We start from the raw sequence: 72,089 nt of genomic DNA on the forward strand, positions 1-72,089 counted from the left end.
TAGTACGTCCTTGCTGTTCCATTTTTGCATATTGTTTTCTAGTTATTACCATGCCACACGTGATATATGTTTCAAGAAAATTTTTGACACTGATTTTAAAATAAAATGTAGTTGAGCATGAATCGCTCGTAGCAACAATGGCTGTCTGTTAATTGAAAAATATAAACTGAATTTGAGATCATTGGTAATGGCTGCTGGCCATGTTACATGATATCGTACAGAAGTCGGCCATATTGTACACTCGTGTATTGGTATTGTTGCATACGTTATTGTTTAGGGAAAAGTACTGAGAATGAAATTTATCACTGAAACTGTTATGCAGAAAAGAAACACTACAGAATTTACTGAAAAGCTAATACACTGAATTATACGTCTGGTCAAGCCTACCAATGCAAAGACTGCGTCTTACCTTATTTTGCTGGAAGTTTCATTGCGTCTTCCCGCAAAATTTCAGAATTGGAAAATATCTTCAGATTTTGTTATCTCTCATACATTTACGTCCAGGTCCAGAAAGTTGATTTTTTACATGAAACAAAGAGAACAATGTAACAAATGACAAAATAACAAGTCCGACACGCAGTCGCCAATATTAAATAAATAAAATAAATAAAAAATGTTATTTTAAATATGTTAATTATTCTATCTGTATGATGGTGATTGTGATTGCAATTGTATTTGCTTATCTGGAACGTGGACGTTTAATTATTCGGTATCAGACGCTTGACAATGGCTTTTTCGTAAAGGCAATGTTACTCGTAGTTGACCGTGAAATAAAACTGAATAATCGGACTTCGTAATTAAATCGTTTCCAAAGACTGCTGCGGTAGGTGCGGACTCATAATCTAAATCTCAATATTACAATAATTTGCCAGCCATGCCAATACGTCGTACAGAGGTGATTGTCTACTAAACATAAAAAAAAGTTACACAGTTAGTTAAATCAGATATATTCAATGAATAAGCCTACAGTTCATAATCCTACTTACTTTTATAAATATAAATTCTTTACAGAATCGAGTGCCTAGTGTGGTTGCAACTCGCAGTATTCTTCTATAACATGAAATACGGCAGTGTGCCAGACAATAAAATAAAATACGTGCTTCTCGCACCACTTCAACCAGAGCTCTCTCTCGTTTCTTAATCAAACATAAGAGTAACGTAATTGTGCTTTTGTTTTATCAGCGACACAGCGCTGCAGTTGTGTGCCATAGGCTTTATTTATTTGTCACTGATTATTTATTTAATTAATATTTCGCGTTTCCGAGGAAACTCACGCTCGGCATGCAAATGTGCCTTTATAATCATCCTGGGGCTTCTGCTGACGCCCAGCACACGCTGGCAACTACTTTACCCTCCATTCGCTCCGTACTGATCTATCAAAAGTCGCAACTTATTTTAAACGCACTACAATTGGGTGGATCGAAGCAGAGCACAGTAACAACTCAAACACTCGTGGTGCCTCCTAGTCAAAAACAGGCCAGCTTTCACCGCTCTCGAGCACATGGCAACAACTGCCGAATGCCGCCTGTCGAGAAGCGGCCGAGTCCACTGCATGTGGTTACCGAGAACATCTCCCGTGGTCGGCCCACACCCCACTGTTAAAGCACACGAGCTTTTCTACGCTCGGAACGAGTATGACCTCTGACTTTAGCCGCATCGATACAACTGCAGGACTATTTGACAGGTTTAATTGATACGTACGTATCATATACGATAGCAGAGGCAGATTGCACCGTTTAGTGCGTAGCATTACACATTTCTCTCCCGTCTTGTCTTAAAAACTACCGCAATGATTCGTGATTATTAGTCTTCATTGCTTGTACGTTACTTCCTGTTTTGGTTTTTAAAGTAAGGAAGACTTCAGCTTTTGTCGATGATAAATGTTGTTGGATGTTCAAACTTCCTCAGCAGTGGGATCAAGGAATCTTGGCTCTGTTGAAATGACCAGTTGAAATTTTAAGGTGACCATATCTTCGGAAACGGCAAATTTCCGATCCTTAGCTGAAAAATAATTATAGCTTTTGTGGAAGCAAATCAATAATTACATTCAGACTGAATTCAGCACTAATTTTATGTAACAGTTTGCTAAGCTAAAGTATGGATAAGGAAAGGAAATTAATTCGCAGAGCATCGTACACCACGGTAACAGATGTGAAGCCATGTGGTACAGTCAGTGGGAAGCACAGCGCGCGACGCAGGGACACTAAGACGAGGGAAGGTACAGTAACAACTGCAGTGGACTGATTGAACTGCATAATGTGATATTTTCTTGATGTCGCTGTGTCAACACCGTCATAATCCCACTCAAAATTAATGCAGAAACTTCCAAACGTGAAAAGGAGTTCAGAGTTACATTCACTGTACTGTTTGTGGAGGCGTTAATATGTTCCACAATAAAAAAGCAAATGGGGCACTGCGGATCACCAATTAGAAATCATAAGTTCCGCATGATCAACGAATAAACAGAATTAAGCTGCTCATACTAATGCAAAGGGAAGTTCATAAAGATACGTACTGTGTAGCACAGTCAGATGCACCCATACAGTACCGAGAGTACGTGCTGGAGTTGTGATGTTGAATTTAGCAAGCACAGGACTTATAACAAACATGGAACGAAATCAGAGATGTGCTGCCTGGATCGTAAAAGACATTTAGCTCGTCCGACAGTGCTATTGACAGTTAAAAGTGATGTTCTTTTAAGAAAATAAGAAAATGAATGTAATTCTCCCTGTATAGTATTGGGTATATTTAGAGAAAGTTTATTCGAAGACCATATTACTGCAACCATCGTCAATTTCCCCAGCGATCGTGAGAATAAGTTACAAGAGATTACAGTGCGTGCAGGGGCATAAAGACAATCGTATTCCATCGGTCTGAACGCATGTTGGAGCGATGCGAGATTCACCATGCACTGTATGGTGGTTTGTGGTAAGAACATTCAGATGTTGAATAATGAGTTAATTAGAATTGTTTTTCAAAGTACCAAAAGATGTGAACAATTAGTAGGTCACCAGTGATTTTTCTGTGACGCCAGTATTCTTCACATAGTTGTACGTTTGGTAATTTGACCTTTTCTAATTGTACCTATGTCAAGAAAATAATAACCCAACAGAGAGTTTCTTAACGGTAAACTGTGAGCTAAGGAATCTAGAAGAGATATTTTGCGAGTGATGGATAATTCATTGTAACGCTATTCATATTTCAATTTTTTTATTAATTTACTTCCATAGATTTAATTTATTTTACTCAAAAACGCCACTGGTGGCGCAACGAAAGTCCTCAGTTCCATAAAAATTGTGTACAGGCCACCATTCTCTGCTTTAATACGTACCTTTTCAGTAATCAGTACTTCAAACGATAGGTCCCCGGCTCCATTCCACTCTTTTGTGCCTCTGTCTCTTCGTTCTCGCGTACCAGCTGCATCACTGTGTTAAAAAATCTATATCTGCCTTTTAGGTATCCTTTTTTCCTGCTCCATAAAACTGACTATTTCCACACTGAGAAGTACTGAATGACTCATAGCCCATCACACTTCGTTATTTATCATCCTGACAGAAGTAGTTTACCTTGCAGTGAAACTGAAGTAGATAGTTCCTGCGAAATAGTATGTGTACAGATTATACTTGACAATCGGACTAAACTGTTAATTGGATAGTTTTACCGACCACCAGACTCAGAGGGTATTTGTTGCTGAACAGTTCAAAGAAGACTTAAGTCTCATTTCAAATAGGCATCCCACTCATACAATTGTAGTCGGTGGTGATTTCTGTCTCCCCTCTGTATGCTCAAGAAACTATTTGTTTAAAGCATGCAGCAGGCATAAAACGTCATCCGAAATTGTACTGAATGCTTTCTCAGAAAATTATTTTTAACAATTAGTTCACTAGCCCACTCGAAGCGTAAATGGTTGAGAAAGCATACTTGACCCCTTATCAATAAATAATCCTGGACAAATGCGGAGTATTTTAACGAATACAGGGATTAGGTACTACGAGGCAGTAGCTGCTACCGTAATACCTACAGGCATTAAAAATAAACGCAAGGTATATCTATTTAATTAAGCTGATAAAAACGCTCTTAAGGGACTGTCTTCACTCCTTCCAATTTGATCATGTGAGCATAGAAAAGATGTTGAATGAAGTCAAAGAGATAATATCGACGGAAATTGAGAGATAAATACCACATAAATTAATAAGTGATGATTCTGATCACCCATGGTACACAAAACGGCTTATATCGCTGTTGCAGAAGCAACGAAAAAAGTGTGTCAAATTTCAAGGTTCACAACATCCCCATGATTGGGAAAGTTTTGCAGTTGTTCGGAATAAAGCGCGTAGTTCAATGCGAGATGCTTTTAATAATTTCCACAGCGAAACTCTGTCTCGGAATCTGGCAGAAAACCCAAATAGTTTCAGGTCATAGATAAAGCACTTCAGTGGCAAGACGCAATCAATACTTTCACTGCGCGATAACAACAGTGAAGTCACTGATTGCAGTGCCACTAAAACAGAGTTATTAAACACGGGTTTCCGAAACCCCTTCACCAAAGAAGACAATTTAAACATACCTGAATTCTAATCAAGAATATTTGCCAAGATGAGAAACATAGAAGTAGATATCCTCGGTGAAACAAAGCAGCTTAATTAGTTTAATAAAGGCAAGACCTCAACTCCAGATTGTATACCAGTCAGGTTCCTTTCACAGTATGCTGAAACAATAGCTCCATATTTTGCAAAAATATACAACCGGTCGCTCACAGAAAGATCCGTACCTAAAGACTGAAAAATTGCTCAAGTCACACCAATACCCAAAAAGGGAAGTTTTAGTAATCCTCTGAATTACAGGCCCATATAACCAACGACGATTTTCAGTACGGATTTGGATCATATACAGTGTTCGAACATTATGAAGTACCTCGAAAAATTGACACACAGTCAGCTCGGATTCAGAAAATATCGTTCTCGTGAAACACAACTAGCTCTATAAACTAATGAAGTAATGAGTGCTATCGACAGGGTATATCAAATTGATTCCATATTTTTAGATTTCCAGAAGGCTTTCGACATTGATCCTCACAAGCATCTTCTAACCAAACTGCGTGCCTGTGGAATATCGCCTCAATTGTGGGACTGGATTCGTGATTTCCTGTAAGAAAGGATCCATATCGTAGTAATATACGGAAAGTCATCGACTAAAAGAAAATTAATATCCGGTGTTCCCCAAGGATGTGTTATAGGCTCTCTTTGGTTCCTGGTCTAGCCTGTATTAACGACATAGAAGACAATCTGAGTAGCCGTCTTAGATTTTTACCGATGATGCTGACATTTACAGTCTTGTAAAGTCATCAGAGGACCCAAACCAATTGCAAAATGATTTAGATACGATACCTGTATGGTGCGAAAAGTTGCAATTGACCCTGAAAAAAAGAAATGTGTGAAGTTATTTACATGAGTACTAAAAGAAATGGCCGAGCTATGACCGCTACGGTAGCACTTTCGAGTCCTGCCTCGGGCATGGATGTGTGATGTCCTTAGATTAGTTAGGTTTAAGTAGTACTAAGTTCTAGGGGACTGATGACCTCAGATGTTAAGTCCCATAGCGCTCAGAACAATTTGAACCATTTGAACTAAGAGAAATCAACTAAATTTTGATTCCGCGATAAGTCACACAAACCTGAAGGCAGTAGAGCCAACTAAATACTTAGGGATTACAATTACAAATAACCTAAATTGGAATGATCGCATAGATTAAGTTGTGGGTAGAGCAAACCGAAGACGGCAATTTATTGGCAGCACACTTACAAGGTAGAACAGTTCTCCTAAAGAGACTGCTTACACCACGCCTGTGCGCCCTATTGAGGAGTATTGCTGTGTGGTGTGGGATCAGCATCAGGTGGGATTGACAGATGACATCGAAAAAGTTCTAAGAAGGTTCAAATGGCTCTGAACACTATGGGACCTAACTTCTGAGGTCACAGTCCCCTAGAACTTAGAACTACTTAAACCTAACTAACCTAAGGACATCACACACAACCATGCCCGAGGCAGGATTCGAACCTGCGACCGTAGCGGTTTCGCGGTTACAGACTGTAGCGCCTAGAACCGATCGGCCACCCTGGCCGGCTTCTAAGAAGGGCAGCTCGTTTTGTATTATGGCGAAACAGGAGAGGTAATGCGACAGACGTGATACGTGGAGTGGCAATTGTTAAAACAAAGACGTCCTTCGTTGCGACGGGATTTTCTCATGTAATTTCAATCACCATTTTCCCCCTCCAATCTGCGAAAACATTGTGTTAGCACCCACCTACATGGGAAGAAATGATCATCACGATAAAGTAAGAGAATCAGGGCTCGCACAGAAAAACTGAAGTGCTCGTTTTTCCAGCTCGCCGTTCGAGACTGGAACGGTAGAGACAGCTTGGAGGTGGTTCATTGAACCCTCTGCCAGGCACTTTATTGTATACATCAGAGTAATCACGTACATGGAGATGCAGATGTAGACCCTAGTACGACATAGTTTACACTAGTTCTTTCGAGTACTTTTTCACTCTATATTTCAGCTTTATATTTAATATTTTGCTGATGACAATGTAGTATACGTCATTGAATGGGGGGATACAGTTTCCTGCAATATTCTTCCCCTTAACTAAATTACTTCTTCCTCATTGGAAAACAGAAAAGATCAGAGGAAACATGATTCACAAGTTTTATTCAATGAAGCCAAGACCGAGGAAATTTTAAGCGACGAAGTTTTTGTGTATTCGTCCCATCCTCAAAATATAACACCTGTATTACATCTGCAATTCCTATGATAATGTCTTGTTTCGTATGATACATTCCCTTTGTACATTTCTCTAATCTAAGTTGATTTTCCTACTGCGTGATTACTGTTCACTTAATTATATAGCTACAATATCGTTGATTTTCCTCTTCTTTCCTGGAGGGCAAGTGTTGCCTTTTTTTTAAATAAATGCGTTGGGGTGATTCATGACCACTCTGTATTCAAGTCGAGATTAAAACTTTTAATTTTTAGTTACGGTGTAGTTTTCCTCACTATGGTTTCCTCGTCCCATTATTTTTTTTTTCCTTATCATCTCACCTGTCAATCTTATCCTATTATATCTTGCTCTTCTCCTGACCAGAAAATTTATTCTCCACGTTTATTTCTTTTGCAGTGTTGTCATGCTTTTCTGATACATGTGACTATTCGCAATGGACAAGAACATAGTAAAGATACTGTTTAATGTCAATAAGACAGAGATTTGTTAAATTTCACTTATTCATATCTATACCTATCGTTTTTATTGCTGTTATTATTGTTATCAGAGAAACTGCACAAATTGTAAAGCGCACTAATGATGAAGTCCGGTTAGATGTAAGAGAGGGCCTGAGTGCCCTAATCTTGACAGGTAAAGTAAATGCATAAATAAATTAAGTACATGTATCTCTCCATTACTCTACCTAATTTTGCGTCTATGGAGTTTATCTTATCACTCAGTATGAATTTACTTACTATGGGATTACCGGCAATGTATTACGTTTCGTACACTTTTCTAAGCAGTGTAATTTTCACTTCTTTTTCATTCCCAAGTGCTTTCAGTCTTATGGTCATTATTCGTCTTCTCAGTGTGGTCGCTGCGTCTACTTATTCCTTTGTGCTTCCATTTGCTGCTTATTATGTGTACACTATAACTTTAATTCATGTCGACAAAAGTAACAGTTTACAGATAAGCTTTTAGCCCAAAAATTGTAGTCCAAGCAGAATATATAACTCATTTACTCTTGGCCCATTATCAAGCCCTGTTATGAGGACAGACTGTTCACTCGTGCTTCAAGAAGACGCGATTGAAAAAAGCCTTAATAGTGGTATAGCGAAGTAATAATCCGCCGACTTTGACTGAAGTTGAACCCTCGTGACGACTTGCACGTGGCATAGTACTGCAACCATGTGATTACACACAAGTGATAACTAAATGAAACGATAGCATGCTTCGTCAACTGCAGTCCGATACGCAGATTCATCAGAAAAATATTCTGCCTCCTCGGTAAATTTTCTTCTCCTTCATATTTACACCCACACAAGCACAAACACACACACACCCAAACACACACACACACACTCACACACACACACATTAAGTGACATCTACACGTAATTGCCTGTTTGTAGCTAAGTCCTTACTCTGCTGGCTATGGCATGATGTAATCTAGACAATGCATCAAGGTGATCGAATTACTGTCTGTTATGTAAGTTCTTACAAGACACGGCAGGTATTGGCTACAAGGAAAATACAAAGTATGTAGTTCATAATAAATTACCGAAGATTTTCATTGTATTTTAATAATGCATGTGTAACATATAGCTTACATTTTCTAGTTCATATTGTATTTACAATCACCGTGTTACATTTTCTGGTTAGGCCTGATATCATTCTCGTCCAGTAGTGACGACAACAGCCGATCAACACATGAAATGAGGGTGTAGCTCAGATGACACGTGTTGGCAAGGTAAGAGACACGTACATGACTCTAAGGCTGACACTCGTTTAGATAGCAGCAAACACACAACACACGAGCCCGCACACACACACATACACACACACACACACACGCGCGCGCGCGTATACACACACACACACACACACACACACACACACACACACACGTGCCTGGTAAGCTCTCATCTACCATGACGAGCTTGTAATGCTGGCACTAGAATTCTGCTTATTCGTTCAGTCTTCCTTTGAATACTAATTTGATCTCCCTCCATCAGATCAAAAGATGTGAAGTATGCTGTTTGATATCAAGATTCTGTTGAATAGTTACATGAACTGCTTCCAGATCTTCCGGATGCGACGTATTTTGTATGTCTTCTCACTGATGAAATAGTTTCATACGCAACTTTGCATTCTGTAACTGAGTCTTTCACCTCATTTACCATATGCTCGTGAAGTTAAAGAAATAATTACAACTCCAAAAACTGCTCCTCGTTAATTGAGAATGCATAATATATGGTATCCTTCACGTCAGAAGCAACAAACAGCTTAAAGCCCTCTTCAGCGAGTCCGCCCAATAACAGCTATGGCGAACGTTCTTCTTTTGCATGACAATACAAGACAGCGCACCACTCATCACACTACTAAATATGTTGTGAAAATGGGATGAAAAGTCTTACCTGATCACTTTGTACTGCCCTGACATTGCACAGTAGGAGTCTCATCTGTTCGGGCAGCTAAAAGAAGTTCAGCGTGCGATTCGCTTTGAAGATGAGGCGGCCGTGAAGCGTCCTTGCTCAAAGACTTTAAAAGAAGGACCGTGCATTTTACCACACTAGAAGACATTCCCTTGTTAGAAGATTGACCAAAGCTGTGGAAATTCGTAGGGAGTATATTGAAAAGACAAACATTTATCGACAATGTAATGGTTTTCAATCTGCGGAGTTGCATTTTAAATTCTTGAGAAAAAAAAGTAAAAATAAACAATATTTGGCATTACTTTTTGACTGACTCTCGTACGTCCTGATCTCCTTCTCCCCGTCTTTGTCGATCTCTTCCTTGCCCCCGCTCTCTATCCTCCTCCTTTTATCCCCTCTCCCTATCCATCTCGTCATTGGTGGATTTAAAAATTTTGCGTCCCTATGTACACCGTATTACATGCGCCAAACCCAGGAAACCATGTTTTAAATAATAACTATTACCCGATCACTTCCTAATTGCCGTTCTGGGAGGGGGCGTTTTTCTGAAGGACGCGTCAGCGGTGTAGAAGCGCTCATTCAAAATGTAATGTGGTTCCTCATCTGTAATTTGTGTACGGCAGCGGATAAAACAGACTTAAAAGTGCATTGTGTTAACACATTCTGCTGTCGAAAGACAACAGAAACGAACACGAAGAAAATTAATTTTCTTTCATGACCTAAACATTCAGCAGAGAGTGAAGGAGACAACGGATTTTTGTTATGCATTCACTTTTAATATTTTCTTTTACACGAGACCGTCGAAAATGGAAATAAAAAAGCTGGCCACGATCTAAAAATTTAAGTGAACGTGTCATACATTAGAAATTAATACGTACTTTTACAGAGATACGTTAAAAATTAACATTAAACAGTCGTTTTACGATCTAATTACTTGAATGTGTAGCAGGAAAAAAATAGACGTCCGTTATTAATACTTGAATGTATTGGAAAGCGTAAGAAATGAATATGAAATAGAGGTTTCCGTGCACGAATTAATAACTAAATACAGACGAACAAACACAGAACTGGATTTGCTATTACTTAACTTTACAGACTAGTGTGGAAAAATCAGATTTGTTAACATGATTAGCATAAGGGCTGTGTAGCTAGATACAGCAGAATAAGTGTACACAATACCTTTAATCCATGTAAGGGCTGAACAGTTTTGTACTGGAGCTAGTGCTCTCACCATAGCTCTTTCTAACGGTATTAGCAAAGCTTTTACGTATGTATCGACAGAAGTGAACTACGTTATTTATTAACACTTTATCATCTGAGCGTATTCTCCGCAGTAACTATACATTTCAGCAGACGCTAAGATTACGCATCAGTTGTAATATACTAAAGTATCAGTATGACTTGACTGTACAGCGCCGAGCGGCCTGGGGTATTCGGGTATTGTTTAGTATTGTCGGGCCTCTATGTTCACGTCTGCACGAAACGAGGTTTAGTTCCGCGATTTGCCATCGGTAATTGTAAAATAAACAGATAATACGTAGTTTTTAAATCCAATGAATGTGCCCTAAGTTATGATAAAAATCACATTGTAATCTTAAATTTTTATAACTAATATGAATAAATAAACAAACTCACCAGTCAGTAAAGTTTGCGTCTGGCTTTGACCGCAGAAAACTTGTTGATCATATCTTCATAGTTAAGACGGTTATCAGTTACGAGGTCGGCTTCGATGTGAAGAATGGACAAGGCGTTCAACCTCTCCTCTGACAACGCAGAATGGAGGTACGATTTCAGTCCTTTAAGAGTCGAAATTGAGCGTTCGGCTGAACAATTTGTAAGTGTCATACATATAAACATTCTAAGAGCAACGTAAACATTCCGAAATACGGACTGTAACCTCTATTAAAAAAATTACTCTTTTCGACTGGTATATCTCAAATCTCAGAAGATCTCAAAAGTTTCCAGGAATATACACATTCACTAGAGAGGGAAGGCTCTACATCAGTGTCATATGGCGCTTGGAGTTTCGCTGAACGTTCAGAAATATCGTCAGGTGAACTGTTCTTAAAGTTACGGAAAACTGTGAAAGTGTCCAATAGTGTTCTATAGCTTCCCTTCCTCTATACTAATTTGGCATAAAAGTTATCGAGTACTGGGAGAAATATTTCGACCTAAAATTTTTCCTTTCCAGTCAGAAATACTTCTTGAGAGTCCGCTTCTTCGTCATGAAGACGTTTGCGTTTTCTTGTTCTTCTATAGGTGCATTCCAGTCTATATCAGTCACAATCTGCGTGGATTTGTTTTCATAATAGTTGGACATGCCACGAATAGATGCAATAAATCCTACAAGTGATTCATATAATTCACGCACTAATTTAGTATCAATATTTACACTTTGCAGTTTCAGATTTACACTATTAAATTTCTGGAGTATGTCCTTACAAACTGTCATCATGAACACTGTTTTTAGTCTGCTGAGTTGGTTCCATCACATGAAGCTGAAGCCTCATATCGCCCAAGTAGTTTTTCAAACGTATTATTGGCAGTATGTGTGAGGGCACTGGTAATGCTCCAACAGTTTTCATAAAGACTTACACACGCTTCCTCTCTTGCTGACCAACGAGTTTTTAATAAATTTGGCTCTATACTTCATTCGATCCCTGAGAAACCCTACATTTCAGCAGGATAATGCACGGCCGGATGTTGCAGGTCCTGTAAGGGCCTTTCTGGATACAGAAAATGTTCGACTGCTGCCCTGGCCAGCACATTCTCCAGATCTCTCACCAATTGAAAACGTCTGGTCAATGGTGTCCAAGCAACTGGCTCGTCACAATACGCCAGTCACTACACTTGATGAACTGTGGTGCCGCGTTGAAGCTGCAAGGGCAACTGTACCTGTACACACCATCCAAGCTCTGTTTGACTCAATGCCCAGGCGTATCAAGGTCGTTATTACGGCCAGGGGTGGTTGTTCTGGGTACTGATTTCTAAGGATCGAGGCACCCAAAATGCGTGAAAATGTAATAACATGTCAATTCCAGCATAATATATTAGTCCAAAAAGTACCCTTTTATTATCTGCATTTCTTCTTGGTGTAGCATTTTTAATGGCCAGTAGTGTAACTTAAAAAGCAAATAATTTTTGCAATTTCTTGCAGTGACGTGTGCTGGATCGCCTCTTACCCCACTTATGCTTATATCATTTTAGCGGTTTCTCTGGGCAGAGAAGACAGACTACAAAGTTTAAGTAGTCTTATTGGTAGTTTATGTAGTGTGTTGTTATTTGTGTGAACACGGCTGTTATGTCTACATGCAAATGTACCTTTTCTTCCAAACGTAAAATGAAAATAAACTTTCCTCGAAGAAAAAGGGCTTAGTTGAGAAGTTTAATATAAACTTTACAATGCTACATAGTATTGGATTACACAGAGTGGGAACTGTGATGTCGTGGAGGCTGCATCACAACATATGAGATAAACAGAAGTAGGTTTGTTCTTCTTTTTTCACCAAAAAAAAGAACTAAGTACATAAATAAATAAATAAGTAAAATGTTTAAACCATTGTGAAATGTAATCATACATTACTAGAGATTCTGCTTATGTTCTTTTCGTATAAAGATGTGTTTAAAAATGTAAAACATTCCAAGTATCAGCGTTTTTTGTTAAACGGTTAACATGAAATCAAAGTTCGGATATTGAAGACCACAGAGCTTTCACATAAATTACCGTAATGGATGGCTGCCGTGATACTTCCCTGTCATTTCTACAAGAAAGTCGGGTTTTACGTACTGAGGCACACACATGTTCTAGTATTTAAAAACTGCTGATTAATTTATCACAGGTTTCCAGGAGTCCCAGTATTTTCAAGGGGTAAATATAGTAGGGTTGAGTAGAAGCTGACAACTTTCTCGGAATAATAATGTTTCAAAAACTGTATTGTAGACTGCCGTCCTGACAGGTTACTTCAAAATATTTAGAACAATCATGAAGATGATACCAGACAGAAACCCGATGTTATACACTCCTGGAAATTGAAATAAGAACACCGTGAATTCATTGTCCCAGGAAGGGGAAACTTTATTGACACATTCCTGGGGTCAGATACATCACATGATCACACTGACAGAACCACAGGCACATAGACACAGGCAACAGAGCATGCACAATGTCGGCACTAGTACAGTGTATATCCACCTTTCGCAGCAATGCCGGCTGCTATTCTCCCATGGAGACGATCGTAGAGATGCTGGATGTAGTCCTGTGGAACGGCTTGCCATTCCATTTCCACCTGGCGCCTCAGTTGGACCAGCGTTCGTGCTGGACGTGCAGACCGAGTGAGACGACGGTTCATCCAGTCCCAAACATGCTCAATGGGGGACAGATCCGGAGATCTTGGTAGCCAAGGTAGTTGACTTACACCTTCTAGAGCACGTTGGGTGGCACGGGATACATGCGGACGTGCATTGTCCTGTTGGAACAGCAAGTTCCCTTCCCGGTCTAGGAATGGTAGAACGATGGGTTCGATGACGGTTTGGATGTACCGTGCACTATTCAGTGTCCCCTCGACGATCACCAGTGGTGTACGGCCAGTGTAGGAGATCGCTCCCTACACCATGATGCCGGGTGTTGGCCCTGTGTGCCTCGGTCGTATGCAGTCCTGATTGTGGCGCTCACCTGCACGGCGCCAAACACGCATACGACCATCATTGGCACCAAGGCAGAAGCGACTCTCATCGCTGAAGACGACACGTCTCCATTCGTCCCTCCATTCGCGCCTGTCGCGACACCACTGGAGGCGGGCTGCACGATGTTGGGGCGTGAGCGGAAGACGGCCTAACGGTGTGCGGGACCGTAGCCCAGCTCCATGGAGACGGTTGCGAATGGTCCTCGCTGATACCCCAGGAGCAACAGTGTCCCTAATTTGCTGGGAAGTGGCGGTGCGGTCCCCTACGGCACTGCATAGGATCCTACGGTCTTAGCGTGCATCCGTGCGTCGCTGCGGTCCGGTCCCAGGTCGACGGGCACGTGCACCTTCCGCCGACCACTGGCGACAACATCGATGTACTGTGGAGACCTCACGCCCCACGTGTTGAGCAATTCGGCGGTACGTCCACCCGGCCTCCCGCATGCCCACTATACGCCCTCGCTCAAAGTCCGTCAACTGCATATACGGTTCACGTCCACGTTGTCGCGGCATGCTACCAGTGTTAAAGACTGCGATGGAGCTCCGTATGCCACGGCAAACTGGCTGACACTGACGGCGGCGGTGCACAAATGCTGCGCAGCTAGCGCCATTCGACGGCCAACACCGCGGTTCCTGGTGTGTCCGCTGCGCCGTGCGTGTGATCATTGCTTGTACAGCCCTCTCGCAGTGTCCGGAGCAAGTATGGTGGGTCTGACACACCGGTGTCAACGTGTTCTTTTTTGCATTTCCCGGAGTGTATTTCCTTTCAGTCACCTAGTAAGCAATGTATATTTCCAAGCTTGTTTTATCGGATTTCTTTCTTAAGGCTTATTTAGACTTGCAAGTTGTATAACAATGTTAAAAATTTTTGTCGTTTGTAAGCGGAGTTATTTTAAAACATAAAAGGTTAAAATGAGTTCAGAGCAAAAAAGGCGGCCCCCCTTAAGGTGGCGCCCGTAGGTCCGTGCCTGTGGGCCTATATGTAAAGCCGTCATTGCATCTCATCCCACCCCTCTGTCCATTTCCTCCTTCCCCATCGTTATGCCCATTTACTGACCCCTTCTCTGAACATGTCTTCTATCACGGGGCAGTAGCCTTATGAACTGAAATATCTTCTTTGATTATTTTTCTCTTTGATCTAATGGTCCTGTTACTTGTTGCACTTGAAGCCACAACGAACATTTTGGTGCAGGAGAGAATTTCTGAGCCTTTGCTAATAATGAAAAGCAGCCACAGCAAAATATTCAGACTTCCGTACAGGCTGTTAGAGATTTATGTGAGGGTTTTTCCTGTTGATGAAGCCGGCCCAAGTGGCCGTGCGGTCAAAGGCGCTGCAGTCTGGAACCCAAGACCGCTACGGTCGCAGGTTCGAATCCTGCCTCGGGCATGGATGTTTGTGATGTCCTTAGGTTAGTTAGGTTTAACTAGTTCTAAGTTCTAGGGGACTAATGACCTCAGCAGTTGAGTCCCATAGTGCTCAGAGCCATTTGAACCATTTGAACCTGTTGATGACAGAGGACGGTATATTGAACAACATTATACCAGAATTTATTTTATTTGCAGACTAGGAACTATGGCTCTTGCGAGTATTATGTTTTTAGGTTGGTTATTACTTCTGAGTAAACGTGGCACCAGCAAGATATTAATGTTTATTTTCAACTGATAAGGGTACCGTACGAACTTCCTCTGATCGATCTGATTGACAATGATAGGGTTTGTTGGCCACAACCAGGACTACAACATATATGAACAAGTAGACGCAACTCCACCAGTTTCTTGAATACTGAGTTTGAAAATCTTAGACATCCTTCCATACTTCGTATGGTCGCTAGTATCGAAGGAGTCCGCAACTGAGCTAGTAAACCCTCAGTTTCGTAAGCGCGAGGTATGTGGAACGAATCTCACGTACGTACGGTACTTCCTTTTGTTTTCATTTCCACGTATTCTAACAACAGACATCTGTGATACTCCACGAAATTGAGTGACGAGCGAGAACTATTTATGAACGTAAAACATGTTTGTTTTGCAATAGACTCCGGAAAAGAGCCCTGCGCAAGCAAAAATTATGGACTTATCACATGTGCCGTATGTCGCCGTAATTATTGTTTTCCATGTTTCTACGAGCAGTACCATCCTGATACGGCAAATGCTCTGTATACAACACACTCGTCAAAAATATAAGTCCAGTACATAATTAAAATGACTGCCCTGATTTAATTGAAGGTTCTTGTGTATCGCCATGTTATTTCCATTATTCTTACCAGAAAACATTTTCCTTATCTATTCAGGATAAAAATTGTGAAAAAAATCCATTAGTTGCCTGAGATAATGAAAAAATGGAAGTACCAGCAAACGAGATTCTATTCAATGCTTTCGCTCATTTTTCAGAAAATGGCTCTGAGCACTATGGGACTCAACTGCTGAGGTCATTAGTCCCCTAGAACTTAGAACTAGTTAAACCTAACTAACCTAAGGACATCACAAACATCCATGCCCGAAGCAGGATTCGAACCTGCGACCGTAGCGGTCTTGCGGTTCCAGACTGCAGCGCCTTTAACCGCACGGCCACTTCGGCCGGCGCTCATTTTTCAGATTTGGTTTTTAGAAAACAGTTGAAACTTGCGTCTTTCTATTTACATGTGTTGAAGCACTGGTCGTACCTTACACATCCTGTCAATGTGAACCAAATCGACGGGGCACGTTCATACGGTCAGTTTGTCAGCACCAGGTCATGCATTGAAGTGTGAATGCGTGGTTGCAAAACGAGTAATCTGTGCTACATACGTGCATTTGTAGCCGTGCAGAAGAAGAAAAAACAACTAACACACTGAAGTGGGTACATATTGAGGTACCAAATGTCACAATACACTGAGGAGCCAAAACATTACGACCACCTCTTTAAAAGCTTGTCTGTCCGTCTTTGGAACGAAATACATCACTGATGCAGCTTATCAGAGTCCGAGCAGTTTGACGTTGAGGTGGTCTGCTGCAGAGCTTGAAGTGTGTGGCATTAGATACCTAATGGCAGGTCATGTAATTTGAGTAAATAACAGACCGCTGATTTGCATACGCGGTGACGGAGCCAGATAACGATCAAAATGGGTTCCATATGATTTACACCAGGGGAATTTCATCGTCGAGACAGCAACGTGAGGTCATTATGGACAATTATCCTGCTGAAAGATGACATCGATGTCGGGTCAGACATCAAGTACGAAATGGTGGAGATGGTTCACAGCTATCAGGGTGTGTTCGATTACTACCTTACTGTTCCCACCGCCTTGATTCCGTGGCACGTTGCACGTTTTGAGTCACCATTCACCTTGATGACGACGTTTGCGGAGACAACCATCGAGCCACTGTAGGAAAAAGGTGATTCATCAAAGAGCCGACACGTTTATCTTCAACGATGGTCGAACCCCGATGGTCCCGTGTCCACTGCAATCGTAATTGACGACGTCCTTTGGTCAAAATGCGGACACGTTGAGGTGGTCTGCTGCAGAGCTCCATGTTCAACAACGTACGACGAACGGTGAGCTCCAAAACACTTGTGCGTGCACCAGCGTTGCGCTACTTCGGCAGAGATGCCACAGATCGCCATCTATTGTACTTTAAAGAGCAGACAAGCGTTCTAACCCAGATTCTTTGAAGAGTCTTAGACTTACAACTATGTAGCGACTTCTATCTACTTCCGTAGACGCTAAAGTACGTGGACATTCGACCAGCTTCACCGTTTCTGTGATACTCGTGTATAGGCTCTGCGTAATAATAATCTGCCCTTTGTCAAAGTCGCTTATCTAAATGGATTTCACCATTTGCAGCGTATATCTTCACTAGCCCTCCCCCCATGAACCATGGATCTTGCCATTGGTGGTGAAAGGAGTCTTCTGGGGTTCACTTATATGTGGCACCAGGATACTGTAATGATACTAATGCAAACTAAAGTAAATATACACACCTGGAAATGGAAAACAGGAACACATTGACACCGGTGTGTCAGACCCACAATACTTGCTCCGGACACTACGAGAGGGCTGTACAAGCAATGATCACACGCACAGCACAGCGGACACACCAGGAACCGCGGTGTTGGCCGTCGAATGGCGCTAGCTGCGCAGCATTTGTGCACCGCCGCCGTCAGTGTCAGCCAGTTTGCCGTGGCATACGGAGCTCCATCGCAGTCTTTGACACTGGTAGCATGCCGCGACAGCGTGGACGTGAACCGTATGTGCAGTTGACGGACTTTGAGCGAGGGCGTATAGTGGGCATGCGGGAGGCCGGGTGGACGTACCGCCGAATTGCTCAACACGTGGGGCGTGAGGTCTCCACAGTACATCGATGTTGTCGCCAGTGGTCGGCGGAAGGTGCACGTGCCCGTCGACCTGGGACCGGACCGCAGCGACGCACGGATGCACGCTAAGACCGTAGGATCCTACGCAGTGCCGTAGGGGACCGCACCGCCACTTCCCAGCAAATTAAGGACACTGTTGCTCCTGGGGTATCGGCGAGGACCATTCGCAACCGTCTCCATGAAGCTGGGCTACGGTCCCGCACACCGTTAGGCCGTCTTCCGCTCACGCCCCAACATCGTGCAGCCCACCTCCAGTGGTGTCGCGACAGGCGCGAATGGAGGGACGAATGGAGACGTGTCGTCTTCAGCGATGAGAGTCGCTTCGGCCTTGGCGCCAATGATGGTCGTATGCGTGTTTGGCGCCGTGCAGGTGAGCGCCACAATCAGGACTGGATACGACCGAGGCACACAGGGCCAACACCCGGCATCATGGTGTGGGGAGCGATCTCCTACACTGGCCGTACACCACTGGTGATCGTCGAGGGGACACTGAATAGTGCACGGTACATCCAAACCGTCATCGAACCCATCGTTCTACCATTCCTAGACCGGCAAGGGAACTTGCTGTTCCAACAGGACAATGCACGTCCGCATGTATCCTGTGCCACCCAACGTGCTCTAGAAGGTGTAAGTCAACTACCCAGGCCAGCAAGATCTCCGGATCTGTCCCCCATTGAGCATGTTTGTGACTGGATGAAGCGTCGTCTCACGCGGTCTGCACGTCCAGCACGAACGCTGGTCCAACTGAGGCGCCAGGTGGAAATGGCATGGCAAGCCGTTCCACAGGACTACATCCAGCATCTCTACGATCGTCTCTATGGGAGAATAGCAGCCTGCATTGCTGCGAAAGGTGGATATACACTGTACTAGTGCCGACATTGTGCATGCTCTGTTGCCTGTGTCTATGTGCCTGTGGTTCTGTCAGTGTGATCATGTGATGTATCTGACCCCAGGAATGTGTCAATAAAGTTTCCCCTTCCTGGGACAATGAATTCACGGTGTTCTTATTTCAATTTCCAGGAGTGTATTATATTGTAAACGACATATGTCTCGGATGGGTTCTATAAGGAGGATCGCTGACTCTGCGCGACCACAGAGCAAACATACTGCTTCTGGCCCGAGATTGTAGTGTTACAGCGAGTGGGTCTTGGTGCATAGCCGTGAGTGTGTGTAATTCAGTGAGCAAAATAAGATGCAACATGCAATTTTTGTGATGTGCTCAGTGAAGACTCAAACTGTTAGATTATAGTGTAGAAATGTTCTCATATAAATATTTTGTGCTACACCACACGAAAAATAGATAGCCTAGTTAATAATGATGAGTGACTTTACAATGGAATGTAAAGTGAAATGATGAATGTAAATTTAACTGCGACAAGAATGGATTACTGAACTGATATTATAAATGTGTTTTATAAGTACATGTGTTGTTGGAAATATAAATGTGGAAGCACAAGTCTTCTCGCAGTTAAGGTAAAGAAGTTAATTTTTATTACTTTCTTTTTGCCAGCTTGTTAGTGTAAATGAATTGGCTGATAATTGGTATCAGTGAGTTCTATGTTGAGTAACCCCAGAATGTACATAAATAAATTTGATCTATAGGCTGATTAGATATTTTACTTTTTGCAATGTTTCCAGGATATGTTAACACAGGTATAAGTAATTTGATGATTTGTCTTTATGCTTCTTAGTCATGTTAGACATTACTTGCTGTACAAACCTCATTATTTGTGACCATGACAGCAAGAAAAGGATTTCAGTTAGTAAAAAAGATGTAATTCTTCTGAGTAACGATATTTTATTTGTTAGATGATTTGAAAAGCCAAACATACCTTCGAATACGACTTCAGTATTGAAAAAGTCGGTGTAGTAATTCACCTAAATCAGTACCAAAACACTGTCCAGATCCTATGTTCATATTTTTTTAAAAAACATTGAATTTTTCCTAAATGTTTTCATTTGTTTGCCAAATAATTCCATGTGTATTTCAAAGTAATATGGCCAGCATTGCACACCGCTGAGCCTGTAACTAATATATGTTATTCTTCCTCACAAGAAACAGAATATAACGAGACCCACCGTTGTTGCCTTAGAGGTAAGACAACTTTATTTCTTTGTTACTTGGACAGTTATCAGTTTTCAACAGGGTCACAGGATTCGGTATCTAAAACGCTGAATGTATTTGGCAGTGACTCTGTTTCTTTATTGGTATTAAGCGTAGCATTGCCTAATCAGTTAGTATAAAATTTTGCTAAAAATAACACAGAGTAAGCAAACCACTTGTAGTTACAATACGCTACACGATAACTCCAGCTCTGTATGCATTCCCAGTTCAGGCATTCATTTAAATATTTCAATAACATATAAAGAACTTTACAATTGGCGCCATCTCTGCCAATTGTTCGCTTTGTGAAACTTTTTATATTAAAATAGTCAGATATATACAATGAAGAGCCAAAGAAACTGGTACCGGCATGCGTATTCAAATATTGAGATATGAAAACAGGCAGAATACGGCGCTGTGGTCGGCAACGTCTATGAAAGACAAGTGTCTGGCGCAGTTGTTAGATCGCTTACTGCTGCTACAGTAGCATGTTATAATGATTTAAGTGAGTCTGAACGTGGTGCTATAGTCGGCGCATGGTCAGTGCGCTACAGCATCTACATGGTAGAGATGAAATGGGGTTTTCCTGTACGACCGTTTCACGAGTGTATCGTGTATATCAGGAATCCGATCATATTTCCGACATCGCCAGAGAAAGATCCTGCAAGAACGGGACCAACGACGACTGAAGGGAACCGTTCAACGTGACTGAAGTACAGCCCTTCCATAAACTGCTGCAGTACCGGGCCATAAATAAGCATCGGAGAGCGAACCATTGAACGAAACATCATCGATATGAGCATTCAAAGCCAAAGGCCCACTCGTGTACACTTGGTGACTGCACGACTCAAAGCTTTACGCCTCGCCTGGGCCCATCAACACCGACATTCTACTGTTGATGACTGGAAACTTGTTGCGTGGTCGGACGAGTCTCGTTTCAAACTGTATCGAGTCGATGGAAGCGAGTGGGTATGGAGACAACCTCATGAATCCATGGACCCTGTATGAGAGCAGGTGACTGTTTAAGTCGATAGAACCTCTGTAATCGTTCATACCAATTTTTTTGTGTTACACTGGACATAAAGTAGCTAATTAAAAATGATGAGTTATTTTATAATGGAATGTATAGTGGAACGGTGAAATGTAAGTTTAATTATGACAAGAAAGGAATACTGGATTGATATTACAAAGAAGCTTTACGAGTAAATGTGTTATTGGATATATAAATGTCGATGCAGTAGTCTTATCGACGTTCCTTCGTGAAATTTTTGACATAGAAATAGTCGGATACGTATATCCTGCTCTCTCATGAAGAAGAATAGAATCTGCTAGCTATAGGCTCAGCGGTGTGTAATTCAAGCCATGGTACTTTGAAATTCACATGAAATTGTGTTGTCTGATAAACGATAACATTTAAGGAGAATTCAGTGTTGTTACTAAACATATGAATCAGACAGGGATGTGGTAGTGATTTTGGTGAATTACTAACACTATCCTTTTCAATACTGAAGTTGTATTCGAAGTCAATTTTGGCTTCTTATATCATCTGACAAATGAAGTTACTATCACTCAGAAAAATTAGATACTTTTCGCCAAACGAAAACCTTTCTTTGCTGACATAGTCACAAACAATGACATTTGTACAATAAGTATTTTCTGACTTCGCTAAAAGGCGTAAAGTCAAATCATAAAGTTATACACAGTTATGTTAACAAATCTTAGTAACATTACGAAAGGGAAATATCTAACTAGCCTATACATCCACTGTTTACATACATTCTGGGGTTACCCAACATAGAACTCACTGTTGCCAATTATCAGCCAACTCATTTACACTAACGTGCTGGGAAAAGGAAAGTAATAAAAAACTAACTTCTTTACTTTAACTGCCCGAAGACTTCTGCTTCCACATTTTCATTTCCAATAATAAATGTGCTCATGGAGATTCTTCATAATATAAATCCAGTAATCGTTTCTTGAAACAATTAAATTTACATTTTATCATTCCACTTTATATTCCATTATAAAATCACTTATCATTTCTAACCCCCTATCTTCGTGTGGTCTAACACAAAATATTTGTATGAGAGAAGTCCTACATTATAGTCTAACACTTTTTGACTTTTTGTATCACGACACAGACAGGTCGTATTCCATCTACTTTTGCTCAAAGACTGATACACACTGCTATGCGCCAAGACATCTCTTACAGCAGCACTACAATCTCAGACCAGAAGCAATATCTTTGGCTCTATGGTCGTGCAAGGTCAGCGAAACCATCTGAGACATACATCGTTTACAGTACAATAGTTTCATTTTAGTTTACATCAGTATCATTACAATATTCGGGTAGCACATGTAAGTGTACCCCAGTAGATTCCTTTCAGTAGGGAGGCTTGTGTGTCTCAGCTATACAGATAGCTGTACCGTAGGTGCAACCACAATGGAGGGGTATTTGTTGAGAGACCAGACAAATGTGTGGTTCCTGAAGAGGGGCAGCAGCATTTTTAATAATTGCAAGGACCACAGTGTGGATGATTGAGTGATCTAGGCTCGGCTCGTAACATCAACCACACCGGCCTTACCATGCTGGTATTGCAAACGGCTGAAAGCTATTGAAAGCTACAGCTGTAATTTTTGCCTAGGGTATGCATCTTTACTCTGTGGTTAAATGATGATAACGTCCTCATGGGTAAAAAATTCTGGAGGTAAAACAGTCCCACATTCAGATTCCCAGGTCAGGTGAATAATGGGTTATAAATACAAGATCAAATATGGGTAATGCAGTAGTAAGTTTAGTAATGATTAAAAAAATTGCAACACGGATAAGCTACTACAAGCAGTATAGTGAACACATTACTATAGCCAAGATAAACACTAAATCCGTGCCTACCACAATAGCACGTTTATATGCGAAGTAGCTCAGCAGCTGCTGAAGAGGTAGAACAAATGTATGATGCTATGAAAGAAATTATTCACATAGCGAAGGGAGACGAAAATTTAGTAGCTTTCGGGGACTGGAGTTCGATAGTAGGAAAAGGAAGAGAAGGAAAAGTACTAGGTGAATATGGAATGCGGGTTAGGAATGAAAGAGGAGGCCGCTTAGTAGAATTTTGCACAGAGTATAACGTAATCATAGCTAACACTTGGTTTAAGAACCATGAAAAAAGGTTGTGTACGTGGAAGAAGCCTGGAGATACAGGGAAGTGTCAGATAGATTATATGATGGTAAGACAGAAATGTGCTCCCCATGAACCACGGACCTTGCCGTTGGTGGGGAGGCTTGCTTGCTTAAGCGATACAGATGGCCGTACCGTAGATGCATACACAACGGAGGGGTATCTGTTGAGAGGCCAGACAAACGTGTTGTTCCTGAAGAGAGACAGCAGCCTTTTCAGTAGTTGCAGGGGCAACGCTCTGGATGATTGACTTATCTGGCCTCGTAACACTAACCAAAACGGCCTTCCTGTGCTGGTACTGCGAACGGCTGAAAGCAAGGGGAAACTACAGCCGTAATTTTTCCCAAGGGGATGCAGCTTTACTGTATGGTTAAATGATGATGACGTCCTCTTAGGTGAAATATTCCGGAAGTAAAATAGTCCCCCAGTCGGATCTCCGGGCGGGGACTACTCAAGAGGACGTTGTTATCAGGAGAAAGGAAACTGGCGTTCTACGGATCGGAGCGTGGAATGTCAGATCCCTTAATCGGGCAGGTAGGTTAGAAAATCTAAAAAGGGAAATGGATAGGTTAAAGTTAGATATCGTGGGAATTAGTGAAGTTCGGTGGTAGGAGGAAAAAGACTTTTGTTGAGGTGAATACAGGGATATAAATACAAAATCAAATAGGGATAATGCAGGAGTAGGTTTAATAATGAATAATAAAGTAGGAGTGCGATAAGCTACCACAAACAGCAAAGTGAACGCATTATTGTGGCCTACAGTAGTACAAGTTAATGTGCCAACTAGCTCTGCAGATGATGAAGAAATTGATGAAATGTATGATGAGACAAAAGAAATTATTCAGATAGTGAAGGGAGACGAAAATTTAATAGTCATGGGTGACTTCGAGAGTAGGATAAGGGAGAGAAGGAAACATAGTGGGTAAATATGGATTGGGGCTAAGAAATGAAAGAGGAACCGCCTGGTAGAGTTTTGTACGGAGCATACCTTAATCATAGCTAACACTTGGTTCAAGAATCACGACAGAAGGTTGTATACATGGAAGAACCCTGGAGATATGGAAGGTATCAGATAGATTATTTCATGGTAAGACAGAGAATTAGGAACCAGGTTTTAAATTGTAAGGCATTTCCTGGGGCAGATGTGGACTCTGACCACAATCTGTTGGTTATGAACTGTAGATTAAAACTGAAGAAACTGCAAAAAGTTGGGAATTTAGGTAGATGGGACCTGGATAAACTGACTAAACCAGAGGTTGCACAGAGTTTCAGGGAGAGCATAAAGGAACAATTGACAAGAATGGGGGAAAGAAGTACAGTAGAGGAAGAATGGGTAGCTCTGAGTGATGAAGTACTAAAGATAGCAGAGGATCAAGTAGGTAAAAAGACGAGGGCTAGTAGAAATGCTTGGGTAAGAGAATATATATTGAATTTAATTGATGAAAGGACAAATTATAAAAATGCAGTAAATGAAGCAGGCAAAAAGGAATACTAGCCTCTCAAAAATGAGATCGACAGGAAGTGCTAAATGGCTAAGCAAGGTTGGCTAGAGGGCAAATGTAAGGATGTAGAGGCTTATCTCACTAGGGGTACAGGATAATTAAAGAGACCTCTGGAGACAAGAGAACCACTTGTATGAATATCAAGAGCTCAGATGGAAACCCAGTTCTTAGCAAAGAAGGTAAACCAGAAAGGTGGAAGGAGTATATAGAGGGTCTATACAATAGCGATGCGCTTGAGGACAATATTATGGAAATGGAAGAGGATGTAGATGAAAATGAAATGACAGATACGATACTGCGTGAAGAATTTGACAGAGCACTGAAAGACCTGAGTCGAAACAAGGCCCTGGGAGTAGACAACATTCCATTAGAACTACTGACTGCCTTGGGAGAGCCAGTCCTGACAAAACTCTACCATCTGGTGAGCAAGATGCATGAGACAGGCGAAATTCCCTCAGACTTCAGAAGAATTCCAATCCCAAGGAAAGCAGGTGTTGACGGTTGTGAAAATTACCGAAATATCAATTTAGTAAGTCACAGCTGCAAAATACTAACAGGAATTCTTTACAGACGAATGGAAAAACTGGTGTATGCCGACCTCGGGGAAGATCAGTTTGGATTCCGTAGTAATATTGGAATACGTGAGGACTTATCTTAGAAGGAAGATTAGGAAAAGGCATGCCTGCATTTGTAGACTTAGAGAAAGCTTTTGACAATGTTGACTGGAATACTTTCTTTCAAATTCTAAAGGTGGCAGGGGTAAAATACAGGGAGCGAAAGGCTATTTACAATTTGTACAGAAACCGGATGACAGTTATAAGAGTCGAGGGGCATGAAAGGGAAGCAGTGGTTGGGAAGGGAGTGAGACAGGGTTGTAGCCTCTCCCTGATGTTATTCAGTCTGTATATTGAGCAAGCACTAAAGGAAACAAAACAAATATTTAGTATTAAAACCTATGGAGAAGAAATAAAAATTTCGAGGTTCGCCGATGACATTGTATTTCTATCACAGTCAGCAAAGGAGCTGTAAGAGCAGTTAACGGAATGGACAGTGTCTTGAAAGGAGGATATAAGATGAACATCAACGAAAGCAAAACGAGGATAATGGAGTGTAGTCGAATTAAGTCGGGTGATGCTGAGGGAATTAGATTAGGAAATGAGACATTTAATGTAGTAAAGGAGTTTTGCTATTTGGGGAGCAAAATAACGGTGGTTGAAGTAGAGAAGACTGGCAATGGCAAGGAAAGCATTTCTGAAGAAGAGAAATTTGGTATTATCGAGTATAGATTTAAGTGTCAGGAAGTCGTTTCTGAAAGTATTTGTATGGAGTTAGCCATGTATGGAAGTGAAACAAAGACGAGAAATAGTTTGGACAATAAGAGAATAGAAGCTTTCGAAATGCGGTGCTACAGAAGAATGCTGAAGATTAGATGGGTAGATCACATAACTAATGATGAATTGTTGAATAGAATTGGGGAGAGGAGGACTTTGTGGCACAATTTGAAAAAAAGAAGGGATCGCTTGGTAGGACATGTTCTGAGGCATCAAGGGATCACAAATTTAGCATTGAAGGCGGCGTGGAGTGTAAAAATCGTAGAGGGAGACCAAGAGATGAATACACTAAGCAGATTCAGAAAGATGCAGGTTTCAGTAAGTACTGGGAGATGAAGAAGCTTGCTCATGATAGGGTAGCATGGAGAGCTGCATCAAACCAATCTCAGGACTGAAGACCACAACAACAACTAAGACAGATATTTAGCAATCAGATTTTAATTTGTAAGACATTTCCATGGGCAGATATTAACTCTGATTACAATTTATTAGTTATGAACTGTAGAATAAAAGAGAAGAAATAGTAAAAATGTAGCAATTTCAGGAGGTAGGACCTGGATAAACTGAAAGAACGAGAGGTTGTAGACAGTTTCAGAGACAGAAGTAGGGAACGATTGAGATGAACCGGGAAAACAAATACAGAAGAAGGGGAATCGGTAGTCTTGACAGATGAAATAGTGAAGGCAACAGAGTCTCAAGTAGGTAAAGGGACGACGGCTAGTAGAAATCCTTGGGTAACAGGAAAGATATTTTATTTAATTGATGAAAGGAGAAAATATAAAAATGCAGTAAATCAAGCAGGCGAAAAGGAACACAACCGTCTCATAAATGAGATCGACAGGAACTGCAAAATGGCTAAGAAAATTTAATCATGTAGTAGCATACATCACAAGGGGTAAGATAGATGTCGCGTACAAGAAAATTAGAGAGACCTTAGGAGAAAAGGGAACCAACTGTATGAAAATCAAGAACTCAGATGGAAAACTAGTCCAGAGCAAAGAAGGGAAAGCAGAAAGGTGGAAGGAGTATATAGAGGGTTTATACAACGGCGATGTGCTTGAAGGGAGTGTTACGGAAATGGAAGAGGATGCACATGAAGATGAAATTGGGAATACGATTCTGTGTGAAGAATTTGACAGAGCAGTGAGAGTCCTCAGTCAGAAAAAGGCTGCAGGAGTAGACAACATTCCATTAGAGCTACTGATAACCTTGGGACAGGCAGCTATGAAAAAACTATATCATCTGGTGAGCAAGATGTATGATACAGACTTCAAGAAGAATACAATAATTCCAGTCCCAACGAAATCAAGTGTTGACAGATGTGAAAATTACCGAACTGTCAGTTTAATAAGTCACGGCTGCAAAATACTAAAGCGAATTATTTAGAGACGAATGAAAAAATTGGCAGCACCGACCTCTGGGAAGATCAGTTTGGATTTCTTAGAAATGTAGGAGCATGCGAGACAATACTGACGACTAATCTTGGAAGATAGGTGAAGGAAAAACAAACCTAAGTCAATAGCATCTCTAGACACAGAGAAAGCTTTTGAAAATGTTGGCTGGAATACTCTCTTTTAAATTCTGAAGGTGGCATTGGTAAAATACAGGGAGCAAAAAGATATTTACAATTTCTACAGCAACCAGATGGCAGTAGTAGAGAGTCGAGGGGCACGAAAGGAAAGCAGTGGTTGAGAAGCAAATAAGAGGTGGCAGCCTATCCCTGATCTTATTCAATTTGTATATTGAGCTAGCAGTAAAGGAAACAAAAAGAAAATTTGGAGTAGGAATTAAAACCAGGAAGAAGAAATAAAAATTTTGAGGTATGCCTATGACACTGTAATTCAGTCAGAGACAGTGAAGGACTTGGAACTGAAGTTGAACGGAATTGACAGGGTCTTGAAAAGAGGATATAAGATGAACATAAACAAAATGAAAACGGGAATAATGGAATGTAGTCTAATGAAATCGTGTGACTCTGAGGAAATTAGATTAGGAAATGAGGCACTTAAAGCAATAGATGAGTTTTGCTATTTGGGAAAGAAAATAACTGATGATGGTCGAAGCAGAGACGACATAAAATCACAAGGAAAGCGTTTCTGTCAAAGAGAAATTTGTCAACATCGAATACATATTTAAGTGCCGGGAAGTCTTTCCTGAGTCTATATGTAAGGAGTGCAGCTATGTATGGAGGTGAAACATTGACGATAAATAGTTTACACAAGAATAGAATAGAAGATTTAAAAATGTGGTGCGATAAAAGAATGCCAAAGATTATATGGTAAGTAATGAGGAGGTACTGAATTGAATTTTGGAGGAGAAAAATTTGTGGTACAACCTGAGTAAAAGATGGGAACGGTTGGTAGAACACATTCTGCGGCGTCAAGGGATCACCAGTTTAGTACTGGAGGGAAGCGTTGCGCGTAGAAACCGTAGAGGGAGACGAAGATGTGAATACACTAAGCAGTTTCAGAAAGATGTAGGATGCAGTGGTTATTCGGAGATTAATAGGCTTGCACAGGATAGAGTAGCGTGGAGAGCTGCGTCACACAAGTCTTTAGGCTGAAGACCACAACTACACATCTTCGCTAGGGTGATCCCGCGTTTAATTTTGTTATCGCTTCACGTGCCCACGATGCCACGTTGCGGGCTCCAACGTCGCAGTGGGCAGTGGCCATAATGTTTTGACCTACCGATGTATATGTACATATTACCCCTAACACCCTGTAATTGTGTAGTGTCTGTTCATTTTGACGTGCACGCTCTCATCCGAAATCTTGTGGGAATCAATTTTAGGTTGCGAACAAAGAGTATGTAGGAAAGAGGGCGCTACTTAAGCAGTGTGCGACGAGTTGCGAGCATGGGTTCGACGAGAAGCGTGCTCGCATAACCGAAGCGAAAAATGCAACAGCTCGTCTAAAGCGGGAAATGTGGGTAGAGCGCCTGTTCTGACATATGTTTTAACTTGACACTATTAAATTCATTTCAGTGCTTGTTTGAAACTGATGTCAGAATTTCTATTTCATTTTACCATACTAAGAAATGATAAGCAACACAATGCTCAGTCTCGCGGAAACTGACTGTTTGATGCCTGTTACATAATTCGCCTTGATCTGCTTTTCGAGAAAATGACAAGCCTATTACAGGCCCATTGGGATAATTGCTACAGACGTTGGTCTACTGAAGGTCAGCATGGCTCGCAACTGCTGTTACCTCTGCCTGTTTTCGCGCTATTTTTGTCGCCAGCAGCTGTCACAGTTTGTTTACTTGCTGTTATAATTTAGAACTGTACACGACAACTACTGTCTTCTGATAAAATTATTAAATTCTAACAGTACTCTAGATATGTGGACAGAAAAACTATATATTCTGAAAAAAAAAGCGACCACATCAGAGATTTAATACTACTCGACTTCTCATCACGATCGGAGAATTCTCAGCCCGCACACCGCTCTCTGTGTTTAGACGCTACAAGGCTCATTTGGAGGACATACTGTCAATTACTGTACTTCTAGGGGACCGAAAACACCGTCTTCTGTCAGAGGAGGACTATTCTGATAAAGGGAAGTCGCCCTTGGGATTATGTCTGCCGGTATCGAAAGGAAACTTTCGAAATACATGGCATCTGCAAGAACAGATGTCATGGTCCCGTCGGCCACTGGAGTTAGTCAAGTACCGTCCGTTACATTACAGCTCTTATCAGGAAGCGTGGAGAGCTGTCCACGATTTTGGCAGCAATTTCAAAGTATCGTGGATAGCAATCAATACAGGTCCACTGTTAAGAGGCATGGCTTTAGTCGAGACTATCTTGAGATGGAACCTAAGATACTCGATGACGTTATCACCATAACCGCCTACACTTGCGAGGATACATAGAAAGTATCTGCAGCATATGTGTGCAACAGTAGACTATTTTGAAACAATTGAGCACATTCGGTTCATATCTTCGCGAAACCGCAGTTTAACATCATTCATTGAACGTACCCGAAGAAGGCAGGTCGTGATTAAAGCATGTCTTACAGGTAATCTTACATCATTATTTCATCATGCTGTTAACCGAGAAAAGCAGTTTAAACAAAACTGTGACGATATACCCTGCCAATCACTGAGGTACTCAAAGAAAAAGAAAGTTGCGTGTAATTTGTGACATTAACAGTTAACACAGTATTATTTTATTAGATACTATTTTCTATGTGTTATAGATCTGAATATGCCTAATTAATTAAACAAAACTAATGATCAATAAAAAACTGTACTTGTAATCTCGACTAATAAAGGACATTTTTTCTGAAGATTATTAATACCTCACAACAAAGGTTGGAATAACTTGAAGAAAAACACACGGAAGATAGGTCCACATATTTCGTCATTAGTTACCACATGGAACACACTTTACTGTTTAGCAACAATGTTATAATTATAATTTAAAAAATTGTTAAAACAGTCATAAAACTCAAAATCTTTAAAAAAGAACTTGAACAGGCTCGATTCATTAAAAAAAACTTAACAAACTATAGGCGGAGGGCTTGGGACCGGGAGTATGCAATTCCCAAATACAAGAAAGAAGTCACACCCACTAGGCATGGGTGCAAGCAGGTTCAAAAAACAATTTTATCAGAAAAATGAATTACAATGACAGCCACGAAATGTAATACAATATCCAGGTAACACGTTATGTGGATAACACGTTACACAGTTTGATAACTACCATTAAAAGAACAGAAAGGATCACAACTCACGCCACTGATTGTGACTGTTGGAAAGTCCTTAACAATGTATAAGCCTTAACAAAAATACATTAACCAGTGAAATACACTAGTTACCAAAATATTGGCAAAGCTGGGAACGCATACAATAACTCGCAACTTGAACACACCAGCAGAAACATTGACCCTTAAATGAATATAGAATTGTTCAAAATACAAGATTCGTTGGGAGTACATTTAATTTAAAAGTCATCTCCTACTGGTAGACACTAGCATAAATGTTCACAATGACTTTCAATATCTATACAACTGCCCAAAATGCAAGATAAGCTGGGAAGACGTGCAAATTATACTTATGTGACTCACAACTAGCGTACAGCAGTAGAATCACTGATAATGACGCATAAATATATATACAGTTGCTCAAAATATAGAGTAAGTAGGAAGGATATGCAATTTAAATTTGACTCCAAACTGGTAGACACCAGCAACCACGTTAACTATGACAATTGCCCAACAATACGAGGTATGCTGAGAACCATAGCAGACGGTTATTGCATCCAACAAGGAACAAGTAGGTAATGAGTGGATTTCGCTGAAGACTATGGACCAAAGGAAAGATTCAACAGATCATATTGGTAAAGCCTTAAAACTTAACGCGAGGTTGAAACGAATAGTTAGAGAACAGATATATAAAGAAGGAACTTAGGGCCTGCAGAACACAATTGAAACCTCGTGAGCTTACTTAATTCACCAAAGAACACAGATTACTGGTTCCCGATTACTTGGCCTCTTTCCGTCGTCGTACGCATCAAACGATCAATTTTACGTAACTTGTGCCATCACGATGAGGCAGGAGAGGCACCAGATATGCGGTCAATCCGGACGTCTTGCGACGACGGAAATGCGGTCGCACCAGAAATGGAATACATCGCTGCTCCGGCCTCAGGGAATAGGAACGCGCCGTCCGCTGCCAAAGCTACCCTGCAAACACACATCAGAAGGGAACAGTAAGCGGCCCAAATAGGGCTACAGACGAGAATGTCTAATATGCAGAAAATCTGAACTTCTTACGCAAGCGACTGCACATACAAGTTACACGTTAAATACACCTTAAAACTGTTTGTAATTTATAATCCGAAGCATCAACGCCTACTGATGCAATGATTAAGACACACTCATCTACAAAGGGTGGTTTTCTTTGCCATAGAGATTATGTTGTAAATTTAATTTCGTTTGTTCAATTTACAACAGCGAATACCCTCTCACATGCACGCAATATAGCCTGAACAAATAACTGCGGTCAGTTCCACAGACCGACGATCGTACACACAATCACTGGGAAGCAATTTAATACAACAGGTCCAATTCCAGACTAACACAGACGTGTCCTTGTAATATCAAGTACTCAAAAAAATAAGAAAACAACACTTAACTCGACTCAGGTGCGAAGGAGCCGTTACATACAGGATTTCAAGCTAGATGGTTATTGCCTCCAATCCGCACAGGCAGTCTTCGACATGCTGCCAAATTTATGCTTGCAGAGTAGGTTGGGAGCTTGCCGACCAGGTTGCTCGCGACATCAGCTACTCTTCCGGCAACTCGCCGCTACCAATCCTGAAGACTTGTCTCAGTCCATTTTAACCAATCTCAGCTTCTCAAGACGCGAACTGGTCAGCCGGAGTCTCCCAAAAGCAACAATTTATCAGCCACTTGCCCTTCAGGAAACTGACTGTGCCATGCACCGCCAAACCAACAATTCACGCCTCGACAAAAGGCCCTAGCTATCGATATACGTTGAGATCGATATCGGCATCCGAAGTAGTTAGTGGCGCCAGTAGAGTGCCATGCCGTAAAGATTAAAGTCGTCACGGCCCAGCTGTGTCGATGCCCCGCCGCATAGTGTTGCTTATGTTATAGCTGTAAACCAATGGCAGAGACATTATGTTGCGCACACGTGCGTCAGGGGATTCGAGAGCCACAAAAGTGGAGAAATTCGAGGGTCCAAGATAAATGTCGCTAAAATGAAGTGAAGTTATGTCTATACGAATGGCGCCTATAGACACTGAGGAAATTCAGAGCTAAAACAGAATAAACTACCTCGAGTGGAACGAGCTCCTCAATAGCAGACAGCACGGGCTTCGAAAACATCCACTATGTGAAAGGTAAAATGACATACTGAAAATTATCGGTCAAGCCAGTCTAGCAGATGCTGTATAATCGATTCCAAATAAGCATTTGGCAGTACCACACCTATGATTATTTTTGATTATTATCAGTGGTATGACAGTGTTGGGATACAAACAGAACTTTGTAACTGGACAGAGGATTTCTTGCTATGGAGGTTACAGTGTATTATACTGGATGGATAGTTAACGACACATGTAGACGTAACTTCGAATATATCTCAGGGAAGTGTGTTGAGTCCCTCCTAATTCATAATATATAAATCATCTTGTGGGCAATATAAATTAGAACCTAAGAATTTTCACTAATGATGAAGTTGTCTTTTTTACTACATAAATGTCAATTCAGATCTTGATAGTTTTGAAAATGGGTAAGAGACTGGTCACTTACTTTAAAAGTTCTAAAATGCAACGTCTTACTATATACAAAACGAAAAAATGCCGTACCCTGTGACTACAATATCACTGAGTCACCTGGGTGTAACATTTCGTTGGGACATGAAATGGAATGATCACATAGTGTGAGTCGTGGCTAAAGGAAGAAGCAAACTTCCGTTTATTGGGTAGAATACTTGGGAAATGCGATCAGTACACAAAGGACCTAGCTTACAAATCACTCGGGCAACCCATCCTAAAATACTGCTCAAGTGTGCCGGACCCATACCAGATGTGACTGACAGGGGATATTGAAAGTATACCTGAATGACAGCATAGGTATGTTCACCTGCTGGTGAGTGTCACAGACATATTGAAACAACTCACCTGGCAGAGTCTTCAAGATAGCTGTTCACTCTGCCTACTTACAAAGTTTCAAGAACCGGCTTTGAATGATGACTCTAGAAATATGCTACAACCACAGATACATCACTCCCGTAGGGATCACGAGGACAAGCTGATACTACCTCCTGCGGACAAAGGGGCACTTAAAAATCATTCTTCGCCCTCTTAATACGTGAGTGGAATGGGGAGAAATCCTAATAAAAGGCAAAATCGGCTTACCCTCTGCCATGCACTGGGTCCAGAGCCACTATATTTTCTATGCTCATAGCGATCAGAAAGATCTGTATTGTTTAACATGCTCAAAAATAACCGAAAGGCCGGTGATATTTCTCCATAAAAGAAGCTCTGTTTGGCGAGAAGTTTTTGTCATATTAACAAAATGAGTCTGCATTCTCATCATAAATGGTAAATATATTCCAATGCATGTATAAATGAACTGACTTTATTTATTTTGTTTCTGCTTTGTGCATTTTAAGCTGAAAGATAGACCAGCACACAGCACACTGCACACAGCACAGCCAGTGATTTTTATACAGAGGTGGCGTTACCAATAAAAAACCTAAACAGCCTACTTACAGTTTTAATGTGTGTAACTGAATGTAAAGCTTGATACACAGGTAGAATTACTGTCATCGACTGACCTACAACTTTTTTTCTGTTAGCGTCAGTACGTAAGTTGCGCGTGTTCTAATAAGTAATAAACACAATTCAGATGTGGAAATATTAACTCTGAGGGGCAATATAGCTTGTAGACTGTGGTATAGCAACTAAACTTTGGTAATTGCAAATGCTGTTAAATTTTTATCAGTTATTCCTATATGAGCGCTGCATGTATTTGAGTAAGTAATACCGACCATGTAGATACTGATATATCTGATTTGAAAGACAACAGTGCTTGGAAATTTTGTTACGTTCTCAAGAAAATACACATATAATGTGATACAATATTATATTTTTGAGTAATATAATTAGATATCAGTGCAACCTGCATTTAATTTATTACCGAATCTAATTTTTGAGCTATCAACTGTCACCATCCCTGGCCAAGAGTCATCTCTGTCGCTGTCTTTCGTCATGATGTGTGTAAGCAAATCAGATTTTCTCCTTTAGTATTGCACTTTAAGTTAGTCATTGTCATAAAAATGCTGTCTCCTTTTTATGAGTGTCGTGTTATTCAGTAAATGTCAAGGGGGGTTAAGGTCTTAGAGAACTATAATTCTGATAGTTTTATTGCAGCATTTTGTTGTGTACGTAACCTGTGCTATGCATAGTCAATGGATTATTAGGCAACGATTATATTTTCCCATCATACATTATCTTTGCCTCCTCCATGAAATGATGGATTTATGTTACTCAAAACAATATGTTGCGACAGTATTTTCTATGAACAGTATCACATTGAATTATCAGTGTCCTTTACACATTTAGATACCTTTGTAAAACTTATTCAATCGACTATCTGATGTTTGAATCAAATGAAGGAATATGAAATATGGGTTGCCATATTAAGTTACCTGCATGTTCTACAGTTTCTGTGATTCCCAGACATGTGTTTCTGTTTTCTGCTACATTTGTATATATTACAAGTTTTACACATTTAAGTGTTGAATAATGTATTCGAACTATTTTCGAGATAATAGCTATTCTTCAGTCACGGAGTTTTAGGGGAGAATAATTCTTTATACTTTTCAATTTTGCTATGTAATATACAGATCCACAGTTCTTAGATTATCAGTCATGATCAGTTTTGTACTTGGCAAAAGAAGATTTCTTGACCAAGAAACACAAAATTTTTGCAACTAAACTGGGTTTCTTTAATATCTTAATAAATTTCTTTCTCTTGAAAATGAAAATTCATCTTAATTAACAACAACTTTCAGTTCAATATGCTTTTAACTAGTAACAGGTTTCTGATAATATTTCCTCTTCATTTCATTTCATTTGATTAACTTATTATTGATGTGTAGGTGAATAATTGTATTATATGCATTATTGATAAGATCCACTAAATTCCAAAGTTTTTAAGTGGAACAGAATATTTGCTCTTAGGTACGTGTCCATGTTTTAACTCAGAGCAGTTTTTCACACCTGGGAAAACCTTTCACAATTCTGGTGTGATTTTTCTAATTTTAGAGACAAAAGCAGTGAACTTAAAGCAAACGCTGTCATTGATGAATTCTTCTCGAGTTATCAGCCGAGTAGTGGCGTCGTCTAGTCGCAACATTTCAATGAGGCTCGTATTCATCATCTTCTGGCGAAGTGATGGGTACGAAACTCATTGAAACGTTGCGGCAAGAGGATGCCACCACTCGGCTGATAACCCGAGAAGAATTCATCAGTGGAAAACGCCGAGAAAGACTGAAATCGCATAAACGCTGCCATTTCTAAATGGAATAAGGAAACTCATTAAATTTCTAATACAGGTCTGCCTGGAGATGAAAGCCTGAAAAGTATCGTAAAGTATAGCACTATCTCATATTAGCACGTGATTGGTTGGAGAAAGAGGGAGTGGGGAGGGAAAGAGGAGTTGACAGGGGACGGACTACAATCCATAACTGGCTAGGTGCACCACTCTGGACTTTTTATATATCCACTAGCCAACCTGTATTAGTTCCTACTTATTGGATTTTAACAAGCTGTTTCTTTTTAATAACCTCCAAAAGTAGTAGGCTGTATTTGGTTGGAAGAAGATGTATGGTGATGGTGAGAGGGAAAAAGATGAGCTAGTTCCAACACTTTGAACGTTTTAAATTTTAAAATCCCTCTGGCACAACTGGGTTGATTCTGTCTTTTTGGATTTGGGTAGGCTGGAGCTGGAGAGTGGGGGAGAGGAGTCAGGCGAGACGAGGTTTGGTCATGTGATGATGTCGAATGACAGCACTTATGAAGGTGGTGAGGTCAGTGAAAAGAGGGTGGAGATTGTTACATCATGGGCAGAGCATTTAAGTGTATCACATAATGTGAAAAATGTGTGCAAAGTGTTCCAGAACTGGCAGAGATATTCTACTACTTCATTTGTACATTTTCTTATGAGATCCTGAGTGTACTCGAAGGTGTTAAAGAATGTCGCTGACAATATATATGCCTGACTGACGTCTTGATTTATTATTGTCTCTTCTGTTTTTGAGCTACCTGTATTTATGATTACTTTCGAATTTTCATGTAACTGTTTCATTGTCCATATGAGAGTAATGGGATGTTCTCTTTAGAGCGTTATTCCCCAAGAAGTAAATAAAAGCATTATAATTTACTAGACTGAATCCGAATTACTTCCTAAAATTCTTTTAATGCTGAAAATATTATCGTTCGCCTTGCTTCACTTCTTACATTCACGAAGTTCTCCTCCCATGAATATTCCTGATATTATAGTTATCAGGTTGTTATTATTTCTGAGAATATTTTATAAAATTATTTGAAGGTTTTTCACTTCTATAATTGTCCCTTGTATTTCTTGATTCTTATTTAAGAAAAGAGATACTTACTTTTTTTTCCATCAGCAAGGACTTACAATTTTGCCACCATTTCTAGAATAAGTGTAAAAGCCTTAAATCACCCAGCATCCCTCCATATGTACACTCATTAGGCTTTTTTAGGCTTTCCAAGACTTGTTTGTATTGGGGTATCAAATGTTCACTGTTCGTTGCAGCAGTTCTATTATACCATAATTGTTTTAATGTTTTATTAATTTTTCGTTATTCGTCTCATTATTTCTAGTGTCGTCTTTTTCCCACTGAGCTAAGTTTTTCAACATTTTATACAGAAATTTCTATCTTTCGTGTATGTCATTTCAAATTATTGTTATCAATTTATGAACTGATCCCTAGAATCATGTGCGCTTTTCTTATAATATGTTCAGGGTGGTTTCATTTATCTTTGTACCACTGCCCTGTTTCTTTATTATGTCTGGTAGCAGAAGTTTATAAGCATTTTTTTTTCTTTCACAGTTTCATCTACCTCTGAGTCATATGGCCTCAACCCATCTTTATTTTTTTTCTTACAATTTGATGCACTGCCTTTTGCATGCACGCCGGCCGGTGTGGCCGTGCGGTTCTAGGCGCTTCAGTCTGGAGCCGCGTGACCGCTACGGTCGCAGGTTCGAATCCTGCCTCGGGCATGGATGTGTGTGGTGTCCTTCGGTTAGTTAGGTTTAAGTAGTTCTAAGTTGTAGCGGACTGATGACCTAAGAAGTTAAGTCCCATAGTGCTCAGAGCCATTTGAACCAATTTTTTTTTTGCATGCAGTCGTCATTATTATTCCACTCAGTCTTTATAATATCTTCTTTTAGAGTGCTTAATATATACTGCTGTTCTTTATGTTTTCTAAGATTTTCCTCCTGTAGTTAACACATTTTGTATTTTTGGAGTGAAGAATGTGGTTTCTTCCATTTGTTTATTAATGTTAGTAGAATATGATCTGAATATATGTCTTCTGCCCTCTGAACTTTTACATCGTGCATTTTATCTCTCGTTTTTTAAAGTACTATGAAGTAATATCTTATGGATTTTAATTTTCGAGTCGACCGTAATCGTTTATGTAAGTCCTTTTTCCTTAAGAATTTGTTGCATAACTATTGATTATATGTCAAAACTACTTTAGCTTTCGAATATTACCCTTAATTCCTTTCTATACAAAAGTGATAAATACATCTGATTTGGTTGATTAAACGTTGTAACTTTTAGATTTTCGCATATTATAACATTATCTATCCTATTTGTTTAATTTTTTTATTTCTGCAGGGTGTCACAAAATATTTTACAATAGACTGTACATCGTCATATAATCTTCTAATTATGTCATGTAATTTGTTGTTTTTCGTTATGATCACTAAATCGATTTCGGCATCTTTTAGCAATTTTTCGAGCTTCATTCCTTTATTATCCAGACCTCTTACACTCCAGGCTACTATTTTTGCTTGTCCACAATCGCGATTCATTTGTCATTAATTTCGCAGTTAGGTCGTTTGCCCGTTGATGGTCCGGTGCTTTATTTTATTGTGTAGATTTCGAGTGTTGTATTTTCTCCCTAGACGAGGTCAGCAACCTATCGCCAAGGAAGTCCAGCCAGGGAGGAGCAGCTTCCTCGCAGCCTTCAGAACTGCAGCCAATTATAATATCCCTAATAGGAAAGCTGCCTCTTCTGTTGATAAACTGTTCTCGAGATACTCTGTTGTGATCTTTAATCTGTTCCCCAGCGCAGATAAGGAGGCTTCAGTAACTGATTGGTCAAATATACGTGACACTATGACGTGTCCTCTTCTGACAAACTAACACTGATACCAAGTTTACTGATTCACAGTCATTCATGGACCTTTGATAAATTCGAGTAGCTAATCCACAATCGACAGCAGCGCGAATTTTCGGTGTAGAGCAGAGACTCCATTCAAATAGGTAACTTTACTTTCTGCTTTCAGCTGACTCACATGATAATGGGATCTGTGGAATAGTTTTCTGTTCATAGATTGATGATTTTCTCATACTGCGAGTGTTTCGTGAAATGGATAAATTGGAACAACATACTTAACATTTTGATTTGGATGAACTGACCAAAGGAAATCACACACATCCATGCCCAAGGCAGGATAGCGGTCACGCAGTTCCAGACTGTAGCGCCTAGAACCGCTCGGCCACACCATGGGTTTTGTATGTATTGAAGTATTGTGTAACTTAACATTCTATGAGAATTTTAGAGTCTGCCTGAACCCCCTCCCCCATCACTCCATCAAGTGCATAAACTTCTGCGGGTTCTATGCAATGTGCCAAAGGAAGCAACAGTTGCTGGTAAATATTCTGCATATGGACTTGATGAAATAGATGAAAAACGCGGAAATTGGAACCTTAGAAATTTGTGGCAAGTCCCTATTTGACCATACTGCTGAGGTCATTGGTTCCTAGGCTTACACACTACTTAATATACCTTAAACCAACTTTCGCTATTGGCAACGCACACACCCATGCCCAGGGAGGACTCGAACCTCCGATAGGGGAGCCGCGAGAACCCTGCCAATGTGCCCTAGACCGCGAGGTTATCCGTCTAGGTAGGAAAAAAAACAACGTAAGTCATCAGGAAGCGAAAGGTAAAAGCAGCACCTGTTGCTCCGAGAGTGCTATAGGAGTGGTGTGACTGAAGGATTTGAAGTGTTCTGCTGTTGTAGCATGTTTCCTCTTTACCATTTTTCGAGAAGTCTACAATCAGCTGTTCTCATATCCAAAAAGAGTCATGTTGACAAATGTTTTTATTTAATGAGTAGGTTACGGTATCTTATCGTGCGTGTTTCACAGAAAATGAAAAGTGAACTAAATGCATTCATGCTGTATTTAAGAAAACTGTCCCTCCGACAAACCTCGGAAGGTACAAAGGTATCGACCACCGTCGCATCTTCCTCAGCTGATAGGCGTCAGTGGATACGGATATGGAGGGGATGTGGACAGCACACCGCCCTCCGCGCTGTTGTCGGTTTTCGTGATCGGAGCCGCTACTTCTCAGTCAAACAGCTTCTCAATTGCTCCCCAGAAGGAATCAGTGCACCCCGCTCGTCATCAGTGCATGGCCGACACTCACGGTCCTGTGAAAGTGCTAGCTAAGTCTGACAGCGCTTACACATTGGCGCTATGACAGAAACTGGTTTTGCCACTGTGGCAAGGCCATTGGCAAACTATATAAAAATCAACTATACATTCTCAACGTGAACAGTTTTCTAAATTCAATTTTGTGTGAATTAGTAGTACTTTGTCCTACACTGCTAGATAAGCAGTGAATTTATTTGGCCACAGGACAGCAGATTTCCGTGATGGGCCACAACTGTGAGTCACCTCTGCAGGTATCTCTCACGAATATTGTCCGCCTTTTCTCAGTAATATGCGGGCCCCGCCGGTCGAATCTATTTCTCTGATCAGCAGACAGATTGGGTTTGTTCGCTTGATGGGACAAACCGGAGGATTTTCTTGATTTATCCGGGGACCTGGAACCGTAGGCATGCGCGGCAGGCCTGTGACCACAGGCAATGGATTTCTCGAGTTGCGACATTGTCTCACAGTAATTTCGTTGTACAGTTCAGCAGTTTAAAGGCATTGTATTAATTGTAGCACAGTTTTCACATTTTGAAAACATTGTATATGTTGAAGAGAAAGTGTGGACGAGCCCGGGAAGAAAATTGAGCCTGTCGCCAGCTGTAATGTGTGAAAAAATGGAATGCCGAGATACATCTGAGATTCATTGATCTGTTTCAGAATTTCCTAAAATTTTTGCCTGTGTGTGTGTGTGTGTGTGTGTGTGTGTGTGTGTGTGTGTGCATTGGTGTGTGGTCTAGTTCACAACATCACTCGCAAAGGGAGCTGGAAAATGCTCATCCCCTCCTTCCCTCGGTGGGAAATATTGGTGGAAAAAATCGCAAAGCCTGTGCTGAGCTGTTCGACTGGAAGGATCTGGCGACACGCAATGGAAAGCAATGTCAATTACGTTTCGGAGGATATATTCTACATTTAATCAGTTTTTGGAACACAGGGCTGTGGATCTCTTCATTTGCTGTGGAAGAGCATCAATCACTCCGACTTATCTAATTTCGGAAGTTACAGCTGTAAAATACTTCAAGAAAATTATCGATCTGTCAAAAAGTATTTAAAGGCGCAAATAGGTCGCGTTTTACCTACCATATGTGCAATACAGGCACGATATCAGCATCAGCATCAACACAGACACCCGCTGCACATAATTACATTGCTACAGATGACAGTCCTATCCCTAAATGTCGTCAGTCCAGAAATATGATGGTTAACAGAGATGTTTTTGAAGGTAAATCGTATATGCCATGAAAAAACAGTGGTTACGAACACCATCGACAACAAAAATAATGACACACAACGACAGGAAACTGAACTGACAGCCCTGTACAGCAATCACACACTAGAAATTGGCTGAAAATCGTACGTGGCGTGAAAAATCACCACAGCGCTCAGTGCTGTGAGCACATTTACTCGCCAGAACCTAGTTCCAGCAGGCAGCTGAGAGCAGCACCTCAAGTGGCTGCCCATTGAACTATTGGTAGGTGGCTCAAGTGCCACCCACGTGCTGCACAGGTATCCCACTACATAACCTGCCCAGTCGGCAGCATTATGCGACCAGGTAACGTTGGGAGATGTGCAGGCGAATTATCTTTTAATCCCAAAGCCCACAGCAGTTCACTTTGTTGATCTGCACAACCACAGCTTGTAACACCTCCACTATCTGTGGCTGTATTTGTTGTTGAGTGGCAGCTCTGGGACATCTGTACACTTAAATACGCCAGCAACCGCTCTGAGCACGTACAAACAACGGAGTGTTTCCAGCTCCTTGCACAAAGGCCGCCAAGTGTGTTTCCCAGAAGGAATCAGGTGGCGGCTGTTGACTTGTAGAAATCTGTAGTGGGTAGAAAAAGACCATAATGATATTACAAAACTTTTCTGGAATAGGAAAAGGCACATTAAAACTATTCTTGCTAAGGAGCGTAACATTTCTGACGTAATTTATATTGGCAATGTCAGAAATAAGGCAGTTGTGATTCTCCACTAATATCCATGACCAAAACGTTCGTCAGTTGGCCTCATTCTCGTCCCTGACAGCTAAGGGATATGATGCACTTATGAGGAATCTGTGTTCACACATTCAAGTACCACAGAAGATTGATCGGTGGCAGTTGTTAAGTCTCTTTCTATACAATAAAGATCCAAGATGTAGGCACTTCCAGTCACACATACCAGTTTCGCTTTCTACATTTGGCTGTATTTGCAATCCAGTGGTAAACCCCTAGTCCAGTTACACTATTTAATGTGCAAGGTATCTGTGGCAGTGAGGGAGACAGCCCCTCACGAGTATCGCCTTTATGTATGTGATAAAACGAACGCATTAACCGGAATGTGGATAGGACAGTGCGACACAATATCCACACAGTGTAATATGAAGCAATCTTCCACAGCTTGTACACATGCATTTGAAAATGTAAGATGTGTTCGGATTTTAATTTTAGGAGCTATAATCAGAAAAGACATTATGGAGTGTTAGTCACCTCCCTCCTCCCTCCCACCGCTCCTTCCAGTGGACAAGATCCAGAATGATTTTGGGGATACAAACACGAAAAACTTTAATAGGCAATGCTCTGGGTCTTCTCACCAAATAATAATAAACTGTAGAGACACATTTTTATAGCGGATTATCCAACCTGATTATGATGAATATATGTGACTGTTTACTGTCACCCATATCTACCGTAACTCCCAACAATGTTGTGGTTTAGATCTCACATACAGCTTATGTCGTATTTATCAGTTCTCTCTCACACGAGTCATCTTTTGTATGTGCGTAGTAAACGCAGGTTGACAGTTATTCGTAATATTTTGGTTGTATAGGGTCGCTGCTCGGGCAACCACTTAATATGCACCTGCTCAACACATTACATCCTGTAGACATCCATACAACCGCCAGTTAGGTCTCTCCTTTGCATGATCAGAATTACTCTCTCTGTATTCTTAATACACCAGTAAAAATTTCTGTGAAAGTCTACACTTCTGACGATTTTAGAGACCAAAACTAGCAAGTAGTTTTCTAGTCTTGATTAAATAGTATGTACCAGGCCCCCAGGTATAATATGTCTGACGAACGGACGACTATCCCATCCCTTTCACACTAAGAAAGTGGAACAATTACGTTTCTACAGCATACTAACTTTTTACAAGGAATATCCAACAGCGTTTAGAAAAATGAAATCAAGTTTATAAGCACTAATTTTTCATAAATTTTTACGACTGCTGGACTATGACAGTAGGAGCTCGCAGGATGGCAGACAGAGCTGTCGTAGAGTGTGGACGTTTCAGCTGTGATGGGCATGACCTTTCACACACAGTAGAGATGAGATACGGACTGACAGGTATGGCGCGATTTCGGCACCCACGATGATTTCGTTACGACATCAACCATGACCTACCGCACAGCTCTACTGTTGTGGTCAATATATTTTGTTGGTACCAATTCTAATTCTGCGATGTCTATACCTGAAGAAATTGTGAAGGACGCAGTCTGTGACAGAGAAATGTGTGTGTCATTCATCCAGTACAGCAGTTCTGAGAAATAACTACGTAATGTTTGCTGGAGTCAGTGTTAAGAATGTCTGTGCAGTAGATAACTAAACCTCTATGCGGACAGAACATGATGAAGAATATTTCCACAGTCCTGAGTCTCACGATGGTTTAAGGCATACTACCTTCAGCAGACAAACTGCTGTTGTTCCGCAGGTTATCCGTTAGCCGACAACACATTAATGTAACTGGCACAGAGTACAGTGGAGCACATTGTAAATACTATTTGTTATAGATCAAACACCTTAAACAGTCTTGAACTGGGTCAAACACATGTTCCATTCGGCATTTGGATATTGTAACCTACAGCCTGGTAACGCAATGGTCTTCAGTCAACGAGTACGTAAAGAAACTTCTTATAGTCATAGGTCTGTACACTTCTTAAAAACTATGAGGAGGCTACCGAAAGCTTTATTCACGCATGGGCGTATGATTTGACATACAAAATTGTTATATATCTTTACTCTACAATAGGAGCTCATCCACTTTAAATAGTCTGTTCAGACTGTCGTACTGTCGATCACAATAACACAGCAGTTTCTCAAACAGAAGTCATGCTCTGATGTTACATAATTGGTACATGTGGCGTCACTACCACCTCAATATCTACTTGGAGACCACATTTAATGGTCCAGGTGTCCCCAGTCCTTCCTCGAAGGTTTCTACAAGCCAGAGGTCACCGCCATTTTATTCTGTCAAACACGCTTGGTGGTCTTTTTGAGGGAGACTGGAAGCACTTTGTTCTATGTCACTGGTTCGAGTAGTCAGAGGTACTTTAGTGTGCTGTTGTCCCGGAGATGTCCATTAACAATAAAGCGAGCCGCCACTAGTGCATGTCCACTGGAGTATTACGAATTGTGTTTAAGCAGATAAACAAAGCAGACCTGTTTTGGCGATGCAATTAAAAGCTGACACAGGCCCAGTTCCCCCGATATCAACTGGTCTGATCGTGCTGACGGCTTGATGGGTTCAAGTAAGGTACTTGGGTGGCACATGCATCCACTCAAGGCACCGGGTACCATGATAGTCCTAGGGGTGACCGGTTGAGGCACTGTGCTCAATCGCTTGCTGTATACTGGCCCAGGCACATGGCACTAGGCTTCCATATACTGCAGTGCGTGAATATGCTTCCAGCACTGAATGTTGCGACGTTGTATGTATGATTTCCTGCCAATATCTCCACATGTCATGGGTGTAAACTTGTGTCAATTCAGTTTCCCGGGGTTTTCATGGTTATTTCTACCATCGCCAATGTATTTAACTATCCTTTTTTCGCGATATATATGATTTACCGTCAGAAAGACCTCCATATGCGTGAGCTGTCTGGGCAGACTATATTTAGTGCTACGATTGCAATCTCTTGCAGTGTAATTATGTGAGATGAGTGTTTATGTTGATGTTGACACTAATTTTGTGCCAGTATCGCAAATATGACAGGAAAAATGCGATATATTTGCGTATTTAATTACTTTATGACAGGTCAATAACATTTCGAAGAATTTTAGAACATTGGCGCCCTCCACACTGCTCAGAATGATGATGAGCTTTTCTTGCCAAATTAATAGATCCATATCCCAGTCTCCTGCGAACTGATTAAATAAAGAATGTATTCTCTGTAATGTAAACAAAATTTATTTTAGTTTCACAACGAGACATATTTCAAGTCCTGCAACTCGTCACAGACTGAGCAGTTTTTCCTGCAAATTTTTCGAAGTGATGGTAGGGATGAGACTGGAGGTACTGAACTTTTCCTCGCGCAGTTTGATTGTGGTATTGTGAGATAGAGTACGCACCAATATGAGTACACACATGCAGGAACATTTGAGGAGGAAGTTTCCAACAAGACAACACTTTCACATGCCAATAATTACGAAAAGAGATTTTCAGCAGTGTAATTACGTAATTAGCACATGTAGTTGCTAGACAGTGTAATACTTCCACTTCCCTAAGTTTTTCCACCAATTTCGAGTGGTACTGAAATAATTCTTCCAACAAGATAACACCTATTATATCCCAAATAAATAAAATGAACTACCCAATGTCCTTCCACACAAACAGCTCAGCACAGACTGAGCGTTGCTGGTCATTTTCCATATGGGTGGGGGAGGTGGGATGGGCGCGTAGTGGGCATAGGGGTGAGAGGGCGGGGGGGAATGACTGGTGTGGAGATTCCCTAAGAGGAGGGGGAAGACTAGGGATTTCCTAGAGTACGAGAGGGAGCGGTGAGGGAAAGGACCGCTATCAAAAAGTGGCATCATATGAACTTTGCTCGGGAAGGTGAATAACAGCCTACAATAACGAAGAAATGTAGTAAATGGAACATTTTACTGTCGCTCTCCATACTATTGGTTCATACGATTCATTTTCCCCCTTTTTATTCTCCTTTCAAGATTCCTACATCCTTCTGCGATTATTTCTAAATTTACTGAAGGTATTTTAAATCAGTCTTTTGAAGGCGTATTTTTGTCACTGAATGCGTTTCTTTTTATTGAAAAAAAATCGTGGTTTATGATCTGTATTGAAATATGTTTACATTCTGGCTTTCTTCCTACGTCTAAAAACGGTTCATTAGAAAATATATTTGTATTACTTACGTTACATTGTGTTCTACTTTCGCTCACATTAGAAAACGCCACTGTTTGCGCGTTTTGAGGTATTACCTCGTTAGCCACTTTTGTTAGATTTATAGCACTTGGGTCCAGAGTTGGAATAAAGTCTAGAAATATTTCAACCATCTGTTTGTATGCCATGTTTTTGCGTTCTTGTTTGTCTATTATCCGTGCCTCAGTTTTCAGAAAAAAGATACTACACGGTATACTCGTGTAGGTATTTCGATGAGGACATTGGTGCCCCTTTCACAATACGTGTAGCAACTAAAACTCGGTTTCACCTGAAAGCCATTCATAGCCAGTGACCAATGTTGAGTAACATTTAGATTTGTCGTGTTGCCATGTTCAAATTCGCTTCTTTCGGCAAAACAAATTGAAGTTTGCTGTCACCTCGCAGACACCGTAATTTGGACGTAATTGCCTCATAATCTTGAAACAACGGATTATTAAAGGAGAAACGGAGGAAAAATCACGTCAAAGCCATATGAAAAGACACGTTCTCGGTCTGAAAATAAACGTATAACGTCTTCACCAAACTTGTCACAGAACCACACTAATTCCTATTACACCAGCAATCTATGACTCTTATAAAATGACATCATTCTTTTGCAAAATTCCGTAGTTAGTTTCAACATCGTGGTAAGTATGGAAGTTCCGAATGTCTCCAACATGGCTGAAATGCCTGGGCTAGCTGGACAGAGCGGATTAGGTTGTGGAAAGGAGACAAAACGAGTTCCTGTCTGTTGCACTCAACATACAAACTTTATTTTTCAACACACAATGTTGCAACACTGATGCAAAACTCTCAAAACTTAAATCGACCTCCTTTGATTAACTTCTGATCGGCTGAAGGCCACATTAAAAATCCAAGACACAAGGCTTAAGCAAAATTGAAATACAAGGTTCTTCTGGAGGTTTCACCCAAGAGTATGTTCTAAATCTTCAATTTAATCGGCTGAAGGCCAACTCCACTTGTACCGATTTCATTATTGGTATTCAAAACCGCATTTCGCTGATACAGAGTAACTTTATATGGACACAAATAGCTTCATCTACTGTGTGAATAATTACAATCAATGTGAGGTAATGAGGTGCCACACCAACGTATTTGACGTGTATTCATACAAGGCCGATAATCCTTACAGAACTAGAAGGTTATCAGGCTTATGAAAGACGAGGTGAATGGGTCGCTGACTGTGGAGTTTGTTGGTCTCATATCGAAGATGTACAACGCATGTTGCAGCAAACAAGTGTTCAGTCGCAAAGGCACTAGGTGTACACTGCACTCCAATCGAAAATAGGTCTGTATCCATACGACATAAGTTGATCATTTGTGTGGCTGGGACTAAAACTTGCCCCTACATATGCTATTCAGCTGATGAGATTGATGACATTAAGAGAGACTGTGGTTGTAAGTGTAATATGTGTATGTAAGTCTTACTCTTCATAAAATGCACACATGTGTTCTGACACAGATGTGTACCATGTACACGTGTAAATATAAATGCACACTACGTGTGCAGACAGAATAACATTAGATACAAATACACATTCACACCATGACTATTTGGAAATAGAACAGTTCTAAAGTTTCGCATAGGTTCAAAATGACGGTTGCTTTGCCTTGAGCTACTTGGTTTCAAATGCTTTGAAAGGTAATTAAATCGAAACCTTGAACTTCCGACAGGTGTTGTTGATACACATCAATAGGGACAGCTGAAAATGAGTGCGCCGACCGTCACTGGAACCTGGGACCTCGTGCTTTCATGGCAGACGCTCCATCCATCTGAACCACCGAGGGCCCAGGGGATAGTGCCACTGCAGGGACTTATCCCCTGCACGCTTCCCGTGAGACCCATATTCCCATCTGTCCACAACCTACATTCGTAGTGTTCCTCTTAGATATTTGCCCATTTACTCATTACTCGCGTCAGACTAGGCTGACGAGTCCCATAAGATTTCGTGCAAAGTTTTCGCATTCGCACAGAAGATGATATCTGTTCAATAAAGAACAGATACCATTGATGACCATGCAGCGTCTCTAGAGTGATACGATAGTTAAATCGAAACCCTTAGCTGCCGACAGGTGTAGTTGATATACATCAACATATTACGTGGCTCGTCAGCTTAGTCTGGCGCGAGTAATGAGTGAGTGAGAAAATATCTATTAGGAACACTACGAATGTAGGTTGTGGACAGTTGGGAATGTGAATCTGACGGGAAGCGTGCAAGGAATAAGTCGGCGCAGTTGTACTATCCTCTGGCCCTCGGTGGCTCAGATGGTTAGAGCGTCCACCATGTAAGCAGGAGATCCCGGTTTCGAGTCCCTTTCGGGCACACACGTTCACCTACTCCCATTGATGTGTATCAACAACACTTGTCAGCAGACACGGGTTTAGGTTTAATTAGCATTTCATTCCAGAGAAGCTGCTCGGTCATCAATGGTATCTGTTCTTCCTGGAAGAGATACGATCTTCATACTTTCGAAGGTCATCCAGCTAGCCACTAACCGTACACACAGATCATTGTAAGTAGATGCCTTTTTGCGTTTTTAGTAGGATAGAAAGAATCTGAAAATACATACTATCGCACAAATTCTATATTATTCTGTACATATGCATTTACATACACAAAACAATACTTTCTTAATTTTTTATTGGTGTGGTTTAACAAAATGTACCTTGATATTTCGCAGGACTCTTCTAATTGTTTTTTCCAGCTAGTTACTTGATAGGTACAAAGAAAGTATGTTCTCAAAATCTCTGTTCTTTTTCGCAGTTCTTCTAGACAATAGCATTCGGTTACTTTATTACTACCTCTTATTTTTTGCATAACACTGTTGTTACAGCAGTTCACATCTCCCTGAATAGGTGCTACCAGCTCCGCTGCCTCACATTATTGTAGAATTTTCCTATAGAACTTAAAGTTTACAACTTTTGCTAATTAGCGGTCATTAAATTCTGTTATGCCGTTGGTTTTAAGCTCTGTGAACGGTTGTCTGTTGCTACAAGCACGACGTCCTGTACAGTGCACTTAGAGACAATGTAACCACCGTTTTAATCACATCGAAATGAGAATGCAGCTTTATGAAAAAGTTTTCCGTGTGTCCTTAATGTAGTAAACGTTTTCCAATCCATCGTTTTCGGCCAGGACTTCAACATATAACCACTTACCAGTGCTGTTAACGGTATATGCAGATACGTTATGTTCCACACAGGTAGCCAGAATCGACAACACACTGTGTTTAAAGCATAATGTAAGCCTTGCCTGCATTTTTGCAAAACACTCCTGGAAATGGAAAAAAGAACACATTGACACCGGTGTGGCAGACCCACCATACATGCTCCGGACACTGCGAGAGGGCTGTCCAAGCAATGATCACACGCACGGCACAGCGGACACACCAGGAACCGCGGTGTTGGCCGTCGAATGGCGCTAGCTGCGCAGCATTTGTGCACCGCCGCCGTCAGTGTCAGCCAGTTTGCCGTGGCATACGGAGCTCCATCGCAGTCTTTAACTCTGGTAGCATGCCGCGACAGCGTGGACGTGAACCGTATGTGCAGTTGACGGACTTTGAGCGAGGGCGTATAGTGGGCATGCGGGAGGCCGGGTGGACGTACCGCCGAATTGCTCAACACGTGGGGAGTGAGGTCTCCACAGTGCATCGATGTTGTCGCCAGTGGTCGGCGGAAGGTGCACGTGCCCGTCGACCTGGGACCGGACCGCAGCGACGCACGGATGCACGCCAAGACCGTAGGATCCTACGCAGTGCCGTAGGGGACCGCACCGCCACTTCCCAGCAAATTAGGGACACTGTTGCTCCTGGGGTATCGGCGAGGACCATTCGCAACCGTCTCCATGAAGCTGGGCTACGGTCCCGCACACCGTTAGGCCGTCTTCCGCTCACGCCCCAACATCGTGCAGCCCGCCTCCAGTGGTGTCGCGACAGGCGCGAATGGAGGGACGAATGGAGACGTGTCGTCTTCAGCGATGAGAGTCGCTTCTGCCTTGGTGCCAATGATGGTCGTATGCGTGTTTGGCGCCGTGCAGGTGAGCGCCACAATCAGGACTGCATACGACCGAGGCACACAGGGCCAACACCCGGCATCATGGTGTGGGGAGCGATCGCCTACACTGGCCGTACACCACTGGTGATCGTCGAGGGGACACTGAATAGTGCACGGTACATCCAAACCGTCATCGAACCCATCGTTCTACCATTCCTAGACCGGCAAGGGAACTTGCTGTTCCAACAGGACAATGCACGTCCGCATGTATGCCGTGCCACCCAATGTGCTCTAGAAGGTGTAAGTCAACTACCCTGGCCAGCAAGATCTCTGGATCTGTCCCCCATTGAGCATGTTTGGGACTGGATGAAGCGTCGTCTCACGCGGTCTGCACGTCCAGCACGAACGCTGGTCCAACTGAGGCGCCAGGTGGAAATGGCATGGCAAGCCGTTCCACAGGACTACATCCAGCATCTCTACGATCGTCTCCATGGGAGAATAGCAGCCTGCATTGCTGCGAAAGGTGGATATACACTGTACTAGTTCCGACATTGTGCATGCTCTGTTGCCTGTGTCTATGTGCCTGTGGTTCTGTCAGTGTGATCATGTGATGTATCTGACCCCAGGAATGTGTCAATAAAATGTCCCCTTCCTGGGACAATGAATTCACAGTGTTCTTATTTCAATTTCCAGGAGTGTAGCTTCTTCTTTTTCAGTTGCAGTTTATATTCATCCTTTATGGCAACTGTCTTCACCATATATTCCTATTTTCGTTTTTTGTACACCCAACCCAGTAATGGCAATTAGGCGATTGATCTCTTTAATGGAGACTAATGTAGGTCTATGCGAGATATTTACTCTTTTTCTTAATACTTGTGGAAAAAGATTGTTAGGGGTACCAGTCTTAACGCGACGATATTTATACGACGTTACTGTGGAGAACAGTGTCCTGGATTGAGAGAAATAAGTTTCCAGTGCTTTAATACGGCACTTGTGTGAAACACGTCTTCTTTGTTGCAGTCAGTTTCAAGAATCTCCACGTAGTTTACAAGTAGATATTTAAAACTGTGTGGAAACAGAGATAAATTACATGATTTTCTCCGTCTTGCGAGTGTGGGAGGATTATTCACACACCAGTCAATGTTCTACAGAAAGTTGTTAAACACCACATAGCAGTTAATCTGGAAATTATTCATTAGCTGACTCCACATGGATATCATTGGCACAGCATACAATGCAACACATTGTAAATACTGTGATGTAGTATCGTGTCAAAAAACACGCCCAGTACGGTGCTGTACTGTAAATTACAGATAATGCTACGAATATTACCCACGATGGGCCGTCTCCATCACCCGACGGAAAAGAGTGCAAATTGGGCTACGAGTTTACCATTGGATTCAGAGCACAATCAAAATAGAAAGAATGACCGGAAGTTTACATGACTAGGGGCGCCGTCATCTTGGATCATTAGAGTCTAGAACAAGACTCAACAGTCGCAGCAGATCAATCTTCTGTGGTAGTTGAAAGTGTCCACATAGATTCCTCCTCAGCTGTTACGGAGGAGGACGAGACCAACTGACGAACGCTCTGTTTTATGGTTATTACTGGAGACCACTGGAATCTTTTTTATGACATTACAACATAAATTACACCTAAAATTGAGCGCTAAGTTGAAAGAAGAATTTAAACGTGCTTTCGTCTTCTATAGAACTGTTCTGCGATAACATTACGCTAGTTAAAATCTGTGGTCAAATGGACTGCTATGATCAATTAGAGAAGGGACGATCAGTAATATTAAAGAAGGGGACGTGTGGTTCATTTAACAATTATCTGCATAGTAAATTCTCCAAATTCGTCACTAAATGACATGGTTTCAAGACAAAGATATCATTTCTTCTACATGGGAACTAGAGTATAACACTGGATAAAAACAACTAGGAGGCATTGGAAACCATTTCGAAGAAATATTAAAACACTGTCACTGTACCATATAAAGACTTTAAAAGAGATGTTCTAATGAAGAGCTGCCTCGAATTCTGCACCAGCTATGTGTAGACAACTATTATCTTTTGCATTTTTAATAAAATCGATGTGTGCGACAACCTAATATGAAACCACGGCTTCTGCATAGAAGGAGACTACCAGGTAGACATCAGTGTGATTCTGGACAACAATAAGACAGTTGAAATACACTTTTTAACGTGGATGATCCGCAATTGTAGTTAGTAACTTGTACGTCAAATCAAAAGCCCTGTTGTGATTAAAATTGTAGGTAAACATCTTAAATGTTTTATAAAGTGTCCAAACATGGGACTACAATTAACTTTAATGTTCTCCTTGGTTAACGAACATAGTATTACAAAAAATGAGGCAAAAATTTGCAAGTACAGAATGTTTAGTGTGCTTGATGCTGTGGAAAAGTGACTAAGTTTTTCAAACTGTGACAAACAGTATTTGCGATGTGCTCCATTGTAATCTACGCCAATCACATACACTCCTGGAAATTGAAATAAGAACACCGTGAATTCATTGTCCCAGGAAGGGGAAACTTTATTGACACATTCCTGGGGTCAGATACATCACATGACCACACTGACAGAACCACAGGCACATAGACACAGGCAACAGAGCATGCACAATGTCAGCACTAGTACAGTGTATATCCACCTTTCGCAGCAATGCAGGCTGCTATTCTCCCATGGAGACGATCGTAGAGATGCTGGATGTAGTCCTGTGGAACGGCTTGCCATGCCATTTCCACCTGGCGCCTCAGTTGGACCAGCGTTCGTGCTGGACGTGCAGACCGCGTGAGACGACGCTTCATCCAGTCCCAAACATGCTCAATGGGGGACAGATCCAGAGATCTTGCTGGCCAGGGTAGTTGACTTACACCTTCTAGAGCACGTTGTGTGGCACGGGATACATGCGGACGTGCATTGTCCTGTTGGAACAGCAAGTTCCCTTGCCGGTCTAGGAATGGTAGAACGATGGGTTCGATGACGGTTTGGATGTACCGTGCACTATTCAGTGTCCCCTCGACGATCACCAGTGGTGTACGGCCAGTGTAGGAGATCGCTCCCCACACCATGATGCCGGGTGTTGGCCCTGTGTGCCTCGGTCGTATGCAGTCCTGATTGTGGCGCTCACCTGCACGGCGCCAAACACGCATACGACCATCATTGGCACCAAGGCAGAAGCGACTCTCATCGCTGAAGACGACACGTCTCCATTCGTCCCTCCATTCACGCCTGTCGCGACACCACTGGAGGCGGGCTGCACGATGTTGGGGCGTGAGCGGAAGACGGCCTAACGGTGTGCGCGACCGTAGCCCAGCTTCATGCAGACGGTTGCGAATGGTCCTCGCCGATATCCCAGGAGCAACAGTGTCCCTAATTTGCTGGGAAGGGGCGGTGCGGTCCCCTACGGCACTGCGTAGGATCCTACGGTCTTGGCGTGCATCCGTGCGTCGCTGCGGTCCGGTCCCAGGTCGACGGGCACGTGCACCTTCCGCCGACCACTGGCGACAACATCGATGTACTGTGGAGACCTCACGCCCCACGTGTTGAGCAATTCGGCGGTACGTCCACCCGGCCTCCCGCATGCCCACTATACGCCCTCGCTCAAAGTCCGTCAACTGCACATACGGTTTACGTCCACGCTGTCGCGGCATGCTACCAGAGTTAAAGACTGCGATGGAGCTCCGTATGCCACGGCAAACTGGCTGACACTGACGGCGGCGGTGCACAAATGCTGCGCAGCTAGCGCCATTCGACGGCCAACACCGCGGTTCCTGGCGTGTCCGCTGTGCCGTGCGTGTGATCATTGCTTGTACAGCCCTCTCGCAGTGTCCGGAGCAAGTATGGTGGGTCTGACACACCGGTGTCAATGTGTTGTTTTTTCCATTTCCAGGAGTGTATATGTGCCGTCAGCTAACGAATAGCTTATAGAAAATCTGCTGTGTGATGTTAAACAACGTTCTGCAGTTGGTCCACTGGAATAATAAGATTAACCGAAAATTGGCTGGTGTGCATATAAGTCTGCCAGACTCTGAAAACTGACAAAAGCTTATAAGTTTTGCTCCGCCTGTAACAATTTTAATTATCTGTCCGTAAACTGCATAAAGATTCTGACTGCAACAAAGAAGATATAAGTGTCGTTCAGATGTACATTATTCAAGCAAGAGGAACATATTTGTCTCATTCCAAGACGTCGTTCATTACAATTACATGTGCCGTAGGTATCACCAAATCAGGACAGGTACAACAAATAATAATCTTGCACAAGTCTCAAGAAAGAGAGTAAATGTCCTCACTCACAGTTAATCCATTCCATAATAAAGAAATCACTTCCGTAAGTGCCGCTTCTTTGTTGTGTGTACGAAAGAGAAAACTGGAAATGGCGATGCCAAGAAACGAAAGCTGGTGTATGTGGAGAAGGCAACCGTCATAAAGGAGGAATATAAACTGCAATTGAAAAAAATAGAAGCTAGTGCAAATGTGCAGACAAGGTTCATATATTGGTTTAAACATATTTTGCGGCCAATTCTGGCTACCTCTGAGGTATGTAAAATATCTGCATTTACTGACAATAGCAATGATAAGTGGCCATATGTTGGAGTCCTGTTAGAAAACCAACGTTTATTACGTTGAAGGATGGATGGAATATCTGTCTATAAAGGTCTGTTCTCACAGGGGTCTGCTCAAAAAGGATCGTATCTATTTGTGCTGCATTAAATGTTTTGCTTCTAGAGACAGAACAATCGTTGACGGAACTTAAAACCAACTGTAAAACAACATTTAATGTCCACTCGTTCGCAGGAGTTATAAACATAAGGCTGTATACGGAAATTACGCAGGAATGTGTGGTAGGCGAGCTGGTAGATTTCACTTAGGAAGATGTGGTGTGTAGTAACAATAGTCTTATGCGAGAAATAAAAGGAGGATAAAAGTCACCGTATGCTCTCATCTAGAAGAACTGCTAGAAAAAACAGAGCCAACGGTTAAAGCCATAAAGGAGATCGTTTACAGAAAGCTATCTACTCGAATTCGAGAACATACCTTCTTTGTATCTATCTAATAATGAGCTGGAGAAAGAATTAGAGAGTCCAGTGTAGATTTCAATTACAAGATGAAAATTTATCTGAATGTTATTAAATTCACACCAGCCACAAAGTAATAAAGGTTTGAAATTTCCTGGGAGATCAAAACTGTCTGCTGGACCGAGACATGAACTCAGGAATTTTGCCTTTCGCAGGCAAGTGTTCTACAAACTTTTTCTTTAATCACATTTTGTTCGTTATATTTCGTTGTGTCTGTTCTGGGCCGACGTCCCATAATGCTTGTTTAAGTTCATCCTTGATCTATTAACTCAGTTTTTTTTTTTTGTTTTTTTTTGTTACAGAGTGCAGTCAACGCTCTGGTTGAACACGCTGAGATACAGTGCCGGCAGCAACTGAGCTACCCAAGCACGACTCACGACCCGCCTCCATATCTTCAATTCTGCCAATACCTCGTCTCCTGCCATCCAAACTTCATGGAGGATCCCCAGCGAACCTTGCAGAACTAGCACTCCTGGAAGAAAATATATTGCGGAGACCTGGCTTAGCCTCAGCCTGGGGGATGTTTCCAGAATGAGATTTTCTGTCTTTAGCGGAATATGCACTGATATGAAACTTCCCGGCAGATTAAAACTATGTGCCGGACCGACGCTCGAACTCCGAAGCTTTGCTTTTCGTGGGCAAGTGCACATCTTATTCTGGAAGTATCCCCCAGGCTGTGGCTAAGCCATGTCTCCGCAATATCCTATCTTCCAGGAGTGCTAGTTCTGAAAGGTTCGCAGGAGAGCTTCTGTGAAGTTTGGAAGGTAGGAGACGAGGTACTGCAATAATAGAAGGTGTGAAAAGAGGGCGTGAGTCGTGCTTGGGTAGCTTAGTTTGTAGAGCGCTTGCCCACCAAAGGCAAAGGTCTTCAGTTTGAGTCTTGGTCCGGCACACAGTTTCAATCTGCCATGAAGTTCCATAATAATGCATACTCTGCTGAAAAGTGAAAATCACATTGTGGAAAAAAAGATTTGTTTTCCGTTGTCAGTGATATGTAGAGAAAAACAAAGATTTTATACAAGAATATGAACTCGTATTTTCATATAATCTCTACCCTACCATAAACCGAAGAGACTCCTATTTACAATGATGTGCTTGTATGGGATGGGTAGTTAGATGAATTTCAAAAGTAGTTGGAACTAGGTAGTCGGAGGCAAGGCAACCCTCGTTCCTACCTATATGAAATAGAGCACCCTACATCCTTCCATTCCAATATACATGCAATCTGAACATTTATAAGTAAAGACCTTATTATTACTATTATATTCTTTTCAATGTAATTCACTTTTGGATACACTCCGGAAATTTGAATTTATCACGAAAATTTGAATTTTCTGCAAAATTTGTATTTCTGGGAAATGGCTGACGGAAGGGGTTGGGGAATGGTAGGGAGAGGTGAGCGGGAGGGGAGATATGCCAAGAGGGAGGGAGGATTTCCCATGTTGGTGTGGGGATTAATTGGACAATTTTACTATTTAGTCAAATAATTTAATATCAATTTGATATCAAAATTTCACCAAAATCTCTTTTTGTCACTACAAAGGCCTGCTCATCAGGCGAAATGTTACTAGCATAGATTATATTAGACAAGCTGTGTGGACAGTTTTCTTTCACCTCTCTTCAACAGACCCATTTCATAACCTGTGCCTTCCAGAATTTGATTCATGGTCCAAATACAACAGAGAACAGCGAAATGTTGAGAAATTTATTCGCAAACCAGTTACTCCTTTAGCAAGAGTCGATCTTGAAAGGAACTTTCAAAGATTTGTCAGATGTAGGTCTGTCGAATAAATGACTTCACAGCCACACGCATAGTCCTAACGAATCCATCTACATCACAATCACGCATAATTTTCAAGACAGTGATTGTGGCAATTAGCACACTGCATTTTGGTCTTTGATGCAGCGACAATGTTCAGAGAAGGCAATGTTGCAAGGTGAGAAGTCCTCAGAAGACTGCTACAAACTGTTGCTCGTTTAACAGTAGAACAAATATTAAATTTAGATAAAGACGTATGGCAACAGTAAGAGCAGTTAGAGATCTTCAAACAAGGATGGAGTAGCGCAGACAAGTACGAAAAATAATATTGCAGGAGACGATGGAAGAAAATGCAGAGATTCCATGAAATGGAGTTATGGATAAACTGACAGCTTCAATGGCTGTTCCCCATTAGTTGGCGTTCTTACCAATAAAATGTACTGTTTCTCAGTTTCTACTAGTCAGCAACTGCTAAACATTAGAGGGTGTAGCCATTGGAGAATTTCGGATATTGAGACACAGTGGTTTTCTTATTTTGTAAATCTCAAAGAAGTTAGAGCCCTATATTGCAAGAAAAGTGTAGATAGTTTTTCGTTTTTATGTCCACATTTTACAAAAATAATTATTGCCTTAAAAGCCAACACGATTTGTTAGAAATTCCTCTGTTAAATGGACTATGTTTAACCGACAAGTCATAATTTTTTAACATTTTTATTCCCTATAGTTTCTGAGAATTCTTTTTTCATACGAATAAATTTAACATTCGCAAAATGAAGAGCAAACCGTCTTCAGTCACACGTTGCGTTTACTTACTGTACTATGCACTTCGAGCCCTGGAGGCTCATCTTCAGGTGCTTTTTGGTGATTTGCATCAGGGTTTTTAGTTGTTTGCCTGTTGATATTACATTTTTGTGTTACAACATGGTATATTGTAGATATAAGTTTAACAGCGTTAATAATATGAAACTACCCTACAGTTTAACATTGTGTGATGTCTGTTTCTGTTGCGCAGCTGGTATGCACAATACACATCTTTAATTTTGCAGTACATACTGCCACATATACATAGTCACACACTTTTTCGCACACTGTAGTAGCAGAACGTAAACATGCCAAATATTCTCGCTCATACAGATGTTCTACTTCGAAATATAATCGATTTTCTTGTTTTACAGAAGATAATATGATATAGTATTACTAGTACACAGGTATTATTAAAATAATTATTTGGCACTATGTTCTACGTTGTCAGCTGTTTGTGCTATTATAGATTTGATTCTTCAGGGAAAAATAAACTTTTAAAGGTGTAGAAAAAATTGTGGCTGTTAAACTCTGTTTGTTCATTCAACATGTTTTCGGAATATTTCTCTTTGTGTTGCATTATTTCTAACTGTTCTAGTAGATTGAGTTTTTTACTGTTGGGTTCTGTGTGAAGTACAGTTAGGCTGTTGTGGATGTCGTCAAGTCTGTGTTTATTAATATACATGAGGTTAGTTATTGTAGATTTTTCCAAATGGTTTAGTTGAAAGGCGTCGGTGTGTTCTTTATACCGTGTGTGGAAGGTTCTTCCTGTTTTTCCTATGCAGGGCAATTGTTACATTCTAATGTATATATTTCACTTTGTTGTGTTGTTGGCGTGTTTGTGTTCACTGTGTGAGGTAAGTGGTACCCAAAAAAAATTTCAGACCAACATCACGAACATAAACACTGAAAAGAAAACTACCGACACAAAACAAATCGTCACTAGCATTTCATACTTTGGCACAGTATTACAAAAAGTAGCTAACTTATTAAAAAAAAACAATATTAAAATATCTTTCTCCACAAACAGCAAACTTGGATACCACTTACCTCACACAGTGAACACAAACAACCCAATAACACAACACAATGTCCGTCGTTCATAGGTCCCCAGTTCAATACACAATAAACAATGCGCCCTTAAGCTTGGTAATAAGTGTTATTGAAGATGTGTTGATACTGCTAAGAGGCATCTAAGGATTTTATCACGTTCTCGATCCCACTTACACATCAATACCTACATAAACGTTAGTTGTTAATGTAAGTCAACCAGGGTTAACTATTTTCTTGCTGTTTTAGGGTGAGGGTAAAGTAAATCTCCCTCCCCCTACCCTCCCAGAGTATTCCTTGTGTAAATTGCATTGGTATTGCTAGGATTAAGAGGTACATCCGAGCTAAGGGAAGGCGTCAACTTTTGCTTGGTAAAAATAACTGTTGTTAAAAGGCTTCATGCATGTTGGTAAAAGGCCATTAACAGCTGTTGCTGCAATGGCACTTCGGAGACAACCTTTTTCTAGTATTCCATGTATGTTTCTGACTGACAGAGCATGACCAACGTTCATTACCGATAATCATTGCGAATTAGACAGTAAGTGTTATGGTAGGGCTAAAAGGCAAATGTTATCATGTGTAATTCAAATAACAATTGTACGATTCGATTTCCTGAAATCAAAAATTAGACTTAAATTGACGAGTTTTCAATAGTATTTCACGAAAACAACACGAATACGTTAAGATCAGCTGCGTCACAAAAGCCACCCTGTCGAAACCTATATGCAGTGGACTGCAATACTCAGTAACATTCAGGAACAAATATACGAATTCGCCGGATGAAACCCTCTAGTTTCACATTTGTGGGTAGCTGCTATAGGCTTCTGATGACACGTAAACAGGCCCTCCTTGTAGCATAATTTTAATCGTATAATTTTATTCTTTTTGTTATCTCATTCGACTTCCAGATACTGCACTCTCTCATGTACATACAATCATAAACTCTGTTACTATTTTCAGTGCGCAACTGGACACGGGCCCACAGGTATTTGTTATACTTCCTAAATGGATTCCTACACCTCTGTATGTGGGAACGCTGCACTGAAGAGGTGTTTTCGATTATAGCGGTTTTGATACATATTTGTGAGATTAACTGGGTAGGGATGGTATGTCAGCAATGCAGTCTATAACGGAAAGGCGTCCATTTTACGAGGCTATGTGCAGTAGAAGTAACTATGTAAAGTATTACCATACGTGGCATCCTACGAACCTACTGTCACTATACTGATATTTTAGAAAATTACGCAACCTTCTGTGAAACTCAAGTTCCCCTTTCCGGTTTATACTCTATTATGACCGCTCAGCTATAATCATCGATCCAGAATACAGTTAAAGTGAAACCGAAAGCTGGAAACAATTGCCTAGGTCGCGATAAAGCAGTTTCTTCGCAGTACCTTTTATTCTGGGAATGTTAGTCCGAAAAGGCATGCAGGAGAGCCTCTTAGTGCAGTCTGAAAATTAAGAGAGAGATAATTGTGGAAGTGGAGCTGTGAATGGAGGTCGTAAATCGTGCCTAAATTGCTTACGTGGTGTAGCACCTGCCAGTGAAAGGTAAAGGTTTCGGATTCGCAGTCTCCCATCTTCCAGGAAGTTACATGCTCTTGGAACTTACAGATAAGATGAATCCAGAGTCGATACAAAACATCTACGTTCACATCTTCGTACACTTGCCAGCCACTTTGGAGTGCATGGCAGAGGGTACTTAGCACTGTATCACATGTCAGTACATCTTTGTGCTCCAATCAATTGCGGAAAGCTGATCGAATGACTGCTTAAATGTTCACGATCTTTGGAGGAGTGACGTATAGCGGGCTGATGTAATTTCGAGATACACGGTTTGGATAAAAAACGGAAACACCGCGAGAAATGTGTTCAAATGGTTCAAATGGGTCTGAGCACTATGGGACTTGACTTCTGAGGTCATCAGTCCCGTAGATCTTAGAACTACTTAAACCTAAGTAACCCAAGGACATGACACACATCCATTCCCGAGGCAGGATTCGAACCTGCGACCGTAGCGGCCGCGCGGCTTCAGACTGAAGCGCCTAGAACCGCTCGGCCACTCCGACCGGCGAGAAATGTGTACTTGTAAGTAGGTGCAGATGCTAGGAGAGCCCGCCTATTGTGGTGTTGTATTTTGTTCAATGTCTTCAGTCCGTTGCAGTTGTCAGTTACAGTTAGAACAGAGCTCAGTGAATTATGTAGCAGCTAAGTGACTATGAAGGCCGGCAAATTGTTGGAGCTCGTGTGGTGGGTGCTAGCAGATGTATTTGGCGTTTGAAGAGGCAGCAAATCGAAGATTTTTATTCCAAGCAAGGAAAGCGGAAAAACATCATCCGCAAAATCACAACGCGGAAGAATGTGTGTGTTCAATGATTGTGACAGGCGGTCATGAAAGAGAAACTTCACTGCAAATAGAACGCCAGCTGAAAAAGGCACTATAGAACTGAATATAGCATTCACAAACCCTTTCAGCACCAAATCAAAGCGATGGGAGCTCCATGAGAACTGCAGGGCCAGCTTGAATTGCCAAATATCTTATCTGTGAGGCAAATGTGCGTAACAGGACACCATTGTGCCGAAGCCATAAAACCAGCACTTTTTAGCAAGGTGAAGAAAGTTATTTGCGAGGATGAGCCTTGTTTGATTTTCCAATTACAAGCTAACTTCAGGTTCCAGGAGTGAGACATGAAAGGGTTTCCTGATGACTTCAGGAGCCATATTTGTGGTATTCCATAGGATGCATGACTCTGCAATCTTGATTTACTGCATAGGATGCATGACTCTGCAATCTTGATTTACTGCCAAGTCTTCTTTGGCTATTTTGGCAGAATGAGTCCTTTCCAAGGCACAATGTCTGTTCCCCAGTAGTGATATGTTAAAAGAGGACAGGACCCCTGTTCAGATAGCTCACATCAACCAGACTGGTTTTGTTGGCACAAGGACGAATTTCCGCATCTTTCCTTGCCACATTAGTCACCAGAACTCAGTATTATAGAACCTATGTGGTGTATTTTGGAGAGAAGGGTACGTGATCGCTATCGACCTGCGTTTTCGTTACCTGAACATTCCATTATTTTGCGTATAGAATGGTACAAAATGCCTTCACAGGACGTGAATGTATTCATTCCTAGACGACTGGAAGCTGTTTCCAATGCCAACGGTTTTCCAAAGCTGTCTTATCGAAATACAAAAACTTAACACATCACTCCTGCAGAACTATGAGGAGGGGACCGGCAGGTATAGTTGCACTTCAATTGTCTCGGAAAAAGTTCTTCGGCCAGTGTCATGCTAGCACTGGCGTACTGTGCAGTTTCTTGCGTCTATACACTTTGGAAGGCTGAGCTGAAAGAATTCGTTGTGGATGACAGATCTCTGGCAGCAAGATGTTCAGGGTGCCATGTGACGGACTGCGCGGCTCCTCGCGCTGGAGGTTCGAGTCCTCCCTCGGGCATTGGTGTTTGTGTGTTGTTCTTAGTATTAGTTAGAGTAAGTTAGTTTAAGTAGTGTGTAAGTCTAGGGACCGATGACCTCAGCGGTTTGGTACCTTAGGAATTCACAAACATTTGAACATTTCTTTAATGTTAAGGAAAGTGCTTTCAGCAGATAAACATGTCCCATATTTCCAAAAAAATATGGAAAAAAGAGTTGTGACATACTACAGATTGAGAAGATACCACGAAGCTTGTGAACAGCCTTGAGTGCAGATGTTTAGCTTCTCCCAGGACCTGTAAAGTGGGGCGAGCAGTTCTAGTTGGGATATTTTGTATTCTGTTAAGGAATCAGTTATATCATTGGCAGACCTATGAAACTGTAGTGAGGATTGGAGGTGGTGTTTCCGGGGTACGAAGAAGGGGCCAGTCAAATCTACCATTATGAAAAGAAGGACCTCGTCTCTGCTCTTGGTGCAGAACACACCGGTACCGTGGAGGCAGCTCTCTCAGCTGGGATAGCTGACCGGGGTTCAGTGTTCGAATCCTAGTGTCAAATTTCATGGGGATGCGACACAGTGTCAATATCCTGCTTGTATTATGCCAGAGATTACTATGTGCACAGCTATCAATTCCAGCATGTCAGGACAAATGAGGGTTCTCTCGGGTGTGATATGGAGGAGGAATAACACAATCCTCTGACACTCTGTGCTACAGTCTTGCTGTCATCTGCCTTAGCAGAAGTCACTCTCAGATTTCCATGAAACGTTACGCTATTATCTTTTCCATTTTTCTTTGTTTATCTTTTCTTGTATACGAAGTGGATCTGTCACATTAGTCATAATTTGTGTATTCGTAATGAACAAATCAACGAGGCACACATTTGGCATTAAAACACTGTTTCCTCTGAAGTCTGGTACATTCTTCACCACTTCATAATCTCAAATTAATTTTATTAATTCCTATTTCTGTATATAAAGCTTCACCTACAGTGGTTACTTTGTCAAGGGTCCATCCATTATATGTACGTCGTAAGTAGTTCCCCATGTCTCTCAAGTTATAGAACAGTGACTCCCGCCATGGGGTAAGTATCCCCGGACGGGTAAAATGAAATTTTCTGAGTGGTGGATACGGAATGGTTAGATTGTGTTTCTGTCACGAAACGAAAGAATTTATTTTTAAGATATCGATGCTATTACAACTACTTCATAAGATTACTTAGGTTACCAGTAATAACATTTTTTCAAACACTGCCATTAACTCACGGCACACTGTGGTGAACGTTACAGCTTGTGAAACAGATAAATGAACAATATCTTTATCACAGAGTCCAGCATTACGGGCAAGCTTTTTACTCTCTACCACGAACCTAGGACAGTAAAATTAAGAAATATACATAACATATGCTTAAATCTCTCATGAAAATGTAGCCTGCAAGTTCCCACAATGGACGAGAAAATGACTAACGATTCACTTCGCAACAGATACACAAACTAACTAACAGCAGAATGCAACTGTAAATATGTAATGGCTGCTACTTTCCTGTAGGGCCTACATTGTATTATTATTATTATCCTACTATTATTACTAGTTGGCGTGAGAGACAAAGATTTAGCAGCTTGAAGTCTTCCTATTTTGGTCAGTTCTGAAGTGACGAGGCCTGCAATTAAGTGATTTGCAAACGTTTGGTTTAGTGCATATATTTTAATTTGGTAGAGTTCTAATGACGCTGTAAGATGTGGAAGAACTGTTTCATCATTCTGTATAAAGAAGTAGTTAGAAATAAGCATTACGGCACCTGTACATGCCTCAAAACTACTAAATTTCAGGCATAATCTTAAATAAATGTATTTATCATAGGACAAGATGAAAGGCCATTAGTTTCTGAGATGGAAAATGTGATTAATTTTGCTAGAAATGTAACAAATAGTCGTACATTAACTAACGGCAATGCATCAGACGCCACAATGCGGAGGTACTAGAGGTATGCTATCTGGTTTTCTCGTTTTCGCTCTTGGCGGTCAACGGCATTCGAAGTCATGTCAAAAGATGACGTAGGAGGGCGACCTTTGTGCAAGGGCTAAACACCGAGTGGGACCAGAAGGTGTCCACGTCTAAGCTATGCGCAGGGTACCGAGAATGTTCCAGTGTATTGGTGTGAGTGGACAATGACGCCTACTTGTGAACAAACATTGGAGTAACACTCGCTTTTCACGACGGACGACGCAGCAGTAGCCTAGCTGATAATGAGGTACACTGCAGGTGCATTCAAAGGCCAAATGGCGTATGGTCAATTTACCGTCCATCCTGGCAAACCACTATGACAGGTACTGAGTCGTCATTTCTTCACTAAAATACAAATTATTACTGTATTTGTCTGTTTTGATGTATGTGGTTTCCTATTAACCACTCTATAATCTATAATTTCGCTGTTGCCTTAATTTCAGCAACCTAATATCCAAGAATCATTAAACAGCATGACGGTTCAGGTGGGTCGCAACAGCCTGTACAGTTGAAAACCTATACAATTAATGACAGAAATAATCGCTCTCAAGGCAATCATAATGTTGCTCTATGCTCCAGATATCATTAATTCTCTCTGTATTTGATTCAAACAACTTTAATTAGAAAACAGTGTGCAGTCAATCACAGGATCAACATCGTAATACTTACGCTGCATGGAATCACTCTACAATTCAGAACATTGTTGAATAGGAAACATGGAATGCCCTGTATAAAACATGTAACTATTTACAACGAGTCCGGTCCCAAAACTTTCACAATCAGTCGAAATATAGGCGAAATACCTCTGTTATGGAACTGTCGAGAAGTAATTTATCTTCACTCAAGGTTTTTTAAGAACTTTCACTAGTAATGATGATAATCCACGTACAGTAGGTAGCAACATCCGGCGTCGGTTCGTGCAGGGTCAAGAATTATATTTCTGTTTTAGAAACGGTCAATGCTTACCTATAAGTAAAACAAAAGAATGTCGCGTTATACAAATTTCGATTAAAAACATAAACATATTATTAAATCTTGCAAACCTATAATGCATTATTTTAAGTATATGTCTCCACACCATGCGTCTTCAGGATTGCGTGCTATAGCTCTAGGCGCTTCAGTCTGGAACCGCGCGACTGCTACGGTCGCCGGTTCGAATCCTGATTCGGCCGTGAATGTGTGTGATGTCCTTAGGTTTAAGTAGTTCTAAGTTGTAGGGGACTGAGGACCTCAGATGTTAAGTCCTATAGTGCTCCGAGCCATCTGAACCATTTTGACATTCGAAAACAATCTAAAGCTACGGAAGTATACTGTATGTGATGTGATTGGGAAGCGAGATCTCGAGGGAATAACCGCTGCTAGTACACGACCAAGCAGAGCTCATGTACCCAAGGATCGGAATGGTAGAGCATCTCAGAACAATGTCCTGAAAGATCTCATGAAATCAGCCGAAATAATCCTTTGTGAGTTCCACAGTTCTGCCAGCAGTTCAGGTAGAACTGTGCTGAGCGTGAAAAAAAGTGGGGAACGATGGCAGAAAAGCTTCGCATAGGCCACATACTTCTGTACTCCCAACGTTATGGGTGGTGTCAAGAGCGACACTACTGGAAAGTGAATGACTGGAAAAGATTGATTTGGAGAGATGAACCGCACCATACTCTGAGACAATGAGATGGAAGGGTTTAAGTTTGACGATTGCCTGGTGAACGTTACCTGCCGTCGTGTACAGTGAAAACAGTAAAATATGGCGGATGTGGTGTTATGTTACTGAGATTTTCATCTTAGGAAAGATGTGTCCCCTTACTGAGCGTAAGAAAAGGCTGTATACGGTAAAGAATGGACACGTGTTGCAGCACTGTGTACTAAGTACAGGGGAAGAATAGTTCGCAGGCGATTATTGTTTCTATCAGCACGACGTCTCACAAAACAGCTTCTGTGAGGAAATGGTTTACTGACAATAACAATCCTGAAATGGACATGTTTGCGCCGAGTCTCGGCCTCAAGTCAACGGAACCCCTTTGCCATGAGTCACAACGTAGACTTTGCTACAGATCCCAGAGTCCAACGTCACTGCCTACGTCTACGTGACTACTCTGCTTTTCACAACAAATTGCCTGGCAGAAATTTCAATGAACCATCTTCAGGATGTCTGTCTAACGTTCCACTCTCGATCGGCGGGCGGGAAATACGAGCACTTAAATTTTTCTGTTCGAGCACTGATTTCTCTTATTTTATCGTAATAATCATTTCTCCCTACGAAGGTGGGTGCCAGCAGAATGTTTCTCATGAGAAGATCCCATCACAAGGAAAAACGCCTTTGTTATTATGGTTGACACTCCAATTCACGTATCATCTCTGTGGCCCTATCTCACCTATTTCGCGACAATACAGAACGAGCTGCCCTTCTTTGTACTTTTTCGATGTCATCCGTCAGTCCTACTTTATGCGGATCCCCCACCTTACAGCAGTGCTCCAGAATAGGGCGGACAAGCGTGGTGTAAGCAGTCTCTTTAGTAGACCTGTTGCACCTTTAAAGTGTTCTGCCAATGTATCGCAGTGTTTGATTTGCTCTATCCACAACACTATAGTTGTGTTCGTTCCAATTTAGGTTATTTGTAATTGTAATTCCTAGGTATTTAATTTAATTTACAGCCTACAGGTTTGAGTGACTTATCGCGTAATAGAAATTTACCGGATTTCTTTTAGTACTCATGTGAATAACTTTCCACTTTCCTTTATTCAGGGTCAATATGCCACTTTTCGCACCATACAGATATCGTATCTAAATCATTTTGCAATTCGTTTAGTTCATCTGATGACCGTACAAGACGGCAAATAAGTGCATCATCTGCAAACAATCTAAGAGGGCTTCTCAAATTGTCTCCTATGTAGTTAATATAGATCAGGAAAAATAGTGGGTCTGTAACTCTCCCTGCCGTCTCTGGTTTCGGTTGTTGAGGAAGAAAGGGCATCCATTTCTCCACAGACATTTAGACACCTTTTAGAGATTGTCACAATAGATCTCAAGCCGACGTAAAGGCTAATTTTGGGAACACTCCATACTAATGAACACTGAAAGGTGTCCGGGTACTTTTGAGCAGATAGTGTATGTTGGGCAATATACTGAGGCTTACTTTTGTCCCTAGATCGTGAGAGACCCAGATTGTGCAAATATGTTGACAGCCTTCAAACAACAATAATAAAATAAATGTGGGATACTAATCAAAATTTGTTTTCATTTGTGGCAATGTCGAATATTTCCTTTACATCAAGGATGTGGCTTTGCCCTTTAAGTCCTAAATGAATCGCTACTGCTGTGTTTCCACTACCAGATATCGGCGACAGCTGATCTGCCCATTTCGAGGCAAATAATCGCACCTGCCAACATATTACACTCGCGCAGAATGAAGCGACAGCCAATTAACTGGCGAGCCTTGCTCTGCAAGAAGAATGTGGTGCTGCCAAATGGAAAGGGCTATGTAACCTCGATGCTCGCTTATCGAAAGCGGTGCGTTTCTGGCGATTAATGTTAATTATCGCTGTGTGATGTTGGTTCCCACTACGACGCTTCGTCGTGGTGCCGTAGCTTTGAAATTATGTTTTCGGGTAAACATGTTATAGCTAGTATTATTTTGCTATCCATATTTCTTCAAAACTCATCATTTTTGGTTTACTCTAGAACTGTTTGTACGGTTTGTGTCTGCGTGGCGCGTAAAAACACACTCATATTCGGAAGGATAAAATGATCGCCTTCAAATACAACAACAAATTAACTGATCAAGGTCGACAGAAAAGTAATTAAATAGAAACAAAATGCATTATACTACTCGTTAGAGTTAATATCGAACGAAAAAGTAAAGCTACTATTACGTGTTGTTTCGTTGAATGTCTATTATATTAGTTTGCTTGTAGAGTGTTTGTATGGTTTTTGGGATTAAAGTGCAGGAAACGATAGCACCATGCAACACTGTTTCCGGTAACATCGGGACTGTAGTATCAAGACGTTCAGGTAATTTCTTTAATTAGTCTACACTTTCTAAGACTCAAATTATTTTGAATCTGTATTGTGCAGATGTATGGCTTGTAAATCGTGGTACTTCACCATCACAAGCTTACGTATAATGGAGTAATTATTGCCTCAATCAATTTCGGCAGAGATTAGTGAGTATTGCCGTTTCAATGGATGAGCAGTCTGCTTAGCTTCAGCTGCGTAATTATGTACAAGATGCGTCTGGGAATCCAATAAAATAAAGCGACATTACTGCAGCGAAATACACTATCCAGTCACATCAACACGACCACCTGTCGAAGGCCTGAGTAACAATTATGCAGCATGGACCGCTGCGGGACTTGAGGAGAGAAGTTCAGTGAGGTTGTCGACGGTACCGACAAGTATGTCGAGTCAGGCAGACTCCAGTGGCATGGTCAGCTGCTATAGCGTTCTGGAATGAGGATCCATGGCCGATAGAGGTGGTCCTACAGATTCTAGATGCAGTTGAAATTTGATGAGTTTCGTGGCCAGGGGAGGACGGTAAATTCATCTTGCAGTTCTTAGAACCGCGGTCGTATGCTGTGAGCACTATTATGCGTTGCTTTGACCTGGTCATAGATGCCATTGTGCTGAGGATTCTCAAGGACAGATGCATATTTATTCTGATAATTCTGCTTTCCAAATGACGAAATCACCCAGGGAATGCCACGATAATGTTGCCCAGACAATAACGCTCCCTTTTCCGGCGTGTACCGTTCCGACGATTGTCGCACGGTGCTTACTTTTAAATGTTTCAACTCCATATACCACCACGGCCACCTGACCAATGGAGCATAAAACGTGATTCATCTGGAAAGCCCACCTTTATCCACTCAATGGACCTTCATTTTTGGCGGCACGCGAACAATTTGGAAAACCTAGCCGTTTTCGAAATGTGACCACCCTCAGCCGAAAGCCAATTATCAGGCCTTTTTGAACGTCGGATGAATCGCTCTATTCCTGCATTACGATAACGACTGCACTGTTTTCCGCGGGTCCCCGACGCACTTTATATACCCTACGATGTTTGTGCTGCCATTTGCTGTCTGCGAGTGGTTATTGTAATAATATCGAACATAGGTGGCGATCATATTGCTGTGACTGGGCAGTGTAGTAGCACCTATTGTCAGGGATAGAAATTAACTTATATCATGCGATACTGATATATTTTTCCATTTTCAGTGTTAGTACTGATGACCGATTAGTATATTAAACGTTTGGGTTATAGAGTACCCGATATTCGGAAATAATAAAAATATAGAAAATTCCCCTTACCAAAGAATTACCATCCTGTACTCGTTAGTGATTGTCTTGATTATAGAGTGGCTTTCACTGAACTTGTTCAATCTAACCATTGCCACCCTTAGTTTTATCTTCACCTGCTCCTATCGCTTCCCATTGCAGCTTTGTATGTGGTGTACTGGGAAGCTACTCCATAATAGGAAACATAGTAGACAGAGAACGTTGTTGTAATCTTATCTCAAATCAGTACCAATGTATGACAGCCCGCCGGCCGCGGTGGTCTAGCGGTTCAGGCGCTCAGTCCGGAACCGCGCGACTACTACGGTCGCAGGTTCGAATCCTGCCTCGGACATGGATGTGTGTGATGTCCTTAGGTTAGTTAGGTTTAAGGAGTTCTAAGTTCTAGGGGACTGATGACCACAGATGTTAAGTCCCATAATGCTCAGAGCCATTTGAACCATTTTATGACAGCCAGAATCGTCATACACAACGTTAAATACCGCCAAAAGTTTCTCAGATCTAAGTAAAGGTCCACCTCCACTATCGAATTGGGGTAACTGTGTTTTCAATGACGAAATACGAACTAAAAGATCCGTGCAGCTATTCTCGTTATCTGTTCCCGCTACCAGCTATCCCCTTGTGACGTGCTTGCTGCAACCTTATAGCTGCAATTCAGAAGTGCGGAGATAAGGAAAACTAATTAATTATTATCGCCTCCATCTTCTGAGTCCTTACCAATGTCATTTAAGTGATAGTGTATTATACATTTATGTACACCATATTATCTCATCAGTAACTTTCTAACCTATTCTAACCATTGCCTACAAGTAAAATGTTTCATCTCCTCTGATTCCTGACCTAATGTAACAATTCCTGCTTGTCAATGCTCATATGTGTATGCGTGTGTGCGTGTGCATGTGCGCGTGTGTATATGTGTGTTTATATTTGTCCATCGGCCAGATGGCCACCAGACCAATAAAACTGGTTGGATATCAGGATGTTACATGTAGTATAAATGAACATGGTAAATTAAATTGATATGGGCTATGAGTCACAAGTGATATCCCGGAAATGGCCCCCTGTAGGGCAAGGGAACATGGTCTTCACAGAACTGCAAGTGGGGGTCCGTGTTGCTGCCGTCATCCTAGCAGTATGCTGGTGCTCAGCATATTGTGCTGTTTAAACCACGTACCTAGTCTGGAGGGCCGAGGTGAAAGGATTCATTCTGAATGGTGGAATTATGCTGTCAGGAGGTAGGCGTCTGTATCGCACCAAGATAAATGCATTCAGCTGATATAAATCTCTGGGTTTCCAAGGAAAACCACGGCAAAACGGCTCTGACGCACTAGAGGCTCAGAACACACCACAGAGTACGTGGCTAGCCTTGAGCACAGTTACTTAGTTTTTGCCTGTGCCTGTGATGCGAGGCTAGCTGCAGCTTGAGAGGATCCAACTGGTGAAACTGAGGTGACATGAGGAAATAATGAAGCCATTGGTTGGCCGATATAGCTTTAAAGTCGATTGGCTGCCGCGATTCTTGCCAGGAATAAGGGTGCAGTCAGTTTTCTCCGTTCTATACGGGAAGGACTCTATCTCTGAACTTTGTGCTGAACGCGTCCGTATTTTGCAAGGTGTGCTCTCAACTGGAACACCAGCCTCCATCAGAAGAGTTTCAATGTTTGGGTCATTGTCAGAGTATTTCTAGCGTCATTCTTTATGGCGGCCAGCCACAGTGTCATCGTTCCTCTCAACTCGCAGCGACAATTACAGTGATCCAAATAAGCAGCTCCAGAACGTTTGCAGTATCACGAACTAGAACTCTGATATAGAATTGATCTTCCCGTCTCATGTTCGTTAGCACAATCTCATTTGCGTGGCAATTTTTGGTTCTCTGTACAGACAGTTCGCTGTATTTGATGTATAGGCAGAATGACACAAATTT

Source organism: Schistocerca americana, chromosome 7 (assembly GCF_021461395.2).
Source record: "Schistocerca americana isolate TAMUIC-IGC-003095 chromosome 7, iqSchAmer2.1, whole genome shotgun sequence".
NCBI classification, from domain to species: domain Eukaryota; kingdom Metazoa; phylum Arthropoda; class Insecta; order Orthoptera; family Acrididae; genus Schistocerca; species Schistocerca americana.